We start from the raw sequence: 72089 nt of genomic DNA on the forward strand, positions 1-72089 counted from the left end.
AAAATTACCCGTTTTTAAAAAGAGACATGAGGTCTTTTCAAAATGCCATTTACAAAAATTCTAAACTTCATTACATTGGTTTTTATGATACTTTTTTGTAAGTTTCAGAGCCGTATTATTTCTTCCTGAAGACACTCATGTCACTGCAAAGAGTGTTTCAACGCTTTAAAAATTCCTGAGAACAGTTTTCTTTAAAGTTGACACACAGTATAATGATTTGTTCTGTTACCACACATGGCCTTTTCTCAGAGCCGGAAAATATTCCCTTAAAAAAAAATCTTTAAACTTCCATTGGAATGATCTAAACTCAGGTCTTTTATTGTACATGGTTATCCATTATTAGTTCTCTATTAGTCCTGTTGAAATAATAGAGATATGAGTTGGTAAACTCATACCAACCACAGTATTGCAAAACTGTTTCCAACCAAGGAAAGGAAATTTATAGATATTGCAAGTGTTATCGTCCCTGAAAGAATGCACTGGAATCTGAGTGGTCTTTGACATTTGTAGTGTTGTTCTCCAGAATTGAGACAATTTCTTCTCTCCATGAGATTAAAAAATGGGTGCTAAAGTGATAGTACACTGGTAGGGCACTTGCCTTGTATGAGGAAGACCTGTGTTCGATCCCCGGCATCCCATGTGGTCCCCTGAGCACCGCCAGGTGTGACTCCTGAGAGCCAGGAATAACCCCTTAGCAGTGCCAGGTGTGGCCCCCAAACTAAAAAACCAACACAAAAACCAAAATCTATAAAGCTGTACTCTGTTCACTAAGGGTTTTCAATTCTCTTTCTTCTGACACAAATATTGGACTTTCAGACACTTCCTTATAAAAACATTTCAATGAAAAAACACTCTTCTTTCTCAGTTTTAAGTGCTGCAGTTGGTATTCTGGAAACTTGGAAACACTGAGAAAATCGGGAGAACAGGCTGTCCCCAATGAAAAGTTTAAAACCTAGTCCGAAAACAAAGAACACAAGACCTTAAGGTTTTATGGCCACTTTAAGTTGGAAAGGTGTATGTGAACCGATCATATTGTTCCACTCTTGAAATTGGTCTAGTCAAGGCACAAAAGGCATCAAGCCGTTCAATAAGTCAAGTGCCCACTGCACGCTAAGGCACCGTGGGGGATAATCCGTTATCCACAAGGCAAGTCAAAGAGCTTAAGAGTGTCCTTGGCAAAGGGGGGCAGGAACCGAAACGAATACCACAGAGGCACGATATGCCTCTCATCGTTGAGAAATCGAGGGACTAAGACTTAGAATTGTGCGCCAGCCACACAACACTAGGTCCCACCAAGGCCTTCACGGAGAAGTCACCGAGGCTGCCCAGATTTAAGTTCTTGCTCCAGGAAGCCAAGTGCCCATCAGGAGTTTCTGGCAGCGCCAGGACTTCAAGCCAGGCTTCTGCAGACTCGCTGGCCACCACCTGTATTTTCCCACGAGATCTGGGTGTCCGTGTGTGATTTGTGTCCTTGGGTGCACGTGCGCGTGGAAGAGTGTCGTACATCTCGGCGAAGATCTGCTCTTCCAACAGTTGGGTGGGGGGAGCATCAGACCTTGCCCCGGGGTGTGGGGAACTTCAGGTCCCCATGGTGAAGTGGGTTTTTTGTTTTTTTTGTCGAATTAAGGGCGTATCAGTTATTTCTGGGGGCTGCCTTCCACGTGTGTGTGTGTGTGTGTGTGTGTGTGTCTGTGCGGAGGGGGGGTCCAAGGACGCCTTTGGAGGATGACCTCACATACCCATGTGAATAAAGTGGGTTTCAGGGAGGGGGCTCCATCAGAGGCCCGCGGATTACGGGGAGAGACCAGGGGGCAGGTCCAAAGCCCCTCTGGAGCCCCCTATTGCTCACTTCCTCCTCCTCTGAGCAGGGGAGGGCATTCCCAGGCCGCAGGTGATGGGGACAGAGCAGAGGCCAGGTGCAGAGCCCCTCTGGAGCCCTCTATTGCTTACTCCGCCCCCCCCGCCCCCCAGCATGGGACGGCATCCCAAGACTGATGGAGACAGACCAGGGGCAGGGCCAGAGCCCCTTTGGGGCCCCCTATTGCTCACTTCCCCTCCTCTGGGCAGGGGAGGGCATTCCCAGGCCTCTTCTCCAAACCAGGCTCGGACCCGGGTGGGGAAAGCGTGCTCGGGGTCACAGGTCCCTAACGACCCCCGGAGCCAGCGCTTTCGCCACGCCCGCTCCAGGCCAGACCCCCCCGCATCCAGGATCCAGCCAAACCGGCTCCCGAAAGCCGCCACCAGGTCCCCGCGTCCCCACCGGGCCGGCCCCGGGGCCCGAGCGGCCCCTCTCCGGAGGGGCGCGACCCCCCGCAGCCCCCCGCCCGGGTCCCCGGCCGAGACGCCGCGCCGGAGCGGCCCGCGCAGCCCCGCCCCGCCGCGGCCACGCCCGCGCCGCGCGCCCGCCGTCGCCACGGCAACCGGGGAGGTGCTGACCCCTGACCCCGCGGCCCCGCCCCCTGGCGTTCCCGTGCTCCGCACGGCGGCCAACCCGGAAGTGCCGCCGCCGCCGCCGCCGCCGCCGCCCGGTGCTAGGAGCCGCCGGCCCGGCCAGGCCGAGCCCCGCGCCCGCCGCCCGCCCCGCGGCCTGTGCCGGCGTCGGGGCGGCCGACGCCCCCGCCCGAGAGGAGGAGCCGAGGCCCGGGGGAGGAGGGAGAGGCTGGAGCGCGGGAGCGAGGCCGCGCGAGCCGCCGGCGGTTCGTATTACCGGGGTCGGGAGGAGGAGCCGGGCCGGCGGGCGGCGCGGAGGCGGCGGCGGCGGCGGCGGCTGCGGGGAGGGAGGCCGAGCGCGGCCCCCCGGGGACCCGCGCGCGCTCGGGGGGTCGCACCGCGCCCGCCACCTGCGCCGCACGCCGGGGCCCGGTAGGCGCGGCCGGGTGAGGGTCGGGCCCCTGCGCCCCTCGGGAGGAACGGGGACCCCTCCCCGCCCCGCGGCGGCCTGACAGCGGCCCGGGAGAAGTTGGGCGGCAGCTCGGACTTGGCCCGGCCCGGCGCCCCCCGAGGATGCTGTGATTCAGGAATCAGCGCCCCCCCCCTCCACCTCCCCCCGACTCCCCCCCGCACCGGCTGCACTGCCCGGCTCCGAGCCGCGACGAGGGGCAGGATGATGCTCTCGGAACAAGCCCAAAAGTGGTTCCCAACCCACGTGCAGGTGACAGTGCTCCAAGCCAAAGATCTGAGGCCCAAAGGCAAAAGTGGCACCAATGACACATACACGATCATTCAGCTGGGCAAGGAGAAGTACTCCACCTCCGTGGCGGAGAAAACCCTGCAGCCGGTCTGGAAGGAAGAGGCCTCTTTCGAGCTCCCCGGCCTGCTCATGCAGGGGAACCCCGAGAAATACATTCTCTTCCTCATAGTGATGCACAGGTCCCTGGTGGGCCTGGATAAGTTTCTAGGGCAGGTGGCAATCAATCTCAATGACATCTTTGAGGACAAAGAAAGAAGGAAAACAGAGTAAGTCATTTATTTTAATTTGGGGGAGCGTCACTTACATTTTGACATCTTATTTCTGGCTTTTCTTTCTCTTTCCTCTTTCTTTCTTTCTTTCTTTCTTTCTTTCTTTCTTTCTTTCTTTCTTTCTTTCTTTCCTTCTTTCTTTCTCTTTCTTTCTTTCTTTCTTTCTTTCTTTCTTTCTTTCTTTCTTTCTTTCTTTCTTTCTTTCTTTCTTTCTCTCTTTCTCCCTTTCTCTTGTTCTCTCTTCCTCTCTTTCTCTCTTTCTTTTCTTTTCTTTTCCTGGGCTTGGAAATAATCTGTCAACCCCGGGCATTGATTTTTGCACGGAAATATATGCCCAGATGCCCAGTTTTTAAGCACCATGTTTGCATGGATCCGAAGTTTGGAAAATAACCGTCGTGAAGAAACATTTTTTAAAATGGATGAGCGATCTGTTCTCACTCCTGTTGGAAATAAGCATGTTAAATGGTTGGATAGTTTGAGCTGGATTTGTCATACAGATTTCACTCACTAGAGGAGGCGATCCAGGCGAGCACAGCGTTGACCAGCTAAAGTTGATGTGGGTAGTTAGGGTCTTGAAACATTGTAGTTTTTGTAGACATTTGGTAGTTACCTACCTGTATGTATCTACCTGCTTGTATCTGTATGGAGCACTTTGAGGCTGTTTAAAAAACCAAAGTAGCACTCATTTCATTTTAGCATTAGAATTACAGTTACTTGGCCTGTATTTTAGCTCAACCGTGTTTTTAGGGTCAGTACATCTTGATAGAGTCTAATACAATTCAAAGAATGAAGAAAGGGTGGGGTGGGGACAGTGAAAGTACAGCAAACATTATTCACTTTGTCCACACTGACTTTTCCCCTTGAGTTTACAATAATATCGCAACTGGTACATTACTTCAGAATTAGCTCTGCAAAGCCTGTGTGTTTCGACCTTATTAAATGCTGTCAGAATGGATACTGATTAAATTGTAATCAGATGATTTCACGACACCTTCAATTAAAACATGACCTTAGTAATAGGACTTTCAAGCATAGGATAGATGTCTTCTACTTTCAAAGTTGTAATGTAAATTGATGCTAGAATATTATGTCTTACATTGAAAAATACTCTCAGAGATATCCCTTTTAAAACTTTCCAATATTTATAGGCTGAGGAACTTTAGTAGTGTTGAAATTTATGAGAAAAATACAGCTGAATTAATAGGAGTGTTCAGTTTTCCAAAATGGTGACTTTGGTTTAATTTTTTTTTAAGTCATACCAGAAATGTATTTGCCCTTTGAGAAACTTCTAAAATAATGATAACTTTCTTGACATTCATATTCATTTCATCTATTTTAAAACAACCTTATCTTACTCTTTTCTGTGTATCTGTTTCTACAAACTTCTCTTTATTGGAGTTTATGGTTACTTTTTATTTATTTTATAAAAGTATTTTTATAAAACTTCAGTTTCATTTGTTCTTCGTCCTTGACTGACATTGGATCTCTTATAGGAATTAAATTGAATCAGTATAAATTCTTTAGGTAAACCTGGCCATTTGTTGTGTTTTAAAATTAGTCGTTAGGTTTTATTTAATACCAAAACCATGCCTAAAAGGCTACAGAGTAATGTATTTTTTTTAGTTGAATCTCGGTGAGATACAGATTTACATTACTTTTTAAAATCAGGTCTTTACCGAAGGTCTAATATCAGGTAGGGTGAAAAATTAGATGAGAAACAAAGGCTGCCAGAGGAAAATCAGTAGATACTTAAACTAGTTGAAGAAATGAAAATATTTTGAGGAAAAGGGGAGAAAGTTTTTTTTTTTAAATATAGGGGTGAATATATCTCCGATTAAATAAAAATGTTTCGAGCGTGATGTTTGGTTTCCTCTGGGTTCTTTAGTTAAGTTAAAATTTTAGATTAAAATGTGAAAAATGGATAATTACCAAATAATTTGTTTTAAATGGCCAGTCTTGGATTATAATATTTGATGTAATATTTAAAGTTTTTTAAAATGTAAACTTTTCAGTTTATTATAGCGTCAGATTCTGTGCTACTCTAGTTAGTTTTCATGACAGCTGTATCATGCACAGGCCTCTCTGCAGTAGAATCTCTCCAAGTGAAAGTAGTCCCACGTGTTGGCACCAGCCGGACAAAATAAGCTTAAAAAGTTTTTTTGTTGCATTCTATATCTTTAGCAACATCATAATTGCCATGAATTTGACTCTGATAGTTTTTGTTTTCCCTATTGAAGTTCTTCGTACAGAATTGAGTAAAATGATTTTGGGGAGATGCTTACGTGTTCCACAGGACTTGTGACATTATTACAGTCAAAGTTATTTTTTTTTTATTTTATTAAATCCTCAACCTTTTCTTTTTTTGTGGATAAATAGGGACCATATATTTGATGAGATAGCTTTATTGGTAATATTTCTAGTTTTTTAATATATTTAATAGCTTCCTTTTCCAGCACAGCTGTACATGTGGCACTGTAAGAGACACACTTGAGCCACGGGTATATTGCGAGAAAGATATTAATATTCTGCACGTTGCTGAGCCTCGTAAGCATAGTCCCAAGTGCTTTTTTTGAAAACCAGTAAACGTGATGAAGGCTTCCAGCTGATTTTGAAAGTCCATGAAAGTGTGGGGAGTGACACTTCTTACTTTTGACACCGAAGACAACTATTTATAGCTTGTCTTCCACGGGGGTCCTGGTGGGCAAAGAAGTGTGACGACTAAAATGAATATTTCACTTTTACCTTGAAATCAAATCCTTTTTCACCCCCTTTTTTTAGGAAGGGCCCCCCAGGGAAGGACCTGAGCCAGAACACTCAGAGTGGGGTTGGAAAGGCGACTTCTGTATTTCCCACTTCAATGGCTGTCTGGGTTGCTTTTGGCATGAGATTTAAGGAAATAATACAGTGTTTAATAATAGAATGGTAAAATTGTTCATGCTGTTAGGTAATATCTGTTGAATTTTTTTTTTTTTACTATATAAGTGATGTTGATTTGTGTGTGTGTGTGTGTGTGTGTGTGTGTGTGTATTTGTGTTTAATGTTCATGAAATGTAATAACCCTCCAAGTCCGAGGAGTTAGGAATGACTCAAATGTAAGCCATTTTTAAGACTTCTGTGTGCCTTGCTGTCATGCACCTGCGTCCTGCCCTCTGGCACCCTCGCTGCCAATCTTGTCCCATTTCTGACCACACAGCACCAATTGCTTGGGAATAGTTCCCACATGTGTGGTGGTTTTGGAGTATGGACCTGTGCCCACTAAAATGAAGCAGAGGCCGTCTAGAGTTAAAATCCAGCACTTCCAGAGGCGGGAAAAAACAATAACCGAACACACAGCATTAATCCACTAGGCCGCCAGTGCTGTGTCTTCATTTTTATCTCTCTGAAGTCTGAGAAAACAAGACTCTTTCTGGAGTGATTCTTGAAGGTCTCATTAAGACTTCCTGATGATATCACTTTCAAGTAAAGCAGCAAAAGCTACTTGTCCTGTCTCTCTATTTTACACCAGGATATTTGCTAAAGGCCTTCATGATTTTACTTTGGGGGGGAGAGGAAAATGGATAAAAGCAGTATTTCCAGATTGTACTCCAACACTGACTTGCTTTATTCTTTTGAGCTTGTATCTTCAGCCTTTCTCAACCCAAAGCAGCACAACACACACACACACAGAGTGAGAGAGGAGAGAGGAGAGAGAGAGAGAGGGAGAGAGGAGAGAGGAGGAGAGAGAGAGGGAGGGGGAGAGAGAGAGAGGGAGGGAGGGAGGGAGAGAGAGAGAGAGGGAAAGAGAGAGAGAGAAAGAGAGAGAGAGAGAGAGAGAGAGTTGTAGCTCAGTTATTTAAAAGTATAGCTTTAGAAGCTTTAGAAGTATAAATGCAGTCTTTAGCCCCCTGCCTTCAAGGAGCCTGCACTCTAGCAATGGCAAACTGGCATTGCCTTCTGCGTTTGTGTTGCCTGCTGAACTAGAGCAGTCTGGGATACTTGGCTGGCACTGGGCTTAACCTTACTAGCACATGTGCTTCACCAGTATGAAAGCATCGTTCCTGTGCAGGTGTTACTCATCAGCTTTGGAGTTTTTCCTTACTGGCTTTAATCTGACATCGGGAAGTTAAGTTATATGCTGTTCCTCAATTTCCTCACATATAAAATAAGAATGTTAGCGTAGATGATTTATTTGGTTTTATTTTGAAGATTCAATAAATTTTGATGACTCTTTTTCCATTTATTGGATTATTGGCTTAAGATTTTCAGAGATTTCCTTTGATTTGTCATGCGCATGGGTGTTCCTTCAGCTTGCAGTGTGTTTTTGTTGTTATTGTTGCTGAGTTTTGTTTAGGTTCCGCTATAGTTTCTTGCAAAGTGCATTCGACTACTTTTGTGTAACTTGAAATGTTACAGAATATTTCTAAGGTGCCATTCCTGGGAAGTATTCCTCCCCATCCTCCCCATCATGAAAACGGCCATTTCCCAAAACTGAGTTAATCGGTACCTGATCTTTCATTCCCAGGCTTCCGGGGTGCTCAGTCTGACATCACAATGGCCAAAATTTGACTCTGAATTGTACTCTTAATATTGACTCCCTATAAATTTAATAAGCCCTACTACAGAGGTCATTGCTGTCACTTTTCTATCCCTGCATCTTCGGTTTCTGTCCTCTGCCCCAATAAGGGATCTCAGGGTCTCAGGTTAGTGTTTTCTGTTATAAAATATTTTAGAGTGTCTTCAATTCCTTGTTTTGATGCCACTAGACTTTAGTTGATTGACAGTATACAAATATCCAGACAGCATTTTTCTGTGTATTTGCTGCTAAGATGTAACTGGTGTATTTATTTTGCATTTTCTCTTGCCGTGAGGGCCTGTGACCTACCTTCCATGTGACACATGGTAAAAATGTCTGTCTGGATGGCAATGATGAGAGGAAGAACGAACTTAACACTAGATCAGAGTTCCCTTGTAGCTGAAAATTTGTTACACTCGATTGATTAGAGCTGTATTTAAATAATAACTCATCTTCAGGACTGGGTATTTATGCTGTTGAAACACTGGAAACTTTCTGGATGTGATTGTGATTGCAGCTTTGGGCTTTTGCCTTATAGAATGGCCACTTGTAACACCAAAAAGTAGAGACTTTCTCATGGAAAAAAAATGACTGTACACAAACCAAAATAAGCCTGACTTTTCAAGTACATCTATTTAAAATGGAAAGTGTGATACATTAAAATGTCTAGAAACATAAGATTAATTCAAGTTAAATAGTTTGTATTCATTATTGCCACAGCAGCAGTAGTAAACAAAACAGATTGTAGCAGAAAGAGCTTAAGTTTGTCCTTCAAAATCTCCTTAAATGTATTGCTGTGTGCCACTTACCTCTTACTTATTTTGCATATTTTATGTAGTAAAAGGCTTCGATTCATGAGCAGTTTTCATAACTACTAAACTATAATTATCTGCAATATTAAAACAGTAACAAGTCTCACAATGGAGACGTTGCTGGTGCCCGCTCGAGCAAATTGATGAACAACGGGACCACAGTGCCATATTAACACCTCATTTTATCAAAAAAATTTTTTTTTTTTTCTTTTTGGGTCACATCTGGCAATGCACAGGGGTTACTCCTGGCTTTGCACTCAGGAATTACAACTGGCGGTGCTCAGTGGACCATATGGGATGCTGGGAATCGAACCTGGGTCGGCCACGTGCAAGGCAAACGCCCTACCCGCTGTGCTATCTCTCCAGCCCCCTTTACCAAAATATTTTGGGATGGGAATTAAATATTATACTGTTTAAAATAGGGTCATTGGGCTGAAGCAACAGTACAGCAGGTAGGGCACTTGCTTTGCCTGTGGTCAACCAGGATTGGATTCTGGGGATCCCATCTGGCCTCCAGGCCCCTCCAGGAGTGATCCCTGAGTACACAGTCGGGAGTGATCCCTGAGTACACAGTCGGGAGTGATCCCTGAGTACACAGTCGGGAGTGATCCCTGGGCGTAGCCATGTGTGGCCCAAACCAAAAACCAAAAAAAGGTTGTTACTAATTCCTGGTGTCAAAAATAGTTGATGTTGGTGAGTTCTTTCAGAGTCTCCTCAATGTCTTGATGGTGGTGAAAGAAAGTGTTCTTAGACCATTGTCTACTCATCGCAGATGGAAACACAGTAGTAAGAATATCTGGTGATGGATTCTCCGGTCACAGAAGTACAGGGTGTGTGTCCCCACACCTTTCACACCAGCTGCAGCCCCGCCCCGCCCTGCCACCTGTGTCTCAGCAGAGGGCCTGATCAGCGTTTTTCATGAGACAGTGAATGGCAGGAATCTGATTGGCAGTCTCTGATCCAATCTTGACTTGCTTTGATGTACAGAGTGGCTTTACCTAAAGAGCTATTTGTATATAACAATGCTCCTTTCTTCTCTTTGTTACATATCAAAACCCATTTTTTTTCCCCTTCTCTTTAAGGTGGTTTAGATTAGAATCCAAACAAGGAAAAAGAGCCAAAAACAGGGGTGAGATAAAGGTCAATATTCAATTTATGAGGAACAATATGACAGCGAGCATGTTTGACTTATCAATGAAGGACAAAACAAGATCTCCTTTTGCAAAGTTAAAAGATAAAATGAAAGGTAGAAAAAATGATGGGACGTTTTCCGATACATCTTCTGCGATCATTCCAAGTTCCCATATGCCTGATGCCAATACTGAATTTTCAAGTAGTGAAATGCAGATGAAATCCAAACCAAAAAAGCCTTTCCTTTTGGGTCCTCAGCGACTCTCTTCGGCTCATTCAATGTCTGACTTAACTGGGGCCCATGTGTCTTCTGAGAAACTCAAGTCCAGCGCCATTGGCCAGAGGCATCTGGTCACACAGCAGATGGATGCCTTCGGAGCAGTTCCAGAAGGTGGTAAGTGACGCTTTCTCTCCAGCGATGTTCTTAGTGGTCTGAACTACCGTTCAGTCTTTAAATTTCAGTTTTAAAATTCGGAAGTAAAAATTGCTGTTTCTTCGTGGCATCTTATATTTAGTCATTGCCTATGCTCGAAAGTGTTGAATTCATCGAAGGCAGAAACATTCAGTATCGTGTTTGTATTGTGAGAGGAAAAGAAAAATGAATTTCATTTTCTTTTCATGGCTCAACTCCTTTCGTACTGCTCTTTCTCCCATCTCAGAAAGATGAAAAAGAAACTAATCTTTCGTTTTATCAAAAAGTTTCTAGAGAAAACTGTCTTATGTTCTGGAGAAATAAATTCCATGTTAATGATGGAGGAAAAGTCTTTGGGAATTTATAGCATTACCACGCCAAGCAGAACCTTTAGTTTTGACATTCTAATGTATGCAAGTGTTTCTTTATGAACTGAATAAATTACTAATTGCCTCGCAGTATGCTAATTGCTCTTAGCCTCCATACTTCAGTATGCTATACCTGAGCATTTTTAGATTGTTTTCCTTGATTATTCTAAAGGTTAATGTCTTTAAATAGCTAATTGCTGTCTTTCTAAAAGCAGCCGTCCGCACACAGAATGTGTCAAGTTGTGTGATGTAATGTGTCACTGATTATGTACTAACTACAAAATTGTTTGCAGGAAGTCTCAAATCTCCACACAGAAGAACATTAAGCTTTGATACTTCTAAAACCAGCCAGCCTGACAGGAGTGTGGACGAAGGTGGACTGTCTCTTGGAAGACAAAATGACCCATTTACAAATGTGACTGCTTCATTACCCCAAAAATTTGCAACACTGCCAAGGAAGAAAAATCCATTTGAAGAGAGCAGTGAATCATGGGACAGCAGCGTGAATTTATTTTCAAAAGCAATTGAAGTAAGAAAAGAAAATAAGAGGGAAAAAAGGGAGAAAGTTAGCCTCTTTGAAAGAGTGACTGGGAAAAAAGATAGCAGAAGATCTGATAAGCTTAACAATGGGGGTTCCGATAGCCCCTGTGACTTGAAATCACCTAATACATTTAGTGAAAACCGTCAGGACTATTTTGATTATGAGTCAACTAATCCGTTTACAGCAAAATTCAGGGCTTCAAATATCATGCCATCTTCAAGGTAAGCTTTCCATGGGGGCAGTTGTGCTAATTTGGGAAATCTTGTACTTGAAAGTATCGAATAGCCCTTTAAATGCTTAATAATATTTTAAATTCCTTTTATTGTACTTGACAGAAAGTTCTTATCTTATTTTTTTGTAATTAATTATGGAGCCTGGCAACATTGCATGCACCTTTGGAATTTATTTTAGAAGGATTAAAGATGATTAATCTCCACTCTAGTTTATTTCTACTTAGGTCAGTCAGAAACTCAGCAGAACTTAGAGAGAAAAGGGCATACTTTTTGGAGACTTGGTGATCGTGAATTACTACGGAGTGTTAATTCAGACCAGGAAATTAGGATATACTTTGTTTTTCTAGTTATTATTTTCCAGGGATTTATTCATGGGTTACCTGGAATGGATTAGTGCACCAATAGTGGCCCATAATATTTCAGAAATACTGGCATATGCAAGTTAAGTATGATGGCCTTTTTATAGGTGGCATCTGTCCTTACTAAATAGCTACTTAAAAATACGTATGTGTGTGTATTGGGATCCAGTGGCCTTTGTGGTTACTAAAGCTAGGTTAAGTAGTATCTGATTGACAATGTATAGTCATAAAAATATCATAAATATTTTAAAAAGCTGTTGGTATTATGGTACCTTTTAATATTATAGTACAAGTTGGAATATCTGTATTTAAATAAGATTATGGACCTTGCAGATTTAAAAGTAGGATAGCTTATTAAGGAAATTGCAAGCATAGAATTAGATGAATTCATTGGCTTTTAAGCAGTTGAGGAGGAATACAATAGTAATGGAGAGTATATAGTCTTGAGTGAGAATCCTGGCTAGGAATTTTGTGACCATGTTTTAAACAAGGAAAGTAACGCCGGCTTGAATAATTGGGTGATGGTGGAGTCCATAGAACTGACCCAGGACTCACGTCGAGAACCCCTAGATTGCTCCATATTTTTGCACGTGTCATCCACATTACACAAAACCATTTCACTCCACTTCGAGCAGATTGTTAGCTCTGTTTGCCCTCCCTCCGATTCGCTGATGTCTCTTTAATGCGGGCTTTTCAAACTTACAAAGACCAGTGCTTTGGTTTTTTGTTTTGTTTTTTTAAGATCAATAGATACTTGCTGTGTATTTAGGGAATGTTCAGTTTTCTTTATAGATTATATGCCAAAGAAATTACATTTGATCATAAGATACTAATATTTTATTAAAGAGTCTGTAGTTTTATTTGCTGTTTTCAAGTCTGTTATTTTGGTTATTTGCTTGGTGTACTTTTTATCTTGCTTTAAGTGCCAAATTGCAGGCCAGAGATACTTACTGGTATAAAGTGCTTACCTTACAGTGAGCCAACCCTGGTTTGACCCCTAGTACTGCATATGATCTCTCAGGCATAGCAATGAGGACCCCTAAGCACTGCAAGGGGTGGGCCATAAAAAAAAAAAGAAGAAGAAAATGATCTCCTAAATTATAGAGATAAATAGAAAAATACTTTTTCCCCCTCTCTTCACTCATCTTTTTTTGAAAATTGCTAAAAACATCTGAGGTAACAGAGATTGGGTGACATAACACTTTACAGTCAAAGGCGAGAAATGATAGGAAAATAATATTTCAAAATTCTGGTAGCATATGGGAAAATAAGTGTCCTCAAATCTTTTATTGTCATATATTCAGGCTATCTATGCCATATATAGGCTGCCATGAGGGAGTATTTTGGCAGATTTTGATGATTTAAATATTAATGCTTGCTACTTCTATCAGTATAAGAGCGATTTCATTATATATAAAATACACATATACGGTGTGTGTATTATGGTACCTTTAATATTAAACATTAGTATATTACATATAATTATATAGTATATACTATATATTGCATTATTGTAATAGTAATACTAAAATAATAGCACAGCGGGTAGGATGTTTGTCTTGCACGCGGCCAACCTGGGCGTCCCTCTAAGAGAGCCCGGCAAGCTGACGTATTTGATATGCCAAAAATAGTAACAAGTCTCACAATGGAGACATCACTGGTGCCCGCTGGCACAAACCCATGAGCAACGGGCTGACAGTGCTACAGGGCTAAAACTTAAGATTTGCCCTCCAGATGCTACCAGTAAGGACAGACGTTTGTAGTTCCCATTCTGATGTTTGGTGGGTAGTAGGTGGTAGAAAAACGCATTCTGAGTGCACGGACGCAGTATAGCAGACCCGTTTCCTATGGCCCGGCTCTCGGCTCGCTTCTGCTCCTGCTCCTCAGCCCCAGGTCGGTGGGTGAGGATCTTTCTGATGGAATGAAGACCTGCGTCATGGTAAAGGAATGTTTCTTTTGTGTAGACAGAAAATTACTCATGATTGACCTGTACTAGTTGGGTGGGGCATCCACTGTATTAAAGCACCGGTAGGTGTGCATTCGGACCCACGTGGGCTGTTCTTAGGTGCCAGGCCTGGTGGTGTGCATTAGGACCCCACCTGGACTGTCCTTAGGTGCCAGGCCTTGGAATGTGCATTAGGACCCACGTGGGCTGTCCTTAGGTGCCTGGCCTGGGAATGTGCATTAGGACCCACATGGGCTGTCCTTAGGTACCTGGCCTGGGAATGTGCATTAGGACCCACGTGGGCTGTCCTTAGGTGCCAGGCCTGGTGGTGTGTGCATTAGGACCCACGTGGGCTGTCCTTAGGTGCCTGGCCTGTGAATGTGCATTAGGACCCACGTGGGCTGTCCTTAGGTGCCTGGCCTGGCAATGTGCATTCGGACCCTGTGTGGGCGTCCTAGGTGCCTGGCCTGACTGTTCATTTCTTCTGCTCAGTCCTGTCCCGACTTCAGAGCGCCCCGTTAGGTAGTAGGTAGGTGCGCTGGCCCCGGAGGAAGCTGGCCTGGCCGTGGTGTGCACCGTTCTCGTTGCCATTGGTGCCAGTCCTGAGTTGTCTGGATGTTACAAGCCTTGGCATGCTGCAGAACTCCTCCTTCCCGCTTCACTCTACCTCCAAGTGGAGGTAGAATTCTTGTAATTGTCGGGAAACTGTCTTATCTAGCTATGTATTGATATTGAGTGGTTGGTGTTTTAAAATTACAGTTTGATTTTAAATCACAGGTAGTTTGCCATCATCATTATCAATTCATGTGTGGTGTGGTTGACACCACAATTTGTAATTTTTTTTTCTCTCATCAGTAAATAACTGCCCGAAACAATATACCTGGGTGTTTGCTGTACCGCTTTCAATCTTCCGTTCCCAGCCTGTGCCTGTACTTCTGTAACCCTCAGCTGTTTTCCCCCCGGAAACTGGAAAGTGAAAATAGGCGGCTGTGTTCACCAGGCCAGATTTCTTCCTGTTCCTGTTCTCAGCAAGGCAGCGAGGCCCCTTGTTGATCGGGCTGTCAGTGAGTCGATGGGAACAGCCGGTAGCTCTGGTCCCAGAGACGCCGGGCGCGGGTCTGCTTGTGCGTCTCCTTCTCCAGAGGTCCGGGCCTGCGCCAGGCGTGGGGCCGAATCTGCCTTATTGCCTGTTTTTAGGAATAATGTTTCATTGGAATGCAGCCCGCACTTTTGTTTATGGCTGGTTTTGTGCTCTGGTACAGTTGAGACTGTGGTATGCAAAGCCAAAAATATTTATTTGGCCTTGGTCCTTGTACTAGCCGGGTGGAGATTTTTGAGAGGTGGAACTGTAAGACGCAGGTCGGGGGGTCCCGGGGTCCCGAGTGCATGCGGAGGATCACCGCAGGGTAACTGAGCGTTGTCTGGATGGCAGATCCTCAGAAGTGCGGTTACTGCAGGTTTTAGTTGTATTTATTACAACACTTAGCATTGTGTTTTATTTAGTGTTCGGGGCACAGAGTCATGCAGTTCCTTTCAAGTAAACAAACCAGTGAAAATCCTTAAGAACGAAGGGTTTGCAATGCCAAATCTAAACTTTTCGACTTTTGAGTCTTATTTTAAGCTTTTCTTAACTCTCTAACTTTTCATTTATTAATCCTTAACTTTCTGTTCTACGTAAATTACCTTCACCACTGCCGCTCTCTCTCTCTCTCTCTCTCTCTCTCTCTCTCTCTCTCTCTCTCTCTCTCTCTCTCTCTCTCTCTCTCTCTCTTTCTGTTCCTCTCACTCACTCTCTCTTCAGGGGGTGGCAGAGGAGGATGGTGATAGAGGGCTTCTCAAGCTGTGAGGGATGCCCCAAAGGCTACTACTTCTAGCAATATTACACTTACCAGGTGGGCCAAGCCCAGAGATACTTGGGAGCCCCCAGAACTACACCCAGTAGTGCCCGGGAGACTTTGTGGTGTGGGGGTCCCACCCGCGTTAGGTGCCTGTGAGACACATGCCCTGATCATCTGCCCCTCCCTCATTTATCCTCAGGCCTTGGTAAGCTTTGCCAGGTCCGTTTTGGGCTCAGTCATGGAGGTTGATCATCGTAACCCACCTCTGGGTATCCTGGCCTCTGTCCTGGGTGCTAAAAGCTCCAGTTCTTTCGCGATGAAGATGGGGTGTTTCCCTTCCTGGGACTTCTGCTGAAAAAGAACATAGTTACTCTGTGATGCTTCTGTGTCTTGGTCTTGGTCTTCCTAAACTAAGCAGTCCAGCCTCGAGTGCTCGTGCCCAGTACTCTTGGCTGGCTGCTCCAGAGCACCCATGTTTCTTTTGTGTGTGTGTGTGTGTGTGTGTGTGTGTGTGCGCGCGCGAGCACGCACGCGCCGGGTACTAATCCTCGGGTACTAATCCTAGGGTGTTTTAAAAAATTATAGTGTGGGGGGGCCCACCTCACATAGAATTAAAATTGTCAGTAAATGCACCCTGAAATAGACATTTTTAAAAAGTTCTCACTGATCTTTGGGTATAGAAACTTCTGCTCTAGGACTTGGGACTTAGGGCAGGTGCAAGGCAGTCAACCCCAGTTCGACCCCCTGCACCGCAGAGCTCCCCCGTCACTGCCAGGTGTGGCCCTCGGGGTCCCAAGCACCACTGGGATGGCCCTCAGGGGCCCTGGCACTGCAGGATCTGAGCCACACCTCATCCTTGGGTCCTTGTACTCAACCATTCTTCACCTCCTCCAAAAATCACTGCAAGTTGCCCCTGAGCCATTTGAACACCGCTTAGGACTCTCCAAATAGCTGATCGAAATGATTAAGTATTTCGCCAAACTCAGACATATATGTAAATTGGAATTCGGGAGTTTGGCTGGTTTCCTGGTCTTTAAATAGACAACTTAGGCACACGGTTTTGCCTTACGGGAGGGCCCAGTAAGGAGATCAGCTTGATTAAGAGGAGAGAGTTGATGGATTAGCTGAGCGACATCTAAATTATTGTAGGCATTTGAAGAGTAGGCAGACATGTCTGACTGCTAAATATTTATGTCATCTGAGAATGAATTGTTTTTCGGAGTTCAGGTAAAGTAGGCACTAGTAATGATTAATTGCATGTAAATACCATGCTGTATTTGTATTTCTATTAAAGGAAGCTCTGTGTTACCCACTTTCTAAGGTTCCAGGAGAAGGTTTGGACAGAACTCTACGAAGGAAATGTATTCATCTAAGAATAAAATTGATTGTATATCTTCTCATAGTGAAAAAAACATTTGTAACGCAGGCATACTCTGATGAACTAAATTTGATGTTAGAAGTTCAGCTTATCAGACAACAAGAATTTAGAGAGATTTTTACCAGAGAATTTTGTTTTGGTCCACATAAGGATGATGCCTTCCTTTTTTCCATACCCTACTTTACCATGGCCTTGTATATCATGTTACTAACTCCTGGCAGCTCTGTGATACTTAAGGGCATATTTATATGTCCCAGCTGTGTTGATTTTATTATGTATAAATATGTTTGCATTTGTAGTATTTGCTATTAAGAGCCTACATCTTAAGTCAAATGGTTATTTTTAAGGAAGTTTAATTATAGTATTTAAAACCAAGAACTCATTTGTCTCATGCTTTATTATTTTACATGACAATATACCTTTTGCTTTGGGGATTCCATTGACCTACTTAATTTTTTTCCTCCACTCTCCCGCTTTTTTCTTTCTTTCCTTAGTCAGTTCTTACCTGCAGTTAGGTCACACTTTTCTTGGGAGCTACAAAAATCTAGATGAAGTTACCTGGATGAAGTGTGGGTCTAGTCTTCATAAATCAAGATAAGCAAGTGATCACTATTAGGAAGTTTTATAACTTATCTAAAAAAAAAATGATAGACTGTTTCCTGTAGGCTCACATTTTGGTTTTAAAAGTTAATGATCCTAAAGAAATGCTCATTTTTATGTTGTCCTTTATTTTTCCTGTAGAACTTTTTATCATTTACTGACATTATTTTAGTAGCATTATTTATTTCCTATTTACATTTTTGTCATTAAAGACAATATGCTTATTATTCTTGGCAAGGTATAAATCTTCAATGCAAGTGAAAATTTGTGGTTTCGTTTATAAAACAAAACAAAAACTTGTGAGATGAGTTTTAAGCCATTAATCCATTAGAGTCCAGGGATTTACAGACTGTAGCCAATGGAACAATGGTTGGAAACATGAAATATGCACTGTGATTAGTTCCCTTAACACTAACTACAACTTTTATGCTTAACTCCCAAGATACTACTTGAAACTTTTTTACCCTTTGTCATCCTAATACTCATTATAATAGCTCTCATTAATTGGTGCCCATCCCAATGGGTTAATTTGCAGATACCAATCCTGCCATCCTTTTGCTCACTCACTAATGCAAATTGATATTTATAGACTTCAAAATTGAAAACAAAAAAAAAAAAAGCTCTGTAACCAAAAAAAGACAAACTTTGTGGAGTTGTTATTATTTTGAGCTGAGAGATTGAGATACAGAGAAATTCTGTGAAAGGAAAAAACCCCCCCAAAATCCACAAAAACTAGTGTAGGCTAATAAACTGATGTGAAAATTTCTCAATTTACAGCACTTGACAGGTGCTAAAAGAAAAGCATCTTTAATTTTAATGTGTTGTTAGGACCTCTTTAGAGAGACTGTACAAGTTATTAACAAGGTCCTCTGAGACAGGAGACGGGTAATTAACAAGACCTATGGAGATATAGTTTAGGTAATTAACGAGCTCTTAGGCACTGGACACAGGATAACACATAGCGAGTCCAATAGTTAAAGAGAACAGGTTGTTAAGATATGATCAGCTATAAGATGTAAGTCCTCCAGCTTTCTGATAGGAAAGTATTAAGATTACATTCCAGTGATCCAGTGTACTAATTTTTTATTATGTAAATGTTTGGTTTAACTTTTAAGATAGATGCAAGAGGATTATTTCTTTATAAAACCAAGCAGCAAGGAAACTTGTTAAATGTCAATTATTCTTTGTTAATTGCCATTAGTGAACATGTATATTTTGAGAAAATTACATTGGAAAGACTTAAAATATGTGGTTCTAGGTTGTTTTGGACATTTATTGTTCATTTGTTTTTAACCCCCTGACCTGTGAAGTTCTCTGTTCCAAATTAACATCACTCTCTTGAACCCACTTTCAAATGAACAGGATCTAGATCAGAGAAGAGACCATCCTTCACCAATTGCTTTGACACTATTTTCCCTCAGTAATACTCATTCTAAGTTTGAGATTTGATATTCTCAATTTTAAATCTTTGGCCCAGTAGTCTTCTTCCATAGATTTGAAATTGTTGGAGTATGAATCAAATTTTGGTTCAAGAAAAACACATTCAGCAAATCCTTTATTTACAGCGTTATACTATGAAGGTTAAGACTATTAAGCCCTTGCATTTCTCTTAAATTATCCCATTGTTCTTAATAGTATGTTATTATAGCCCATTAGGGTGATTTTTTTCCGGGGTTAGATTCAATAATTAAATGATATTTTATCCTTATTAATTTAGAATGTTTACTGTCTACAAAGAAATCAGGTTATAAACATAAAAATCGTGATGATTGCAGTCATGTTTTGGACAGGTAGCTCTGCTGCTTGAGGGGTCTGCCGGGGGACGGGAGTCAGGTGGAGGAAGAGGACGTGGGGTAGGAAAACTGGGAATAATTACGGTTAGAGTTGATGGCGGTGGTAATAGCAGTGAGGATATGAAAGAAGAGAGAGTCACTGAGAAATATTTCTGAGCTGAATCAATACTTTCCTATTCTGCTTTGTGTGTGTATGGAGTGAGTAAAGCGAGAGTATTGATACCATAAAAGAAATGAGGATTGTTACAATGATGAGTCTTCAACTGGTGTCTTAAATTTAATGAAAGACAACACTGTAAAAATGATTCCAACAATGTCAGGTCTGTAGTCTTTTAATCATATCTGGCATTTTAGCATTGATTATTTTGATTATGGTTTATCCTAAGTAACTTATTTTAGATGTTTGGATTAGGGAATAGAATTAAAGTATTTTTCCTTGTTCTAGAGAAGCATGCTAGTATCAAAACAGTGTTTGAGAGCTTGTTTTTAAACATTGAAATACCTTTGGGCTTCTTTGGACACAAGATTGCAAACTTTGCAATCTTTATGGAGTTACTAATTTATTAGGGTGTGGCTTTGTGATTCCTGCATGTTTTTCTCTCCAGTGGTTTGGGCTTTGCCAATTCTCCTCTCTGTTGAAGTATGTTAGGATCTCATCAAAAGCTCATCTTCTGTTTCTTTTATCCTTAATCTTTACTTCTGTATACTGATACTTATAAACTACTGATCACAGTGCATATTTCATATTTTGCCACTTTTGTCCATGTATCCTCATCCTGTGGTTAGAACATCTCACATTGGTCCACATGGGCCACATCAGGTTTCTGGTGGCCATGTCATAAATGGCTGCAGTGTTTCAAATAGCTGCTGGTAATAGGAAAGCAAGCGGTTGGTTGTATTGTGCAATATTGTGATAGGGAAATATAATTGTGAAAACCCTTATGTGATTATTATTTATTATTATAGTTTCTAAAAACAATGGAATCTAGATATTTGACATTTGTCTTCAACTTAATATTTTTTAAATTAATATTTTTAATTGAGTCACCATGAACTTGGTATCTTGTATTGATATTATCCATCATTTGACACCATCGACTAATATAAGCCTGGTTTTTATTGATCTAAATCATTGATTATTAATATTCCTCAACAAACATAAGCATCTGCTAATGCCCTGATAGTGTCACATATTAAAACAGATGTTTAATGAGATATATTGTTCCTTCAGTGGCTTACAGTAGGAAGGGATGGGGAATTAGGATTAAGATAGAAAGACCAGGGAGGATGGGGTAGGGGTGGTAGGAGGGATGCTGGGACCATTGGTGGTGGAAAATGGGCACTGGTGGAGGGATGGGCACTCGACCATTGTATGACTGAAACGCAAGCACGAAAGTTTGTAAGTGTGTAACTGTATACCTCACAGTGCTTCAGTAATAAATTTTTTAAAAAAATTTACTTAAAAAAAAAAAGAAAGACCAAATAACCCAGTTAACAAAGTTCATGACTGGGTTTCAGTTAGACAGTGTTCCAATACCCATCCCTTCACCACTGTACTCAAACTTACATCTTAAGGAAAAGTTATTTCTCTTGGATACACTGAAATAAAACAGTATTATATGTCACATATATTCTCTAACATGAACATATTCATGAGTCATTATTATCCATTATTATGCATAAAACTTGAATTTACTTCATATATTTTAGAAACAACATAAATCTTCCTGCTAAAAATCTTAACAGACCAGTTTTAGAGTAAAACTGAGTTCAAGTTCAGTTTTGTTTCTGGACAAACTGGGCTCCTGGCCGCCTCATCCAACCAGGTGGCTCAGTGCAAGGAACCAAGGATGCGGTGCTGGTTCGGGGCTGACCCTGGCTACCCCAGGGCCTCTCGGGGACTCCCAAGACCATACCCAGCGGCTCTCCCGTGCTGCAGGGTATGGTCTTCCCTGGTGACGTCAGTCCCTGGTGAGGGGATTGAACTGCTTTCAGCTGTGAACAAAGCTTGTGCCTTAACCCTTGAACTTTCTCCAACCCTTCAAATTTCATTTTAAAAATTGCTGTAACAAATATGTATGTATTTATGAGGGCTTAGAGAGCCCCTTGGAGAGGACTAAATTCCTAGCTGTCTGAGCTGGGGACAGGGACCCAGAATCAGAGCTGCAGGAACCTTGCCGAGGATGGAGTCGGCTGTGGGCAGGTAGAAGAGCGGTCTCCTAGGCACTAGGAAGGACTTCTTGCAGGACCTTGACCAAGAACAAGATGTTATAAGCCAGGGAGTGAGTAACAAGACAGTTGTTTTCCTTAATAGCGAGAAAAGCCATTAAAAGCTTTTGAGATGTGTTTTGAGGATATAGTTCACAAGTGTTTTCTGTCGACTCTGATATCCTCAGCACGACCATTGAGTAGTTTCACCATTTCTTTTCTCCTGGCCATGTTGCTCCCCTCTCCATCCCCTGCCTGGTAGCTTCCCGAGGAAGGAAGTGGGCTGCCAGGGAGCCAATTAGCGGGTGCCCTGCAGTGACTGTGCGAGGGGTGACTCTTTGTTAGGGAGCTCGGTGGGGATGAGGACTTGCAGGTGAATCGGTGAATCGCAGAGTTTGTGTACTGGGGGAGCACAGTATATTTGTTTCTTAATTGGTTTCTTTCATTTTCAAAGAAATTAAGTGCCCAAAGGAAGTTTTAACTGGAAAAAATTGTGAATGGAATTTAATAATTCGATTTAGAAGGTGTATTTGATTAATTTCTTTCTAGCAAGAATTCCATGGTCTTAACATGAAAATTAAAATAGTTAATAGTAATAGAATGCTCTTAAGGAAGTAAAATATTGCTATTTATGAAAAGTGTCTGTTTAGAGCTCGTCTAGTTGTGTGTTTGTGGAATGCGACTAGGCCTCACTTAACCTTTCCAGGCCTTGAGTTCTTGAACTGTAACGTGGGGATTAAGGCCTGAGGTGTTTTGCCACAGGGAGCCTGGAAATAGTGACACTTGGTGCCATCTTTTCCCACCATGTCTGCAGAGTTTGTCATAGTCACTCTAAGCAAGCTCATTGGACTTATATCTAAGTAATGGGTCTTCTCAGTGCTCCCTGGACCAACCATACATAAATGAAAAATTTAGGTGTTTCTATTTTTCCTTGGCTGAAAAAGGTAATACATTTATCAGAAAATAAAATTAATAGTTTTTCTCTTTTGAAGATGTAGCTCAATAATAATCATTATGAAATAAATTGAAGTTATGCCACTGTTATAGCACCAGACTCTTCCATTTATTTTTTGTTTGGTTTGGTTTTTATTTGCTGCAGGAACCTTGCAAATAAAACTCCAAGCATTGCTGGCTATTGCCATAGCCAGCAATGCTTGGAGTTTACTCCAGACTGTGCATTCAGGAATTGCTCCTGGCACTGCTCACAGAACCAGTTTAAAGTTGGGAATCAAATCAGTTTGTGTGGGGGAGGAATGTGTCCTACCCACTGTACTATCTCTCAGCCCCTAACTATTTTTTGGGATGGCTCTAACTTGTTTTGTTTCACTTTGGGGCCACACGCTGTGATTCTCAGGGGTGACTCTGGGTTCTGCACTCACTAATCACTCTTGGCTTTTGTTCTGGGGACCGTATGGATTCCAGGAATAGAAATGGACCAGTTGCATGCAAGGTAGCAAAAGTGGAGATTGTGTTGTATGTTTTCACTGATTTGGCTGGTTATATGAGAGACGCTTCCGGGAGACTCCCGGAAGCCACATCTTATAGCCTAGTTCTCCCTGAACCTGGCAAGCTTCCTGCTCGTATGGGAGAGCCTGGCAAGCTCCCCGTGGCGTATTCATACGCAAAATACAATAACAATGATGGGTCTCATTCTCCTGACCCTGAAAGAGCCTCTAATGCAGTACTGTTGGGAAGGACAAGTAAAGAGAGGCTGCTAAAAATCTCAGGGCTAGGACGAGTGGAGACGTTATTGGGCCTCCTCGAGCAAATCGATGACCAACAGGATGATCGTGATAGTGAGATTACATAAAGGTGTTATCTATATTCATTGGAAAATTAATGTGATTGCCTTATAAGCAAAGGTTTTATAATTACTCTGACTATAAAGTAATGATGTTTGTTTTAGAACTCGATTGATTGTAAGCACCGAAGTTATTTTTGTTCTTCCTTGATTATTCATTACTTTTTTTTCTCATACATGAATGGTATTCCTATTAAGATACAAAGGATGCATATGGCAGTGTCTCTGTCTTTAAGACCGTAGGTAGGTAGATACAAAATAGCCAATTCTAATTGGTGATGCAGTTAATAACTTCTGATAGAGATAAATATTATTTATGCATTACAAAAAGTAGAATTAACAGAATCTCAAAGACTAGGAATATGAAAAGAGAAAGCAAAGAACATTTATGAATGGAGATTAAAATGGAAAAAGACAGAGGTGAATAGAGGTAAAAATAAGTGTTTTCAATGCATCTTAGAGACCCAGCATACCTAAACCTGTTTAGGCTGGAGATAGTGGTTGAAATGAGGCCTATTATAGCATACCAGAATGAAGAATTTGCACCTAATTCTTTAGAAAACACCAAGATTTTTCAGCCAGTAAGTGATGTGTTTGAAAACCAAGTCGGGGGAAACTCTGAGTAATGACATTACTGCCTACACAAGAGGAGCCTGAGTAGGAAGAGATACTCGTGAAATCAAAACCAGATGCTAGCGAGACAGTATTTCTGAGTATGATTTTCAGTTTAAAATAAAACACTTGAGTGAAAACTAATTTTAATCGCATATAAAGACAAGTGGGGAAATTGTATCAAGACACATGTAAATATTACAAGGTCCAGTCTTTAAAATGAGTGGGTATCTATGCGTTAAATGATCTTGAATAGTTTTTTTTTTTTTTCCTTTCTGATCAAGAACTGTTCAGAAAGAGTATTTAATTTTCAGGACCCGTATTCATCTGCTTTTGCTGAAGTGTGTTTTTATGCAGGGGACTCTACCCTGTTTTAGCAACAGTTTCAAAGTCCATGAGACAGAGTCGTGGGTACCGAGAGTGTCTGAAGGCCGCGTCCTTGGCTGGAGCTGCAGTGACCAGCAGTGCCCGAGTTGCTCACCTGTTTGGCTTTCCGGGAGTGAGCTCAGGGGGCCGGGCTAGTAGCACCCAGTGGAAGGACCCGGGGAGGCTGGTGCCCCTCCTTGGAGGCACTTGACAGGGGTAGGGTGATAAGAATCAAGGGTACTGTGTGCTTCTCCGCTGTTATACCTAGCATAGCGGGAATCAGACGGGTCTGCACGCTCCCCCTGCCTCCTGGAAGTGGTCCTCCTTCAGCCCAGTTTATTCTTAGCCTGTCCTCCCGGAAAATACTTATCCCTGAGTCACATCAGCCTGGAATACGTGGGCACACAGACCCTGTGCCGGGTCTGTCTGTCTGTCCAGGGACTCGTAACCTCATCACTCCACGTTCATTTGGTTGTTTTGCTCCTAAATTTGACTGACCTTGATTCCTGCTCTATCTCCACCTTCCAAATAGCCTTGTGTGTCTGTGTGGCAGGCGGGCGGGCCAGGTGCTACTCGGCACCAGGGTAAATGCAACTCAGCAGTGTCAGTTTTCCGAAAGATTCAGTGAGTGGAGCTTCTTGCTTTTGGAGTAGAGGCACTGGGGGTCACACCGACAGTGCTCGGGGCTTAGTCCTGACTCTGCGCTCTAAGATTACTGCTGGCTGTTCTGGGGCTCCGTATGTGGTGCCCGGGATCGAACCCTGGTCGGCCATGTGAAAGGCAAGCTCACTGTACCGTCTCTTCAGCCCTGAGTTTCTTTATATAGAGAAGCATGATTGTGGTGTGGAGTGAAAGGCAAAATTCCACCTGGAAATTTTTTTAAGTTAGATTTGAGATGCCCCAGAAATTACATTTTTGATGAAACATGCCTTAACTTCCTGACTACCTTTATACCTTCAGTGTTAGGACTTCTTCAAAAAAAAAAAAAATATGTATTACTCTTTGTGATAAAAAAGCAGTTAGCCCTCCTTTTGCTGTCCGTGAGTTTTGGTGTCACCGACCCCCCGTTTTAATTGTTGTGCCTATGAGATCTCATAAAAGATTTTCCTGTGAGAATATTAATAAGTAAATTACTGCTAGTCCCCATAGACATTTTTGTATGAGGTTCTGTTTTTGCCATCCAGGTATTTGTTCTACATGCCCAGTCCCAGGAGAGAATGTAGTGTTTTAATTTATAATGGCATTAATCTGATTCGGTGCGGAGTTATTTGCTTTTCGTAAAAAAGAAAGAGCACGCCCAGCCTTGAGTTGCACCTTGCCTCGTTAGCTCTGTTTGCGCGTGTAGCAAATAGGACACACGTGTTTGTAAAGGTGGCTTTTGCTGGTGGAACCCTCTTGGGACACTTCAGGTCTTAGGGCTTGTAAAGTAGGACCATTGAGGAATATTTCCTTAAATGTTTTTAATGCTGAGTCTCTCTGAATGCATTGACTTCTTACAGGATTTACCAGAAAAATATCAAATTAATCTGTTGGAAACTTCTTTCTATTGGCAGTTGTAAGTTTTGGAATAATTCTACGTATCTCCTTTTCTTAAAAGAGCTGAAAAGCCTTTCACTAATACATTAACTCTGTATGGAGGAAAAGATTCCGTCTGGTCTTTGGGAACCTGGTATCTTGATGTTAAATCTTGTGTTGACACTGTCTATTGATTGACACCATCAACTATTTGCCTAGTTTGTATTGTTTGAAATCACTCAACAAACATTTTATAAGCATTTGCTAATGCCCTGACAGTGTGTCAAATGCTAAAAATGAGATGTTTAATGAGATAGAGTTCCTTCAAGTGACTTAAAATAGAAAAGGATAGAGAATCCAGAATTAAGATAGAAAGACCAAAGACAAACTTCTGTTCATTGTACGTGTATGTGGATTATGCGTATGTAGTAATAGACTTTAAAAAATTTTTTTAATAGTGAATCACCGTGAGCTACATTTACGTACTTACAAATTTTCATGTTTGCGTTTCAGTCATACAGTGATCGAGTACCCATCCTTCCACCAGTGCCCATTCTCCACCACCAATGATCCCAGTATCCCTCCCACCACAACCCCCCCTGCCCCCCACAACCCCCCCCTCTGTGGCAGGGCATTCTCTTTTGTTCTCTCTCTCCTTTTGGGTGTTGTGGTTTGCAGTAGAGGCATTGAGTGGCCCTTGTGTTCAGTCTATAGTCTACTTTCAGCACGCATATCCCAACCCGAGCGGGTCCTCCACTTTACTTGGTGTTCCCTTCGCTGTCTGAGCTGTCTTTTCCCCCAGCATGTGAGGCCGGCTCCCAAGCCATGGGGCCAACCTCCTGGTCCTTATCTCTCCTATCCTTGGGTGTTAGTCTCCTGTTCTGTTACTTTATATTCCACAGATGAGCGCAGTCTTTCTGTGTCTATCCCTTTCTTTGTGACTCATTTCACTTAACATGATACTTTCCATGTTGATCCACTTATATGCAAATTTCATGACTTCATCTTTTAGTAGTAGACTTTTTTAGAGTAGTTTTAGGTTGCAACAAAGTTGAGTGGAAGATCAAGATTGCCCATACTCTTCCTCCCCCACAGGACTCTCCCCCACTAGTCGTACACTCAGTCGATAGCCCACATTGACACACCATTCTCCCCCAGAGCGCAGGGTCTACGTTAGGGCTCATGGGTGTTGCACATTCTGTGAGGTTCAGCAGATGCTTCTGGACTAGTGTGACCAGCATGGTACCAGACATGGGATTTACCTGCCTCTCCCTCCCTGTCCCCACCCCTCACCCTCCCACCAAATCCTCTGTGCGTGGCCCCTGGATTTTCTTCCCTGGCCACCACTGGTCATTTTACTGTCTCCATATTATTACCTTTTCTGGAATGTTACATACTTGGGCTCATATATCCTATGTGGCCTTCTGAGATTGGCCTCTTTCATTAGTAAGATATGTTTTGAAGTTTTCTCCATATCTTTTCATGGCTTGCTAGTTCATTTCTAGGTTCGTACTGACCAGGCTTCCCATGTCTGTATCCTAGCTTCGTAACCTGGGGGTCATGATGACATGTGAGGCCATGTAACTGAATGTGGGGGTCACAAGGTTTTATTTAAAAATAAATGATTTGCTATTAGTCATATGTTCTACCTATTTTATATACACGGGGTCATGTTACCTTTTTTCCAGATTAAAAGGGGGGGTCATAAGTGGAGAAGAGAAGTCTTGGTTTCTGTCCGCATACTCGTTTGCCCATCACTGTTAAGCTGTCCTGGGGTGGGGGTGGGTGCACAGGGCTGAGGGAGTTGCCATGCCTGTGCCCAGCGCTCGCTTGATCTCCTATTCCATCCTCAACCCCATGGCCCCACCGTTGCTAGGTGTAGCCCCCAAGAAGTGCTGGTGTGACCCAAGTGGCCGCTGGCCTCTGAGCAACACCATATCTTGGTCCCCTCTAGCATTCAACCCCAAGACCCAGTAGACCTCTAGACCCCCGGAGCGCCACCTTGAGGGTGTTCCCCAAGCCTTCAGCGCCCCCCAGTAGAAAAACTCCGGTTGTTTCCAAATTTGGTCAATTTCAATAAAGCTGATGTAGACATTTGTAGATTTTTGTGTGGACCTAAGTTTTCAACGCCTCTGAGTAAATAACCAAGGAGTATGCCTGCTGGATTCGGTGGTAAGAGTATGTTTAGTTTTGTAAGAAACTTTCAAGCTGCCTTCCCAAGTGACTGACCGTTTTGCATTCCCATCCACAGTGAGTGAAAGTTCATGACGCCCCGTATCCGGATGCAGATACTGGTGGTGTCTGTGTTCTGGATTTTGACCAGTCTGATAGGTGTGTCGTTTTAATTGGAATTTCGATAATAGAGGATGTGAAATACCTTCTCAGAAGCCTGTTTGTTGCCTGTCTCTTTTGGTGAGTTGTTGTTGAGCTCTTTGACCGGTTTTCAATTGGTGGATTTTTTTCACAGTTGAACAGTTTTTGTATATTTTAGATAACATTCCTTCATCAGGTATGTCTTTTGCAAATATTTTCTTTTCCGTCAGTGGTTTGTCTTTTTTCCTTTTCAGCAGAAAAAGTTTATTCAATAAAATCCAGCCAATCAGTTCTTTCATGGATCATGATATATCTAAAATATTTTCAAACTCGAGGTCATCAAGATTTTTCTCTTACATTATTTTCCGGGAGTCAGGTCTATGTTTGAATTTTAGTTAATTTTCAGGAAAGGTGTGAGGTCTGGTTAGTTGTATATTTTATATTTGAATTACACTTTGTCATACAAAACATTGTTGTGTTTATATCATGTGAAAAATTTTTTAAATTCCAGTTCTTTGAACTGGGTACTGGACTTTGTGCTTCTCAATTGAAAAATAAGTTTGAAATTTAGAATTAGTCGATAGGTTGTTCCTGGATGCCAGCCATGGGTAATATATCCGGAAAGATAACTGCACTCAAATCCAGTTGGCTCTGGAAGCCAGGCTGAGAAATGTTATTCTGGAGAAAATGAGAGGCCAGAAGGCTTTTGACAGGTGAATGATACGATTAGACTGACACCCGGCCAACTCCATACCTAGCCACCAGTGTGGACCCAATTTGACCCAGACCTGACGACTGCTCAGGGCTGGTGGCAACCTCGGCAGGAGGCAAGCTGATGGTGAAGAGGGGAAGGTAGTGGTGAGGAAACTGAGGCACGTCAGGAGGCCGAGTGGGGAGGGTCGCAGCTGCACGGCTGAGGATTGGGGCCCAGAGTCTCTGGGGCTTCACCGTCGCCACCAGCGCACCCGTGGTGCCATGCGGAGGAGAAGAAGGCAGCTGATACAATGGGCGGAACGATGCTTGGTGTTTTGATTTTGAGGAACAGCTCGGATACCTTACCCAAGACGTTGTATTGGCATTTGGAAAGGCGGTCTTTGGAAGGAGGAAGAAAACGGGATGGAAGGTCAGAGACTTGGAAGTCATCGGTTTCTAGAATGGGGGAATGGGGAAGTGCCCTACATAGAGTAGAAAAGAGGCACTGTAGCACTCCAGCACTGTCATCCCTTTGTTATTGATTTACTCGAGCGGGCACCAGTAACGTCTTCATTGTGACACTTGTTACTGGTTTTGGCGTATCGAATACGCCATGGGTAGCTTGTCAGGCTGAAGGTGGGATACTCCTGGTAGCTTGAAGGTGGGATACTCTCTGTAAGCTTGTCGGGCTCTCCGAGAGGGAGGGAGAATTGAACCTGGGTCGACCACGTGCAAGGCAAACGCCCTACCCACTGTGCTATGGCTCGACTATAAGAAATATCCTGTGCTTCCCACCTACAAGTGCGAAGAGGGGGATGAAGAGGAACAGGAGCAATTGGGAAGGAGAAATGAGGCTCCCTGTGACCCTGCAGGGGGGAGTTTCAGCCAGTCACTGGTTTTTAATGCTGTGGAGGGATAGAGGAATGAGGCTGCTAACTTACATAAAAATCATTTGTTAGTTACCTTCACACAGGAGAGGAAAGAAGTTTTGGATGAGATTCAGGTTAGAGGAGGTGAATGAGCAGAGGAACCAAGTTGGTGAGGAAGGAGGCATCAGAGATGGGCAGAACTGAAAGCATTTTTTTTTTGGTTTTTTTTTTTTTGGGGGGGGGTCACACCTGGCGATGCACAGGGCTTTTTCCTGGCTCATGCACTCAGGAATTACTCCTGGTGGTGCTCAGGGGACCATATGGGATGCTGGGAATTGAACCCGGGTCGGCCGCATGCAAGGCAAACACCCTCCCCGCTGTGCTATCGCTCCAGCCCCAGAACTGAAAGCATGTTTTTCCCTGGTGGAATGACTGCAGACAAGCTCTGGAGAGGTGAGAAGATCTCAGTGGACTAGGAGGCATGGGGGGCTGCAGGGGGCTACCACCCTGGTCCTGTCTGGAGTGAGGGAGGGGGCGGATGGGAGCTGAGATCCCTGAGAGCCGGGTCTGATTGTGGTTACGCTCTTGCCTAAGTAATGTTACCCACCTCAGTGAGGGCTGTTCCTTTGGGAGCATCTTTAGAGAAATTCTACTGGTCCACACGTGCTCTCCGCTGTAAGGCAGTCCATGAACATGAGGTGGCATCGTTCCAGTCCAAGTCCCTGTAGGCAGCGACTCTGTTTCAGCACCGTAGGAGCACCAGCCCTTAAACCATGTCGTGCTAAACTAAGAATAAATTTGAACATAGCGTTCCCTAGCTCTGTGAATGTGGGAAGTGTTAAAGAGAAGGCCAGGCATTGTTTCATGGTCAGCAGTGAATTGTCATTTATATACTAGGAGAAGATGTATATTTTTAGAAGACAAAATTTTAAAAAACGAACGAAGTCATGTTAAACTAACACGATTTATGTTACAGAGTCCAGAAATAGAAGGGGAGAGTAGATGATCCACAGGAGTCATCAGGCCACATTGTTGACTTTGGATCTTTCTTCCAAAAGAGAAAGAGAAAAAGCCTTTGTCTTAACCGTTTCAAGTTATGCAGTGCAATTGCTGATGGCATTTATTGTATTCCCAGAGAGTAGGATCCCAGCAGGCAATGGATGACAGAGAACAGCAAGTGTCAGAAAGGCTCGCGAGGAGCCCAGTGCCGCAGGGCGGGCTGGGCAGCAGGGAGCGGCCGCGGTCAGCTCCGCTGCAGCCTCGCAGGGTGGCGCTGGGCGTGGGCGGTCACGCCCTCCTGGTGCTGGTGGCGTCCACCTGAGCCACGGGACTTGGGGCCCAGGAGTGGCCCTGGCCGGCCTCCCGGGTGCAAGGAGGGCTGCAGCAGGAGGGGCGGAGAGAAGAGCAGCAGCAGCTCCTCCCTTGGCCGCTCCTGACGGGAGACTCCTCTCCTCGGCAGATGTACTGGAGACCTTGACAGCGGCCAGCCCTGGGCCCGTAGTGGGAAGAGCGGTCTCGAGTGCTAAGCGCGGAGGAAGCAGGAGTGGACGCTCAAGGGCTGGCCCTGTGGAGTGTGGCCGCTCTCTTTGCGTCCTGATTTGACCTGGAGTGGCTGGTTTACCTTGGTCAAGCTTCTTTCCTAGGACTGTTTCCTGTTCTGTCCATGGAAAGAAAGATGGAGGGTATTGTGTTGTGTGAAATGGGTCAGAAGGCGAGGGACAGGTATAGAATGCATTCATTGGGATGTAAAATATATATAGTATGAGGCTAATGGACTGGAGCGATAGCACAGCGGGTAGGGCGTTTGCCTTGCACGCAGCCGACCCAGGTTCGATTCCTCCACCCCTCTCGGAGAGCCCGGCAAGCTACCCAGAGTATCCCGCCCACACGGCAGAGCCTGGCAAGCTCCCCGTGGCGTATTCCATATGCCAAAAACAGTAACAGCAAGTCTCACAAAGGAGACGTTACTGGTGCCCGGTCGAGCAAATCGATGAACAACGGGACAACAGTGCTACAGTGCTGTGAGACTAATATCCAGGGTGAGAGTCAACTGGGGCTGGGAGGGCAGGTGAATGGTTGGAATCTTGCCACAGGAGTGTGTGGGGGTGAAGGGCACAGGGAAAGGGATAGACCAGACAATGTGAGAACCTTTCACTGTCTGTATTGTAAAATATAAGGCCCAAAAGGGGGGGGGGAAGAGGGGGGAAGGAGGAGGGGGAGAGGGAGGGGGAGAGGAGGAGAGTGGAGGGGAGGGGAGGGGAGAGGAGAGGAGAGGAGAGGAGAGGAGAGGAGAGGAGAGGAGAGGAGAGGAGAGGAGAGGAGAGGAGAGGAGAGGAGAGGAGAGATGGGGAGAGGAGAGGAGAGATGGGGAGAGGAGAGGAGAGGAGAGATGGGGAGAGGAGAGGAGAGGAGAGGGGAGGGGAGGGGAGGGGAGAGGAGAGAGGAGAGGAGAGGACAGAGGAGGGGAGAGGAGAGGAGAGGAGAGGAGAGATGGGGAGAGGAGAGGAGAGGAGAGATGGGGAGAGGAGAGGAGAGGAGGGGAGGGGAGGGGAGGGGAGGGGAGGGGAGGGGAGAGGAGGGGAGGGACACCGGGACCATTGGTAGTGGGAAAGTACTCTGGTGAAGGAATGAGTGTTGGAACATGATAGGACCGAAATCCAGTCATGAACAACCTTGTAAATGTGTATATCACTGGGATTCAATTAAAAAAATAATGGGGGGGGGGGGATGGCACTCAGTGTACAGGACTGTTCCAGGGACCGAGTGAGCTCCCACTGACCATGACAGTGCCTAAGACGGTGGGTTAGAGCCTCTCGGGGCCACTGTGCCAGGCTTGGTGTCCTGTGCCCCCACCGCCCAGGAAGCGGGTGTTTCTCTTCAGCCTCTGCAGGTCCTGGTTCCATTACACTCCTCTGCTGACCGCCCCCCTCACCCCTGCAAATATGTTACCGAAGTGAGGTCCCAGGTGTCTAAAATCCACTCTCTCTGTTAAAGAACACCGAGAAGATACTCTGTTTTGGAAATAGTTTGTCGGAAGTGTTTTTCACGCGTGAGAGAAGGACTGGAGTGGGGTTGGAAGAAGTTACTCTTCTCCACATCCCGTTCTCCGCCTCCCTCCGTAGGATGGACACCTGGATTCTGCCAGGAACCGAATGCACAGAACAAAATGGGCTTGGTTGTAAATCAGAATGGGCTTAACTTTATAATTTCAGCAGCAGTGATATCATGAAATCATAGAAAGAGATACTGTGGAAATTGCAATAATACGTGCTTTTAAGGCCTTCTAAAGAGTTTCAGGTGTTGTTACGTGAGTTCTCATTGAAAGATTTGAAATCTTAGAGCCAGGAATTTACACAGTTTGCACTATATTATACTAACAAGATAGCTAATCAGTTGTACTAGATCTTTGTTCTTCTGTGGGTTTTTGTCTTGACCAGTACTTTGTACTTTTTTGCTCTTGATAAAAGGGAAGAGACTCAATAGTCTCTTCCTGTCTTCAGGATTCTCACTGGAAAAGCACAAAGAAAACTCTTGGACCAGTTTTAGCTTTTCACCAGTTTGCTTATGTCCTCACTCGTTATTTCTTCTAACTTCATAATATAGGGATAAGTCGGTATTTCAGAAACAATGCTATTGATTCCTGGAAATAAAATACTCGAATGCTATTCATTTAAAATTTAAAATGTTTGCTAGAAAAAATTTCTTTTAATTGGGAATATCTTAAGTAAAAGATATTCCGTCTCTAACCTAAGAGCCTTAAAATGTGAAGCATTTTATTAACTACAAACTTTTTAGTAAGAATTTACAATATTTTTACTTTAGAATTCTCTGCTGCCCTTTATGTTTAAGTTCTGAAGTTTACATTGTGCTAAACTTCTTGAATGTGAACTGTCTTGATTTACTTTCTACGTTACAGAAAATTACCATTTTAAAAAAAAAAAAACTCATCACCCACTCAGTTGAGCAGTCAGACTATTATTCAGTATCTCGTCTGACACGAGGACAGAGTCCAAAGAGAAAGATAGCACAAATTGGTGCCACACTTCGATAAAAAGAGACATTTTATTTTTCACCAGCTAATTCAGTCCAGTTCAGTTCACTCTTTTTTTCCCCCCCATAAGGACAGACGAGAACAGGCGGCCGTGAATGACTGAGTCCGTCATGTGTTTGACACGTCAGTGTGTGACTATAAAGGCGGCCCTGAGGGAGGGACTCTGCCTTTAGAGCCCAGACAATGCCCAGGCCCAGAGCCCTGCCCCCGAGCCCTGCGCCCCCGCGCAGTGCCACAGCTCTCCCCGCACACCAGGTAGAGTGGGGGCGGCCGGGCTTGCTGCACGCGGCCCTCGTTTCGGTGGATCATTCTTCAGTGTTTTCAGGCGCGTTCCAGGTTGTCGTTGAGATTCACGTTAGTTCCAGGGGCCCACACCAGTGAATGGAACACACTGTTTTGTGATTTGGAGAAAAATCCTTGCTTCGATGCTCCTTACAGTCCTTATTGCACTCGATATATCGCAAGTATTTCTGTGTCTCGGTGCAAGAATTGACTCCAGAGGCAGATTCCGATGGTGGTGAGACACCTCTGTGGGAGGCCCGTACGCTTTGTGGGAGAAGGCAGGATTGTCAGGCCCCGCGCACTGCGCCGTGGCGCGGGTTCCAGGTCCTTTGTGCTTTGCATCAGGACCCACCCTGCTTCCTTCCCTCCTGACTGCCGAGTCTTGCAGGGTCTCCGTCGTGCGGCAGTCCTGCCGGGGCCCACACCGGCTGCCGTCTCTCCGGCCTGCATGTCGTCTTCCTGTCATTTTGAGTTCCGCCTTTCCCTTGGATTAGGCCTGCCTCGGCCAGTCGCTGCTTTGCTCTGCGGTGTGAGGGTTGTACTCCAGGAGCCCGTTGGTCCCCACAGGTGCGACTCCCCCTGGGCCGAGTTCAGAGCAAGGTGATGCTTGCTCCGGTTCAGCCAGGTGGCAGGCACAGTGTTGGGGCTCCCTTGGTGCCCCAGTGCTCCCTGAGTCGATGTCCACGAAGGGGTTGGGGGCTAGACTGTGTCACAGGTCAGATTCTAGAGCCACACGCTCTGCTCCCCCACCCCCCCAACACACACACACACACACACACACACACACACACACACACTTGTTTCCTTACCTTATTTTGAACACGGGCATCATACATTTCATACATGTCATGAAGATGGCTCGAACAGTGTCTGCCACGGACTAAGTGCTCTGTAAATAAAATAGTGTATTGGTCGTGTTCTCTCTGCTAACCTCTCTCCTCGGTGTTTTTGCATGATATTAACTCATGAACCTGTCACGGTGGCTCTAGACAATAGGTACCGCTGTTCTCCTGTTTTTACAGTTGAGAAACCTAGGCCTAAATTTCAGTCTCTTTCTAGAGAGCACACAGCAGAGAGAATCTTGGCTTCCGTGCCCTGAGCCACTTTTTTTGCCTGCATTGGGTAGAGTGTACTAGCAAATAGAATCGAAGACAGCCACTTCCGGGAAGGTAACGGGGCAAGGAGGGACATCCTATCCTGCTGGACGCTTGTGTTGACCTCCTTGGCTTGGACGCAGGGAGGATGGGAAGCGCATGTGACCGCAGCTGCTGCCACGGCACTCCAGCCTGGGCTGCGCTCAACGACAGGGTCACTTTTGGATTTTGCTTGGGAGCTTCCTCATTAAGTCACCCTCAAGTTAGACTTCTGAGAGTGGTCCCGATGGTGCAACAAGGGGAATGAAGTCATGTGCGAGTTGTGTTGGTCTGAAATGGCACGCTGCGGGTGGATAAAATAGACGACTCTGTCCCTCCTTCCCCATCACCCAGCCCTACCGAAATGCCACCTCTGTGTCCCAGAGTCCAGCCCAGAGAGGTCAGCATTCAGTGCCGGAAGCCAGGTTGGCCAGTCTTCACTATTAGCAAACAACACTGGATCATGCGGCTGGTCTCCCAAAGAGTGTGTGCACCCATGGGTCATAGAGTTAGAGCTTGGGGCACAAATCTGAATAATGGAGACTTCGAGAGATTGGCTGTAATAGTAACCAGTGTTCCGATTTTCACACACAGTCAAAAAGTTTTAGAAAAGTTTTCAATTATTTGATAATGCACAGATGATGAAAAAAATATATCTTACACTTGTATATTGTTGGTTTTTTTAATTTGGGGGGTTTTCTTCTCGGGGGGAGGTGAGGTCAGAGCCTCTGCAACGCTCAGAGGCTGCTGTCAGCTCTCTGCTTGGGGGTTGCTCTTTGCAGTGCTCAGGGGACCATGCCCTGCCGACCAGGGTCAGCGGCATGTAAGGCAAGCACCTTCATCGCAGTCCTGTCGCTGTGCAGTTGTGGTTTTAAACAAAAAAGGTTGCTAGGATGGTGATGCTTTGTAGAGGTTCTAATGGTCAGTAATCATAAGTGCCGGACAAAAGTTAGACATGAATAGCAACGCTGAAATATGTACTCATCAGGTGGCTTTGAAGTTTCACTTCGTTTGGGTTGCGGCCCCTTCTTAATGGACATAGTTCAAAGAAGAAAATGATTCTGGTATTCAGCTGTGATGTTTTCTTACTCTGCCTTTGGAAGAAAACCGTTTTGTTTTGGTCCATTTGGGTATTTAATTCTTGAAACCACAATAATGACAAATGTGGTTTTCATACAACCCTGAACTTATTCTCACTGAGAAAATAATGTTTAAAAGTTAATTTTTAATACGTAGACAATTTTTTAGAGATTACTGCAAGTCCTTTTATTCTGCATTCCCTCCAGCCTAAAAGTTCACTCAATTTTCCAGCGTTGTGTTTAGAAGCCCCAGGTGAGTTACCTGTGAAAATAAAATGAGTTACTTATTATAAAATGTCATTTTAGGAATCATCACACTGCATACAATCCCGGGTATTTCCGAAACTTCACTTTTCACGATACGGTTCTTCAGTTCCCCTTAGAACCAAAGGGTTCTTCATCCAAGTCTAACATTTGTAGGTGCTTTAAGAGGGTTCGGTAAATGTGTTCTACCAGATCCCGAATTAAATTTCATCAGACTAATTTAGGACTTCAGAAATGGTTATTGCAGTGTTGGTTAAAAATGTCTTTCTGTTTCCTCCCACATGAACTGTCACACCCTTGAAACATTTATGTTTATCTTTTGTTTCTCAGTTTTCATGTGAATCCAGCAAGCAGTGAAGACCTCAGGAAAATTCCGGTGAGTTGCCTCGGGGGGGGGGGGGGGCTGGAGAAATACCAGAGCCCGGTCCGAAGCCGCCAACCTCTCCCGGGCACAGTTTCTGACCGGCCCTGTCTTCCTCCAGTGCTGGGGATTAGAGTTTTTGGTGGTCCCCTGGGGAGACGAGGCTAAGAGAGGCTCGAACTTGGGTTTTGATCTGCCCGCGGTGTTCCTGCTGTGTGATCTAGGGAAGCTGCAGCCAACGTCATTGTAACTGGAGCCAGTCGAGGTCGCATGCACGGCGCAGGCTATTTTCAAGTTAATATGAAAGCTGTAAGTCAAGGTCAGTGCCAGACTTAGGAAATAAGAGCCCACGGAAAACCGGACCCTTCTTATTGTCACGAAGTAAGAGTAAACCTGCGGTTCACATTCGGCAGAGGAACGGGAGCCCTGCACACTGTTTGGAAGAGCCTTGAGAACAGGGCCCTGTCCAGGCACAGTGCCGGCCACCGCACCGGCGGGGTTGCTAATCACCAGCCGAATTCAGTGGCATATTCTATGACATTATTCAGGTACCTTTGTTTTATGAGTTACAAGTTCAGCTTTGGATCTCGGTTCAGTGTGTTATTGCTGGTGTAGACTAGATATATTAAGCCTTAGAAAATCAGTTGTTTTAGAAAAATATGGGCACATGTTCTTGGTAGAAAACTAAATTCTCACTGAATAACAGAAATAGAGCCTTTATTCCGAGAGGCTGATGGTTGCTGTTTGAACCATCTGTCCTTAATGTGTGCAATCCAGATGTATAATAAGAATTTTTTTAAGCAATAGCACAGCACAATTTTCTGTGATGTGATATGCCTAGAAGAAACCATGGTGAAGTGTAAACCATTCTAAATGTAGCTATTTGCCTTTAAAATTGTAGAAAACATTTTAGAACTGGAGGATTTTTTCCATGTTTTTACTGTTTTATGTAAATGATTTGTAAGTTTTGATGTTTCATAAATGTTCAAATCTTTATAATGTGGCAGTCTGGTGAGATGTGTCAGAATATATGAAGTTAGCCTTTGATCAGATAATAAAATGAATTCTGTCAGGCGGTTACTTAATCTCAAACAAAATGCAACATCAAAAAATCGATTTAATGTGCAGCTATTGTTTGTTAAGTAACCTTAATTACAATTTCTCTGTGCTTGTAAATGTACTTTTCCAAATCTTGTAATTTATTGCTATAAAAGCATCCTTCGAATTCTTTAAAGAAATAAAATGTGAAAATTGTTTTAGTTAAAGGATTTAAAGGTGATAAAAGAATCCTTGATGTGTGATTATTTTTCTCCGGAATACTAACTATTCTAAATGACAGTTAAAGGATTACTAGGTGTTGTTAATTTACTTCAAGATACAATTAAGAGGAGAAAGCTCATCCTCGTCCTGATCGTTATTGAGGGAAAGTATTTGAACAATTTTTATGTTGAAGATTATAAGATGTTTGAAGTAATTTACATTAAGTTCTCCAATAATAGCAATCCACCAAGTTATTTTTTCCCCTTCTGGACATAGTATTTTATAATTAAGTTTGTATGTCTTATAGGCTAGTGCCAACACCTGTCGGTGAAAGCGCAGTGTTTAAACAGGAGCAGTAGCCAGTTGAAAGGGCAGTGTGAGCTCTTTAAAGCCTAATTAAGAACTGAAAGGGAGATGAAGGGAGTAGGACAAAAGATGTGAAAGTAGCTGAGATGATATTCCCAGAGCAAAGTTCCTCATTAGAACAATAATGAGATGATCAGAGAATGCCAAGCCTTCATCTTATCTCTCTCTCTCTCCTCTGGCTGCCTTGGATGTCATTTTGTACCCCACCAATATTTGGTTACCAGGACAACCTTTCTTTAAATCTTCAGTTATTTTGAGTCCTGATAATTTGCTTTTGTTTAAATTTAAATATTGTAAAAAAAAAAAAAGAGAGACCATACATTTTCTAATTTAAAAGGCTAGACTATGTGTAAAATAAAAATAGTTCACTAATAATTCTCAAAAGTCTTTTGCTGGACTGTGTATTTGAAATTCGTAGTAGAAAACTCCATATAATAATCCTATTACTCTTTCACCCAATCCCCCTATCTTCTTAATCTGCATATGAAAAATTTTAGCATAGATTGGATAAGGGTGAAAAAGGATGGGTTGAGAAGAGGGGAAAGAAAACATTCCTACATTATTTCAGTCTAAGAGGACACCTTCGAAATGTGCTGATACGGTGTGCTGCAGGAGACGGAAGGCTTAGCTTCCCAGTGTAGGTTATGAGAATCTCTATCAGGCCGGAGAACTCTTAATTTTAGAAATGTTTCCAAAAGTAACCTCAGTACTATCTTTTGAAAAATTAATTTTATATTTGAGTTTTTCTTTTTAAGCAAAATGAATTTTGTAGTAGGAACATATCTCATTACCTATTAATAAATATTTATCTTTATTATTTTATTTTTATTGTATCAACAAAAGATATATATATATAAAGAGAAAGAGAGTGTATCAGTTACTTTAAGCATTTTATGCTTAAAAATTGGAAGGTTTACAGTGATTTTCAAATATGGGATAAAATCTGAAACTGAACATAAAACTTCAATTATTTTATATTTTTATAGTATTGTTTGTAGTACATGTGTTTCTAATATGTTTTCCTGCCTAGAAAGTTGATGCAGAAATTTGGGGTAAAGTTTTCACATAAAAGGACAAATGGAAAATGTATCAGGAAAGTCAGAACAGTGTTTCCAGGAAATTTCTGGACAGTATTTGATGGTTGTGACGACTCAAAACAGGACACGTGAGGAACCAAGTCTGTTCAGACTGTAGCCCTAACGTGTGGAACTAGAGCGGCCCAGGATAAGAAGTAGGGTTTAGAGAAATCAGATTTGAGATTGGTTTATATCATGACACTAGTTATATCAACATAGTATTTTCCGACATGTTTTTCATCCACCAAATTAAGAAAATGTTTGAAAAATAACTTTACACGTTATCTGGTAAAACTGGCATAGTGTTTGCTACAGCCGTGTAAATTATTTTCTGTGTAGTATCAGTTAGTTTGGAGAAATCAGTTTATATATGTATAATTTGAGTTAAACTCGGAGGCTCAAACAGATACTATTATGTTAAATTTTTTTTTAAAAAAAACCTAGAAAACAGTCATCTAATCAGTTATGAATCTCATTTGTTTAATTTTATTAATCCCTGCAGTTCTCACATGAGCCCCTGTTTTTCAGTAAATGCTTTATTATACACAGCCACATGAGTTGGGCATCAGTACTTTTTAAAAATGCAGCTCAGAAAAGTCACTTTGCAGACCAGACATTTTCGAGTTTAAAGGGAACTTTCTTGTTACTCAGAAAAGGAAAGAAAGACTCAGATTGGTTTCTTTTTAAATCTCGGCAGAATTATTTAGTTTAAAATAAGAAACATTTGAGTATGTTAAGTAAATTTTAAACAAAATTATCTCTGTAGTGTGCCTTATCATTTCTTTTCTCCTCTGTCCTTTTCTTTTCCCCTAGTAGTGTCTGTATACAAATTCATCCCTGTGGTCCAGGGCTGGGGATTAGGGTCATGGGTCATAATGTCAGTGTCGCAGCCGCCTTCCGGGGCCAGGTTCTGCCCGGGTGGGGCAGGCACTGAATTTGACACAGCCGCAGTACAGTGTGCTTTATCTTTTCTGTGGAAGCCTGTTTAACGTAGTAAGTAGTTTATAAAAATGTGATTAGGAAATTCTAATTTCTGTGTCCATAAACTCACCAATTAAATATATTAGTAAATACGAGAGCCTTATCAAATGTTGATCTCAGAGAGAGGAGAATAAAGTATAAGTTGACTCATTTCCAGAATTGCCATTTACTTGTTGCACAGAAAGATTTGCAATGTTTTTTTAGAGCAACAGTACTGCAGCTCATGAAGTTGCATCTGCTCCCAGTTTCTAATAAGTTGTTTCAGCCTTAAAGAACTTGAGCATCTTTATCTAGCCTGTTAAATCCCGAAGACTGTTATTAACTCAGGATTTCAATATTCGATACTTTATCATTGATCTTAGCCCCTCAGAATGATCTTGCCCATGGCTGCCATTTTCATTCTCCAAGAACATAGCTTTAATCACTCCTTTCCTCTGATTAGAAACCTTCAATGACTTCCTAGTCCCACAGCAATTAGTCTAAGTGTCCTTAATAGCACTCATCATCCTTGATGATCTCTTAGGAACCTGCCAGTTCAGCCTCTCTCTGCTCCTTCCCTGAGCTCCATTTCCCAGTCATCCTCCACTAACTGTAGGTTACTGACCACTGGACCTCAACTCTTGTTTCCGCCTCGGAACTAGCTGAGCCCTCTGCATGGGCACTTCTGCCCCCTGAATCTCTGGAGATTTCCTGCAAACTCTGTCTTCCCACCAAACCTGAGAGGTCCTGTGCGTTAGAGGTTTCTCAGTCCTGAGGTTATTCTTTGCCGCTGGTCCCAAGCGTTGGACCCCCAAGCCTTAGCTTGGTATTTGCACTTCAGTGTCTGCAAAATTGGGTACCTGGGAGAGCGGATAAAAAGCTAAACTTCTGGGGCCAGAGTGGTGGTACAATGGGTAAGGCGTCTGTGCTGCTTGCGGCTGACCCCTGTACTGGCCCAGAGCCCGATCAGGAGTAAGACCTAAGCACTTCTGGGTATGCACCACACCTCATGCTCCCCACCCCCCGAACCCCAACCCACAAAAAAGCAATCAAACAAGCAAACTTCTGCTTTACTGACAAAAACTCTTGAAGATAGCAAATTAAAGCTCATCCTGAAAAAGAGTAAGGTCAAGTGTATTTCCCATTTGCAAACTAAAAAAGGAAGAGGCCTTTCTGCCTTCACTAGTTCCCGTTCCTTACCACCAATGAACACCAGGAATACCAGAAATGAATACCAGGAGTCCTTCGGAAAGACCTGTTTTCTCAGTGTTGAGTTTACTTTCCTTAATCTAAGTGGTGGTGTTTTCAAAATAAAGTGATGAGAGCATTTCCGGTTGTGGAGTTTAATTGGCAGTACTGTGGTTTTTAAAAGTGTCTTCTAATTTTACACTGAAAAATACAGCTGTTAAGCACTATATATTTCATGTCTTTTCCATTAAATTCCCGAGAAATAGTTCCATTTGAATGGTAGAATATTTTATAATATAAATGAATTTAACCAATGCCTTCCCCCTTACCCACCAATAACATTTAAAAAAAAAAGGAGAGATGATATAAATATACTAATCACGAGTGTTAAAATGATCATAGTTAAACTCTGAGATTTCTGGTAACCAAGGTGAAAAGGGAAATAGGGACGCGTATAGGTATTTGTACTAGGAGGAGGAAGTAGGCAAGGGAGAAAAATCTATTTGCTTCTAATTTAAAACAGAAGTGACTCCATAGGGGTCTCTTACAAGGATACTCACTGATTTCATTCTGAATGCCTTCAACATTTCATAGCAAATTGGAGAAGCAGATTGGATATTGCTTCTGTTTATAACCATCTTCAATAAAAAGCCAGAGGCATAAAGTTAAAACACAGTTTAATGGAAGCAGTTGCATGAAGACTAAACTAATGTCCAGATGTGTCTTTTTCCACAGCTGCTTAGAGTTCCTCCACTTCATTCTTATAAAGACCTTCAATATTTATGTCTTTCTATTGTATTTATCATAGAACATTTTTATCTCTCATTCTTATGACCAGTTTCCTGTATTAGGACCTCACCCACACTATATAAAGTGAAAAAAAAAAATTCTGAAGACTTTAGACTTACAATCAAAAGTCCCATTTTTCATTCAGAAAAAGGGGCACCCAAGGAACGGGGTGCCTTCGTCCTTCCCTCAGCCCTTCTGGGAATTATATATTAATTCTAGCCAAGAGCAAGGAAGTATTTGATTGGGATTTGAAAAGACCAAAATTGGAGTTTAAAATTTAAAAAAAAACAAACAACCAGCAATGATTCATTTTCCCCTGAGGTGCTGCCTCGCAAAGTGACGGTCTTGATTCTGTTGTAGGATAGCAACCCTTTCGACGCGGCTGCAGGCTACCGCAGCCTGACCTACGAGGAGGTGTTACAGGAGCTCGTGAAGCACAAAGAGCTCCTAAGAAGGAAAGACACCCACATCCGGGAGCTGGAAGACTACATCGACAACCTCCTTGTGAGGGTGATGGAAGAGACGCCCAGTATTCTCCGAGTGCCATACGAGCCGTCCAGGAAAGCTGGCAAATTCGCCAACAGTTAATAACCATTTGTACTTATAATTGGGGGAAGAAAGAGAAGGAGGGGAGGGGCGGGGGGAGAAGAAGGCGTTCCTGAGAGAACACTATCAAGTTTCATTCCTTACTCCCAGAAATTGTGAAATTTGGATTTTTCTTGTAAATATTAGCAAGGACTCTTCATGTAAACGTTCCAGCTGAAACTGGGCCAGCTTCTCCATGAATGAGAAGTTCTTTAGGATTCACTGAGGTGACGGTGCCGGCCCGCTCACTTGCCATAAGCCTAGAAGTAGCTTCAGAAGTATGTGGTATATTTCTCAGGAACAGATTTCTCATAAAGCAGAAAGGATTCTGTGGCTGGTTTCTGAGAAGTCAATCTGTACACTAATTTAGAGACAGGAATACTGATCACAGACACTACTAAAAAAGTTCATATTTTATATATAGGTATACATGGATATAAGTTCATGTATCATTGGATATAAAATACATGCATATACCTCAAACACACATGTATTTTTAGAACATTCAGAAACAACTGGTTGCCTCTGAAATGACGGTACCAATTTTCTAAACTGAAAATGCGAGTGTGCTCTGACAATACAAAAATAAATCATAATTGCTACTCTAGGGTTTACTCAAGATAAGCTGCTTCAAAACACCCTGGTCTAGGTGAATGTTGGTTTTAAAACGAGTCACTCTTACTCCAGCATCAGTTTTTTCCAAAAGTCACAATCCAAAGTCCTTCTTAAAGGTTGACTTTATTTTAGGAAACTTCCTTAAACCTCTCAACAGCATGCATTTCTTGAAATTTTTTTTTTTACCTTAACATTTGAGTTTTGTTTAAGATATAAGCAGAAGATAAGCTAATGCAGTTTGTTTTGTTGAGCTTCTGCATGCCTTTAAATCACTAGCAAAGAACATATTAGGAAGTTGTAGCTGAAGGTAATTTGGTGATGGTGGTATTGGGGGGCGGGGTGGGGACGTAGGTGATTGTCTGATGCCTGATAACTCAAAGCCTTGGGCAGATTCTAGGAATTAAGAATTAGGCTTGGTTTCAAGTTACATAAATAATAGAACAGATGGTTGCATTTGGGTTTTGAATCAAAATAAGAGGCACTAGAGGAGGGATATGAGTGTTTAAACCAGACCTCGACTGGCGTGACGTTTTTCACAGTTCTCCACATACCCTTCAAGGTTACATTTATCACAAAGCCATTAGTTGACTTTCTAAGTCTGCTGCCGAAACTGTCGATTATTTCTAAGAATTGCTGAAGATACTTGTATGAAATTTGCAGTCTAAAATGTTACCTTTTACTTATTTTTACATCTAAAACACTGTGAAACTCTTATTTCTGTTTTCTGAGTTTAAAATGTAAACCTGTATATAGAGACTTGTATTCCCCAGCCTTTGGTGAGTTACATTTGTGTCTAATATTTGTCTCTGCTAAAAAACCTTTGGTATTTCAGTGTAGCAGATATAATACTGTTCCCTTTAGTATGTTGAATCAGTTACTGCTTGGCCAAGCTTATATTCATAAGCTAAAATCCTGTTTTTTGTACTTCTGAGTTTCTATAGTTTTCCTAAGAAAACATTTTGGAGTTCTGAAAATTTTTCCCTAATAAAACGATGTTTAATAGAAGAAGAATAATAATTAAATAGTAATAGCTGTTGCCAACTTTTCTCCCACTTAGAAATTTCTGTTGTAAACAGTAAAATCTAGTATAGAACTTTATTTTCACAATAAGATCCTAGTAACTTAATAACTTATTTTCTGGCCTGGTATTTAAATTTTTAAATAGCATTTACTAAATATTAAAAAATTGTAGCACTTTTTTTCTGCTGTTACATAATTGGTACTACTTACACTTTAAAAAATACCTAGATCCATATGTTTCAGTATTATGACCATTATCTACATATATTTTCTAATGCTTTGGTCAAATTTGTTCTTTATAGAATAAACCAAGATGTCACTTTTATATTGGGGTCTGTTTTGTATAAATAGAACCCTTAAAGTATATGGTTCAAGTCCTGCTATCCTTCTAATGAGGAATTTATTTTTAAAGCAGAAGTCTTTGCCTGTGAAATACTGTTGAGGATTAGATACCCATCTATCAGTGATTTAACTTTAATTTTTATCTTTATATTTGGGATTCAGAATTGTGCTGAAAATCTGCTTTATCACTGCCTGAAAATGTCCTGATGTTTGTAAATTTTACTTACGACCTAGAGTAAAGCTAACTATATTTTTATAATTGGTACAGCTAATAGACCATAAACAAACCATAAAAATGAGTTCCCAGGTGATCAGTATTTTGGGGGTTGGGCAGTGGTGCAAACAGTAGTTCTAGTCTAGCATTATAAATTAAAAAGTCACAAAGATCACTTTATTTTTCAAAAATGGAACTGTTGTGTTTTTGTAATAGATTTTTGTTAGTACCTTAGAAGTAGAAATAAAACATGTGCACTTAATAATTCTGGTACCTAGGTGTATAAACTAATTTTACTTCACTTTCATGCTCGGAAATATTTCTACCAATAAAAAGGGAGAATTTTAAGAAAATGATTTTAAGAAAAATCATAGAATTCATAGTTACCTCAAAATTGTCTTAAATTCTCTTACACTAACCCCTCTTAATTGAAATGTTCCTGTTATTTTAAAAAGTGTTGTCTTATAGCTTAGTTCCCCTTTCGATCCTAAAATTCATTCTTGTAGGTATTAACATGCTGTCCCACCACTTCTAATCCCATTGAATAACAGTCTTTTCTTAGAATTGTGTATAAAATAATGTCACTTGTGAGGAAGGTTCAGTATTGCTTTGTGCTGCTATATTCTAAGACTGGTTGTGTCATCCTCGTGGGAACATAGTATTATTCACATAACTATACCCAGTGCTTCTGGCAGTAAGTGAAGATTTCATTGTAATTTTCCAGCTGTGAAAATGTTGCCTTGTATGTAAAAGGGTGAGTGGAGACCTCGGCTCATTAGTGACAGACTGGCTTTCCTCATGTCCTTCCGTCATCAGATCCTCCACCCTCACAAATCCGAGCCCGCCACCCCGCCAGGATCATCTTCAAGAGAAAAGGAACTGCTGTCTCATGTATCCAGGGATTGTTACACTCTGGCTTTTAGTTTCCCCTGTAGGTTTTTTAGGAAAAGCAGTCTGCCTTGGATTTGTCAGCCAAGGGAAGACTTTTTGATGTCCTTGTACACATGTGTCTTAGAGCCGTGTGGGTGTCACTGTGTGTGGGAGTGAAGTAGAAAGCATGCTTATTCTCTCGGTCTCTTTGAAGTCAGATGAGGGTCTCGGAGCTGGGTGGGTTCACTTTGGTAGAGGGGAAGGTCTGTCAGTGCACATGGAAAGCTCCCGTTTTCACAGATTTATAACTCTAATAATCAGATGCAATCATTGGAAGTATTTAATATGCAATAGGTAGCACCTTAACTAATTACTCTGCAGATGAAGGGTTTTCTGGTGTGTTTAATAAGAAGTGCGGAAGCTCTTCAAGCATTAAACAAGAATTGACATTTTATTCCCTTTCTTTTCTGTGTCAGAAAATCCACTCTTGAAATGGAATTGAAGTCTGTAACAAATGATAACACTGGGCCCGGTGTATCTTTGATGCATCCTGGTGGTGTGTGTATTTTGAGGTACAAAAAAAAAATGCTGCAGACCTTGAAATGTAATGTATTTAGCAAGTATTTGATACAGGCATTATTTATAACTGAAGAGTATCATGCTTTGGAAGTAAAATACTCTGGTAACATGTATATATTGTTGCAGGTACAAACTCAGAAGTATGTGTAAGTTTTGCATAATGTGACATTGTGTAATCTGTGTACCGCTGCATGAATCAGAATTTTTATATGAGTATTGATTTGTTATAGTTGATTAAAGTGTTCAATCTTACTTCACTTGTCATGATTTCTTCGTGCAGGTGAAGCACGGGCATTTATACATGAATCCTTGTCTTTGCATAAACACTTGCAGTGCCTTTCGTGTGATGTACCACAGCTTGCGTCTTTAGGGACGCACACTCACTTTGCCATGATCATTGTTCCTTCACGTGCAAAGGCATCAGACGTAAGTGCATCCGCCGTATTTTCTCATGGAGGTCTGTGCGGAGGGCTTTGCGTTTACACTTTGCTTTCCTGACTCCTCACAACCAGCCTGGTAGGTACAGGTGGCGCCAGTTTTCAAAAGAAAACTTTAGACGACGAATGAAACAACTCTGAAACTCACAGAGGGGGAGCAGGCAGGCTGGGCCCGGCAGAGCAGGTGACGCAGCTCACGGAGACATCTCCAGTCTGCATTTGCGTGCGCTTGGGCCTGTGCTGCCCAGTGCTCGCAGGCGAGTGGGGGGGTTGGGGCGCAGCAGGCTGTGTGTGTGTGGGGGGGCAGTGTGTTCCTCTGGATGAATAGCCTGATATATAGAGCATTGACTCCGATGTAGCCTATGTATCCATTTGGAACAAAGGATTTAGCCAGAAAACGCCTTACAAGTGTGTTCAAGGCCTGTCCCTTTACTTAATAAGTGGAGCTTGTTCCCCTTTCTTTCCATTGTGAATGTAAAGATATATTTGCTTTCCTTCGATAAAGATATTGGGAGTACAGAGTTGATGAAAGTGGCCATTTTTCACTTGGGTTTTTGTTTTATGTAGTGCCTCTTTCAGAAATGCTTCTGCTCACTTTTTCTCAGTGATGGGCAAAAGACCGGGATGTCCGGCCTCCTGTATTTTTCCACAGATATTTTATGGGATCACACAAATGCGTTTTTGGTCCTTTAAGATTGTTCAGAGTTCACATGTATGAGCAATATATGTGTGAGACAGAGGTTCTCAAACTTCGGTAGCCTTCTGTCCCCTTTTAGAACAGGTCACCCAGTGCCGCCTAGCTGTACCTAAGGCTCCGAGTTGTACGCCCCCGCCCCTCTGGGCCCCAGCACAGCCTCTCCCCTTTCATCCCCACTGTCCAGTATCACCCTTTCAGGGACGACTGGCCTAACTGACAGGAACCAGAAGTGCTTCTTTCTATCGTACACTTTTCTAAGTTCTGATCCTTAGGGTACTTTTCATCATTTGTTATGCACACGCAGTTGCTGGGATTGATTCTGGGAAGATGGAGATCAGATTTCCCCAGTTTCAAGTCCAGGTGCCTGACATAAAAGATGGTCCAGTTTACAACTAATGTTGGTGCCATAGTTTGCTTTTATTGTCTTTTAACAAATTACCAATACCAAGAGGCCAGACTCTATTGTGCTTTGTTGAGTGACAGGTGTGTGAGTGCAGAATGACTGCAGTTTTTTTTGCAGTTCCTAATATTGTTGCTACAGCCTTAGTGCAAGGATCACAAGCTCAAACTTCCAGAGCCAAGTAAGCGTGGTGGAGAATAGACAAGCCTGGGGTAGAAAGAAAGACTTCCTGAGGAGAGTGAGGATCGTGTCTCATCTCTCACCCCTGTTTCCCCCAACCCCAGCTCCAGCTTATTGTGCCAATAGAGGAATGAATACAGTACCACGGTAGCTGAATTTTTATCTTTCAGGAGATGCTGAAAACAAATTTTTCCACAAAGCATATTTTCCAATGTTAGCAACTAAACATTGAGGTTCACCAATTCGCAATCTGAATCCCCATTTTTCATGTCATCATCATTGGCTTCATCACCATCAAGCTAAGAAAATTCCAGAGTATGGTGGTTAACTTCCCCCTCACAGATGATCCAGTGTTTAATTAAAAGTTGGATTGGTTGAGTGGCCTGGGGAGGTGTCAGGATTTCAGCTCCAGACTATCGTGGGGGTGGTAAGGGTGGAAGGACATGAGTTGTATAGGATAGTTTTGGATATGCAAGATGAGTTAAGTTTTAGGGGTCTGTTGTGTACTTTGTACCTGTAGATAATCACACTCCCGGGCCCTTACAAATTGGTTAAGGGAGCAGTTCTCATGTTCAGCACTTCTTACTGTGGTTAGGGAAGACCCAGTGTGCCTGGTCTGGCACCTGACCGCTTCTAGGAGAAGCAGCAGTGCAGAAACCTCACGACAGTGAGCAAGGTCATGACTACAACTCTTCGGAATCTTGTCCCAGGATCCGTAATCTGCCCTTTCCAGGGGACAGGTGTGGTTTTTTCAGATTGCTGATGACAGTCTTGCCTGTGGGGGGGAAATGGGCAAAATAACCATTAATGTCTCAAAGATCAGCTTGGATCATAATATTTTGCTTTGTTAAGATCAGCATATACATCACAATTTCCAGCAACAAGAAAGTAAGGTATCTTTATGGCAAACAACATTCTCGGTCCTCATGTGATTTTGTCTCAGGGCATCAGATGTATCTCAATTAAAATGTAGCACTGCACTGTCTTCCCATTGTTCATCGATTTGCTCGAGCGGGCACCAGTAACGTCTCCATTGTGAGACTTGTTGTTACTATTTTTGGCATATCGAATATGCCACGGGTAGCTTGCCAGGCTCTGCTGTGCAGGCGGGATACTCAGTAGCTTGCCGGGCTCTCCAAGAGAAACAGATTAATTGAACCTGGGTCGGCCGCATGCAAGGCAAACGCCCTACCCGCTGTGCTATTGCTCCAATCTGCAAGGCAAGCACCTTAAACTCTGTATACCTCTGGGCTCAAGCACCATATTTAAAAATAAAAGTTTTTTTTTTAATTGAATCACCATGTGGAAAGTTACAGAGCTTTCAGTCTTAAGTCTCCATTAGTTATACAATGCTCAACACCCACCCCATCACTAGTGCACATTTTCCACCACCAGGAGCACCAGTATACCTTCCCCTCACCCCACCCCACCCCCGCCCGTGTAGCTGATAGATTTCACTTTACTTTGATTACCTTCAATATTTCGACAAAAAACTCACTATTGTTTGGCGTTTCCCCCCAAAGTCAGACCTGTTGAAAAGGAACCATTTGATAATGTTTTACGTTGCTGACAATTAAGAGATATGAGGTCGCGCGGTTTTGGATTTCTGCATTTTAGTAACAAAGTCCAGGGAAATTTCTGCCAGAAATTGCATCACTGCAAGCTTTTACTTCCCTTTTGTGGTGCTCATAAAATGGAAAAGCTGAGACAGAAAAACCCTTTCCTCCTGGCGCCGCATGGGGCAGTGGCTCAGTTCACAGTCTAGACATTTCTGCGAGCTGCTCGTGCCCAAAGTAGTTTAGCTGGCCTCTGGGATCATGCTCATGCAGCAGTGGAAAGGCCACACACGCATGGCCACTGCGCTTAAATCTCGGCGGAGGGCAGGGCCGGTACCACCCTCATCCCGGGATCTCCTGCGTGTCCCGTTGCTGCAGACTTGTACATCCTTTTTGTGTTCATAAAGTGGTGGTCACCACGCTGTGCTCGGAAAGGAAGGGCCGAGAGAGAAAATCCCTTCCCTCCTGGCACTACATGGGGCAGTGGCTCAGTTCACAGTCTAGAGACATTTCTGCGAGCTGCTGATGCCCAAAGTAGTTTAGTTGACCTCTGGGATCATGCTCGTGCAGCAGTGGAAAGGCCTAAAAAGAAAAGTTTTAAGATAGTAAAATATAAACCTTTTGGTTCTCTTTCTTTCTTAGAAATTACCCCCAAACAAAAATCAGGATGTAAAACTAATTTACGTCCTCAATAAAATAAATTCTTAATGTGACTACAAATCCTGAGGTCATAAAGATGGACAAAGGACAGGACTGAATTTAGCTGAATGGGAAAAGATCTCCTGAAGAAAAAGAATGCCTGTGGAGATAGAGAACAGGGAAATTTAAGAAAGTTCCAGAACAAGAAAATCTCTTAATTTAAAATTAGAAACAAAGATCTGGAGAACTTCTAACACTCAGTGAATTAGTAGGGGTTGAAGGAAGAGAAAATGGTTAAAGGAGGGAAGGTAATTACCAAAAATGCCCAGTGTTTAATAACGGAAGCCTTTAGATTAATAGAAAAAGAATGGAAGGCTACACATAAAAAGGTGCTTAGTCCAATGAACAAAAATGTATTATCCACTAAGATATTTTGTTAATTGGAATCCCATAACATCAGCAACAAAGATCCTAAATTATAATGTGAGGGTAAAATAAAATTCGACCCACTATGCACCGTTTTTCTCTAAGAAACTATTAGAGAACGTGCTCCACCAAAATGGGTCTAACTGCAGGGAAGTCCCAGTGAATCTGGAGGTCAATACAAGGAAGAGCCAGTTGAGCAGGTGAGGTCAGTCACAAAAATAAAGCAGTACTAACATGCTATTAGAATGTTTTAAAAAAAAAGTTAAATAAAAAAGAGACAATTAGGGGCTGGAGCCATAGCACAGCGGGTAGGGCGTTTACCTTGCACGCTGCCGACCTGGGTTCGATTCCCAGCATCCCATATGGTCCCCTGAGCACCGCCAGGGGTAATTCCTGAGTGCATAGCCAGGAGTGACCCCCCCCCCCAAAAAAAAAGAGACAATTAGTCCGGGGAAAAGGTGTACCCAAAAGGGAGTAGTGGTTTAGCAGCGATCACTATTTACATGGTCATAATAATAAAAATGACAAATTATACCAAGAACCACAATGAAAGAAGATGAAGGGAGAATGGAGATGTAAGATACACTCACCTATGATACTTAGAACCGCTAGTGAGCAAAATGGAATGAATGGATATTATGTATTTTTTAATTGATTGCATTTTAATTTGACTTCTAATTAAAATGTAATCATTTTTTAAAAAACCCACATAATATCCATTCATTCCATTTTGCTCACTAGCTATCTAAAGCTCTGTGATACTTTTGTTTTTTTCAGTTTGTCTTGGGGTAACTCTGTGGTGCTCAGGGCTTAACCCCAGGCTCTGCCTCTGGACTCACTCCTGGAATTGCTCAGAGGACAATATGGGATGCCAGGGATCAAACCCACGTAAGGCAAGTGCCTTACCTGCCCTTGGGTACCATTTTGATCAGCCACCTCAGGAAAGGAAGGTGGCCTGACTCAGACCCTGTCCCAGCAGTAGCGAGAGGACCCAGAAAGCCTTTCAACCATGACCTCCAAATTCAGGAACATATCAACTTGTCTGTCAAGGAGGCAGGTAGGGGATGGGAGGCAGTCTGGAGACACTGGTACAGGGAAGTTGACACCAGTGGCCTGGTGTTGGAGCATTGCCTGAAATTCAACTATGAACAGCTTTGCAATCACAGTGCTTAAGAGGGGGTAAAAGTGCATACACAAAAGTGCATTCATATGTCTCAAATGATTATCTTTTAAGTATTAGTATATACATTATTTCAGAGCCAGAGCAGTGGTACACTGATACGCCTTCCATGTGGCTGACCCAGGTTCATCCCTATCTCCCCACATGGTCCCCAGAGCTCTGCCAGGAGTGGTTCCTGAGTGCAGAGCCAGGAGTAAGCCCTGAGCACTTCTAGATGTGCCCACCTCATATACATACATAGATAGATATACCTATACGTGCAGCATTATTTGATATTTGAAAGCAACACGACCATAGTGTCTATTAATGGGGATTGCTTCAAGTGTGTTATAGTAATTCATACAATGAAATGTTTGTGGTTACTAAAATAAGCAATATTTACCCCAAACTACCCAATTACAAATTTAGGAGCTGCATTTTTAAAATGTTTGAACTTTTAAACACCATGACTTACAAAAGTTCTTCCTAACACAGTTGTTTCAGGCATTCAGTGCGCCAACACCAACACATCAGCAGTGTGACCGTCCCTCCACCATTTCCCCAGTGTCCCACCCACCTTCCAGGCCTATCCTTAACAAGCACAAAATAATAGACTTTATATTGCTTGTTACGACAAAAAGGCAAAAGGAATTAACAGAAAAATATTCCAGCTAATGAAAGCTCACTGGATCTCATAATGGTGTTACTGAAGTCATTGAGGATTTACAGAGCTGCTTGTTGCTAGTTGAACCTTCTGTGTTATCTTTTTTTGCTTATTGGACTTTGTGGGCTTCTGTGCAACTTTCCTATCTCATTTCCTGTGTTCTGACTGGGCTGTCCATATTGTGAAATTTGCAGGCATCATATGCGGCTGCATACTGCTGCAGAACTGGGGTGACTCAGCAGTTGGTTGATGATCAGCTGTGGAGCTGGGCTGTTTGTATGCAGGAGGGCATTGGGTGTGGGTTGGCCCTGGGCCTTTCTACAGGGCAGAGACTTGGTCCATCCCCAATCCAGGAAGGCCCCAGAGTTCTCAGCGTTGAGAGAGGTCTGCCTGAGATGATTCTGTGGCTTAGTGTCCCTTTGAGATTAAGACGTTAGAGTTGTATTTTCTATGTAAATTATACCTTAAATTATGACTACAAATAAAGTTTGTTTTTAAAAGTGACCAACAAATAAATAAATAAATATTTTCCTTAATTTTCCCCTTACCTTGATGTAGTTCTAAGCATTTTAAAAAACAAACAAAAATTTCATGTAATTCCTTGCCAGTCTGTTTTTGTTTCTTATGAAACCTTTTGTTTTAGTTTTTTAATAAGGCAAATAGTTTGTATTTTAGAGCAGTGGCCTTCTTGTGGCCCTGTCCACAAATGAAACAAACAAAATAAAAAAGATTGAAAACCCTTGTCTGTCTCCTTGGCTGGAACTGCTGGTCTGGTCTGTGGACCACTGTGCAGAACAGGTGTGATACACAGGTGTGGAAAGATTGAAAATTCCTGGTTTAGAAAATTCCCTTCAAGTGCAGAGTTCCCAGAGGTCGACATTGATGAGACAGGCATGACGCCTTCTGCGGAAGGGGCTGGGGCACGTGCAGAGCTGTTGATTTATTGTCTGAGTTTGTGCTGGTCCATATCCAGGAATCTTCCCTCCAGGTGTCTTTGTGTGGTCTTCCTGTGCCCCATTTGGGTAAGGAGGGCAACTTAGCAGCCCAGAGGCCTTCCCCAGAGGTAGGAGATAATTAGTGTGGAAAAGGAAATAGAGAATGCAGCCACATATAGAAAGTGGTAGAATAAAGTTTTGAATATATGTGTGAAATTGTGTAATGAACCTTAATATAACAAATGGAACCAATTTGTGACTTTAGGTGAGAGGTTTTACTTAACAGGCATTTTGTAACTTTGCTAGTTACACTCATTTTTGTCAAATAGTTCATTAAAGGCTTACATTCTTTTCACATTCAGAACTGGGTCAAGTTCTCATTGTTAGGGGAATCTAGAATGAAATTCTAAAGTTGTTAGATCATGCCTCAGATATTAGAATGATTAGGCCAAGGAGTTAGGCATCGGATTAAATAACAGCTTTAAGTAGGTCTGGTAGTGAGAGTGAACATTGAAGAGAAAAGAAGTGGGTTCAGAGTTGTCTGGGCACTGACAAAAGTTGTTGGATGTGGGCTTTTGCTTTATTTTTGTTTTAATCATAAATACACCAGCTCCCAATAAAGTCAAGAAACCATGAAACCATCATAGCATGGAAATGAGAGAGCACTGTCACTCCATCACTTTTGATTCAGAATTCTCCATTGAACCTGTAGTTAAAATTGATTTAGGAAGAAAAAAATTATTATAGTCTGAAGAGTAACAAAATTGGCTTATGGTTTTTGTTTTCTTTTTTCCTTTCCTAGCTTGAGGGAGTCATTACATATGGGGAAATTGCCAAGAAAGCCCTAGAATTGGGTAGAGAAGGCAATCGAAGGCAAGGCTCCCAGGTAAACCAGTTGCCTCAAATCACTGATTTAAAATATAAACTACCAAACCCACCCATAGAAGCACATCTGTTAAATACTTCTTGGGACAAGGAAGATAGCTCAGTGGCCAAGGGTACATGCCTGGCATGTGCAGTGCCCCGAGTTCACTCTCTAGCACTTTGTGGTCCACTGAGCACCATTGGATATGGCTTTGATGGCCCTCAGCGTCTCTTGGCCTGAGGAGTACCACATCTCCAGGCTGTCACATTGCACCATCGACCATGTTGGTAGAGAATTTCTAGAACTGATCCCCAGCTCCACTGAGCACTGTTTGGGATGACCTTCCCTCTCAGAAAGAAAAACATTCTTTGGGGGATGGAAGGATTTGTTGAGGGTTGATTTGGGGTGTAAGATGGGAATAGGGTCTTGGAAGTGGGTGCTGTGAGTTTTTTTGCATTTATAGAAGGGGGCTTATATCCCTGAAATTTGATAGTATTAGCCAACAAGAAACCAATTTAAAAAGGGAAGGGAGACCAGAAATTTTACTGAAATTTTTGAAAAAGTTCTGTCATGAACATTTGGCTGATCCAATAGCATTTTATGTTTTTATGTTTACATTTAAAGATATTTTTATTAATGTACTGTCACATTGCACCATTATTGAACATCTTTCATGATTTATAAGCTGTAAAATATTTCGATCCTTGACTCATTTGTTTACCAAGCTCTTCCCTTAATGCTATATAATATGTAGCACTTGAGACCATCTGTTAGGAATATTTGAATAATATGCATGCTGTGAAGATATGTATGGCAAATAAAACACAAAACACATGAAATATTCAGGAAGAGTAGGTGAAGACAATCCATGTATTTTAATATTTTTTTCTTTAAAAGCCTGAAATTGAGTAGTATGTCTTTCCAAAAACAAAGCTCACTTACTCCATGCAGGGCACTGTGCGAAGTTGACTGTTGGACTTGAACTAAGTAGATTCGAAGTAGAAGCCATTGAATTCACACTCAGTGGACTCGGACTTGTCCAAGCTCCAGCTTGAGCGTGAGATGTCATCCCAGGGAAATTTCAGCCGCTGCACAAGGAACGCACCATGGGGGCTGGAGTGTGCGTGTCTGACAGCATCTCTAGAGGAAGGACTGGGGCAGGGGCTGTGGATTAGATGGGGTTGTGTGGGCGATGCTGGAGGTGAAATCAGCATGGCACCGTGAGCCTTCCAGACAAAAGCAGAACTTTGGTTTGCTCAGCAGAGTTGCGGTTTCCTAATTCACTCTGCGGACCACCAACCTGCCTGCCAGGAGTGACTCTAGGGGTAACTGGTCCACCTCAGGAGTCTTGTCACCCCCTGATGAGCTGTAATTGGATACCTTTAAGGATGCCTCTTTTAAGAAGGTGCTAGAATGGTAGTAGGCTCTTCGGCCAAAACGTAGCTCCCAGGAGACCAAAGGAATGAGCGTTTGTACAGTAAAGGAATCCTAGGTGCCTTGTCTAGCAGCTTTTCATTCTCCAGCTTCAGTGCCTCTATCAGATAGGCTGTAGTTAAAGTGCTGTGTTCCTGCCTATTCCATATTGGTTCCAGAAAGCAGGTGTGACCCCAACATGGGTGTCCCCCAAATGCACACCTCCTTTGTCAAAGCCATAAAAAGACCATAGCAACGTATGGCATCACATTTCTGCATTTACAATTTTAGAAAGTCTATTATTTCAACATTTTTTGAACTTTTGTCCTCATAGCAGATGCCACTATTTTTTTTAATTATCCAATTAAAAATTGTGCAACCACCCCTTCTTAGTTCCTATAGACTGGCCAATTATTTTTCTAAATGCCTTTCCCAAGTCTTGATGTTGTCTTCCTCCTATCCTTGGGGTTTGTCACCAGGTTGAACAGCTGCCCCCTAACTGTCTCTTCAGCTTAACGGTCCTCTGTTACTCAGTGTCAGTATGCATTTCTAAGTGGCAAATTTGCTCTCATCCTTATAATTTTAATATTCCTACATCTCACTGTCCTGGCTCATTTATTTCAGGCTTTTGAACTATCCATCTGTTTTAAACTCAGCTCAAATCTTCTCGGGTGTGTGTGTGTGGGGGGGGTGTCATTCATGAATACTTTCATTTAACCTGACACAGCTTCTAAGGCTGTTCATTCCACTCCATGGAGAGCATCTCACCTGGCATTTGCTGACGTCCAGTCAACCCCCATAACCTACATTTACTTGTCCGTTGAGGGGGGAGGAACTAATGGTTATTTTATAAAAATCATGACAAAGAGTTGAAATCTCTAGACACTGTAACCCTAACATCCTGATACTTCATATAGTGTCTGGTGTGCAGTTAGTTCTCAATAACTGCAGGTTGAATTTGTGATTATGTATATGTACTCCATATACATATATCTTAGTGCTTTATGTATCTTGGTTTATATACCTTATCTGGTATCCTGTGTGCAAATATTTTTTTCTCTATAGACAGATGAAGGATAAGGAAACAGGTATATATACACAGTGGAATACTATACAACTATAACAAAAGAGTCAATCTTGCAGTTCACTGCAGTGTGAATGGAACTAGAGGGCATCATGTTAAATAAGCTAGAAGGACAAACATTCATCTATGGAATAGAGAGAGACAAAACAAGGGGAAAGATGATATCAAATAATGACAAATCTTTTGTCTTGAATTTCACAACAGATTAGTAAGCAATGTGGAGAGGTGCAGGGAAGTTTTGGGGTCAAGAAGACCAGACTACGTGACATAGGGACAGTGTTGAGGGTGGTGGGCACTTTGGTAGTTGTGGGGTGCATTACATTTGTACATTAATAATATATATGTTATTATAATCATCTTACCTAAGCTATAATTAAAGAAAAATTAAAATACCAAGAAAGGAAGGGAGGGATGAGCTGAGTGCTTCTCCATAATATGAGCCAAGAAAGTTTGACTTTGGGGGCTGACGTGACAAGATTGGGCACTTGCCTTGCCTGTGACCAACCTAGCGATCCTCTGTACCCCATATGGTTCCCCGAAGCCTTGCCAGGAGTGATCCCTAAACACAGAACTGGGATTAAGCCCTGAACACTGCCAGGTGTGCCCCTACCCCGAGAAGAGAGAAGGTTTGACTTTGGATAGTGGAGTGATGAAATTTTGAGGGTCTGCACTTGAGAGTGTTGATTATTGTAGCACTGTCGGCCCATTGTTCATCGATTTGCTCGAGTGGGCACCAATAACGTCTCCATTGTGAGACTTGTTACTGGTTTCGGCATATCCAATATGCCACGGGTAGCTTGCCAGGCTCTGCCGTGCGGGTGAGATACTCTTGGTAGCTTGCCGGGCTCTCAGAGAGGGACAGAGGAATCAAACCTGGTCGGCCTCGTGCAAGGCAAACGCCCTATCCGCTGTGATTATTATGCAAACCTTTTGCTGTCCTTGGTGCAGGGAGGTGCTCCTAACTCTACTTAGATTTGGAATCAATGAGAAAGAAAGAAGAGTCGAATAGACCCTAATCGAAGCAGGGAGCACACCTAACCACTTTTTGTTTCAGTTTTAGGAAAACTATATGTTTTTTTAAACATCATGATACAAAATAGGACTGGAGCAAAAACACAGCAGATAGGGCGTTTGCCTTGCATGCAGCCGGCCCAGGTTCGATTCCTCCACCCCTCTCGGAGACCCCAACAAGCTACTGAGAGTATCCCACCCACACGGCAGAGCCTGGCAAGCTACCCGTGGTGTATTTGATATGCCAAAAACAGTAACAAGTCTCACAATGGAGACATTACTGGTGTCCACTTGAGCAAATTGATGAACAATGGAATGACAGTGCTACAGAAATAGGTCGTTCATGCTAAAATTCCTACGATAGAGAAACTTTCCCAACTAGAGTGTTTTTCTTTATATAGTGTCTTACATTGAATTGCAGGAGAAATGACCCAGAATAAAACCTCAGTGTAACATGGCAATCGATCAATCAATCCATCATTGCTTCAGTATGGATCAAGTTGGTTAAGCCTCATGAGGGCTCTTTCATTCATACGTACGATCAGTCCAACTTCCTTCCTTCCATCACATTGAGTACCTTAAGTGCACTGTTGTGAACACTAGTGATATGGGACAAGACGGGCAGACAGAAATTGTGTCATGATAAACCAATGATGTCTACCAGGGAGTGGAAAACTCTATGGTTCCCTCCTCACCTACCCACTTCTTTTTATAGGCACCATAGCAGGGATGCAGCGGACAGGGTTGGGACCACTCTGGTTCTCAGTGGAACTTGAGATGCTGAAAACCAAACTCAGGGCATGTGCTTCACCCCTTGAGCTATCTTCTCACCCACATCATCCTCGTTTTCAAGAAGCATTAAGTCTGAAGGCCTCATGTGGAAGGATTCAGTTAAGTACTCTTAACTGAACCATAGTGATACCAACAGATCACACTTGAGTATTACTATATTTGGGTGACATAGTTTGATGTCTTAGAATGGGTCCTCATCTTAGACAATGAAATAGATGCTTTGGCAGCATCACAGACCAATGAACTCATGGAATTTTTGCCCTGACTCTTAACCTATGAGTTTAATATTTTGAAAACTGTAGTTGAGACACAGGAGATGTTTCCAAGCTATGCTGGACAATAAGAGTGACACAACCCATACTTCTCTCTAGCACAGGAAAATGAATCTTGAGTCATGAAAGGAAAAGGGCTCACAAAGCTGCTGTTATTCTCTTCTGAGTTGCAGAGAACTTATTCTCCATGTGGAATTGCAATCATGCCATTTAAAAAGGAAAGGTTAGAGCATTTTTATTTGAAAAAACTTCATCAACATTTATGACACACTTGTTCTTTTGATTTGGAGAAAAGTACCAAACTGATGAATGGATTAAGGTTGTATATAAAAGGATTTCTCACCTGGTCATTTTTAAATGGAGTAACAATACTTTCATACCAAGGAACTAGGGATGTGTGATTTATCATTTTTATTGGTAATAATTTTTTTTCCAATGCAATTTGGAGATGACTGCTGGACTAGAGCTGTTACTGACTGGATTCCACGGGATGTCAAAAGAACACCTGGCCACCTATGAGATGGTTAGACTTCTTCATCACAAATAAACAATTCGAGGCTCTTTGTATTCCTAGAGCAAGCAGATGCCATTGGGCTATAGTAGCATGTGACAGGGATGAATAGAGACGTTATTGGAACCCACTCCAGCAAGTTGATGAGCAATAGGATGACAAGTGATACAAGTGAATAATTTTTTTTAAAGATGAAAAATTAACATCAAATTCATGGAAAGAGGTAGATAAGTCAATAAACAACTGAACATCGTCTGAAAAATTTGCAAATTCAACCCTGCACTTCATTCTGTCATACCAAAATGGATGTCATATGGATTAAAAATGTAGCCATAAGGGGCTGGAATGATAGCACAGTGGGTAGAGCGTTTGCCTTGTATGTGGCCGACCTGGATTTGATTCCCAGCATCCCATATAGTCCCCTGAGCACGGACGGGAGTAATTCCTGAATGCAGAGCCAGGAGTAACCCCTGTACATTGCTGAGTGTGACCAAAAAAAAAAAAAAAAAAACGTAGCCATAAAAGTGTGAGAAGTATTCAACAAGTAAGAGTTTTCTTTCTTCTCTTAATAATCTCAAAGTAGAAATCCAAATATCCAAGTCATGAAACCAAAATGCCATAAGGGCACAGGAAATTCTGTTTAATTACATAAAAATTTTAAATCATTTGATCAAAATACAGTGAAGTCAAAAGAAAATAGAGGAAAGATTGTACCACAAATGATAACCAAGTTCTAAATTTTATAATTATATAAATAATGTTAGTCTACTCATAAAAAGGCCTTTCAGAGACCATTTTAGGTGGAACTGGCAGAAGAAATGCAAACAGCTTTAGAAACATCTGAAAATTAGAAAAGAAAACAAATGAAGAAAGTGCCTTGTTTTACTTTTCACATTGCTCAGTGTCATTAATGTACAGTCTTGCCTGAGGAAGGGCACAGGTAGGCTCTCTGTCCCTGTCTCTGTCTCTGTCTCTGTCTCTGTCTCTGTCTCTCTCTCTCTCTCTCTCTCTCTCTCTCTCTCGCCTCCCCCTCCTCTCTTTCTCTCTCTCTTTCCCCATCCAGAGGTGCTCAGGACTTTCTCCTGACTTTGCACTCAAGGGTCACTGCAAAGGCCATACCCGTTGTACTATCTCTGTGGCCCAGTTTCCTTGGGAATCTAAATTGAGGGGCAAGATCTTTTTTTCTTTTGGCAATTTCATAATATCTTAAATGTATATCCCTTTTACTCTATCAGTTATTATGGACATTTATTTTACAAATGCTGTGATGTATGCAGATAAGCACTTGCCAGGATGTTGAGCATGGTTTTGTTGGTTAAAAAACAAATGGACAAAAACACTGGAAATTTGTAATCAGGCAAATAAGTTTGGATCTCTGGTGGAGTACCATGCAGCAAGTAAAAAGCACAAGGTAGGTCTGTAAACCAATAAGCCCCAATAACCAAGGAGTAGGGTTGAAGAAGATGGAAAAGGTGACAGAGAAGTATGGATGGAGAATTTCCACCATCACTTTCTAAAGAAAGCAACTGGGTATAAATGGATCTGCAGAAACCTTCCTGGAGAATATAGGAACAGTTGCTGTTTCTGAAAAGTAGGACTGGGTGTTTGCATAGCAGACAGATTAAACTTCTCATAAGCCCCTTTTGGTCTGTTACAAGTTTTCATCAAACGCATTTGAAATTTTCTGAATGAAAGAAGATCTGTCTTTGGGTTCCTTTCAGGAATATTTCACAATGATCTCACTTTAGACTGCAGCCACTCTCCCCCTTCGGGGAATCCAGTGCAGAGAGCCTCAGGTAAGTCACTGCACTGCTGAGCTGAGCCGCTCACCATCTGGCCCAGAAGTGGGGTGAGACCACCCCCCTTCCCAACCGCTTTCCCTCTCTCACATCTGGCAGCCAGAACTTCGGGCCCCTTCCCTCTCAAGCTCGGAGTGACCCCGGCTCTCCACCCAGCCCGAGTCTGCCCCTGCTGAAACAGCGGTGAGCAGGTGACCTGCCGCTCATGTTTTTGAGGACCAATTTCCTCTAGAATTCAGTCCTGGGATTTCTTTTGACATTTTCTGTTAGGAGTGGGCTTAGCCAGATTGCTTTCTTTGCCTGGAATCTTAGCACCAAGATTGGATTTCCATGTTATCTGGGTGCTTAATAACCTATTTAAGGACCCGATTGTAATTGAGCCAGTTACTTTTTTTTTGGAGAGGAAATCAGGATACATAATTTGTAAATAAATAAACAGTTCTAATGTACTTTACTGAGAACTTTTCTCCTGGCATGAAAGAGAGATGTTGGCCTTGAAGGTAAAAGCTTCTGTCCTCAGGAAGGAAGCCTTCTCCGGGGCAGGCTTCTTGTATGAAACCGAGTTTGAACTGAATCGTGAGGAAAGCCAGGGGACGGATTGAGAAAGGGCCGCCTTCTCGTCAGTCATTTTAAAAAACTGCAATGTTGTGAAAAGGAGACATTAAACAAAACAAGCATGGCTCCACATTAATGTAGTCTCATGAGACAGAGCTAGCTACTGGGTTCTGGACTTTGTTTAAAAGATTAGGGTGGCGGGGGGGGGGTGGCTGCAGCGTAGGGCATTTGCCTTGCACGAGGCCGACCCGGGTTCGATTCCCAGCATCCCATATGTCCCCTGAGCACCGCCAGGAGTAATTCCTGAGTGTAGAGCCAGGAGTAACACCAGTGCATTGCCGGGTGTGACCCAAAAAGCAAAAAAAAAAATTAGGGTGGCAGGAGAAATATTTGAGAACTAATTATAAAATTGCATGGCAACTCTATATTAAGTCAAATATTAACTTTTCTGGGCAGGCCGATAGTACAACAGAATGGTCTTATTAATGAGGAGGGCGTAAATAAAAGGTATCAGGAAGTAGAGTCTGTTTCCAGGAACAAGAGGACAGAGCTTGAACACCAAAGCAAGCATTGGCATTGCTAATAAAATGAAATAATAATAATGAATAATAATAATAATGAAACCGAGGTGCAGTTCGAGGGGTCTCAAGTGTATGAGCCTTGCGGGTCATCCATAAGTTGGAACAATTCAAATGAAAAAGTCCAGCAGAAAAGCAATTGGATTCTCCTCTCGCAAAATCACAACTGTCAGTAAACTGATACCTAACCCATGAAGGGGAAAGTGTTGTCAAGAAGCAACTGGTGAGCTACCAGGCCTTCCTTTCTGCCAGTTTTCTGGACGGATTTGGAGGGGAGGGGGCGGGGTTGGGGTCTCCCCAGGTGCCGGCTTCTGGAAGGGGCTGTCACTTGTCAGTCTCCTCTCTGCACTGATCTGAGCTATGGACACCTGAGCCTTCACACCTAGCAGGGAACATTCCCCGTGGGGACTGGCAGGGGTGGGGGCAAAAGGGCCCACAGTTGCTTGTTTTCCTTGACCTTTACCCCTTAACCCCTTCCCTTTGACTCCCCAGGTGTCTCTGCTCTCAGCCCTCACCCCACCCCCAAACCTTTGTCTAATTAAACTGAAGTGGCACCACCTGGCCAGGGCTTCCTTCCTGGACCTCTTGGGGTGGGGGGTGGGGAGCTCACCCCCACTCTCCCCTCTGGGGGATAGGGGATGGGCTGGGGTGGGGGGAAGGCTTGTCATCACGTTTGGTCCCTCTGGCCCTCCTCCTGGCTCTTGGTTGGGCCTGGGGCTGCTCCAGGGGTTGCAGCTCTGGTTGTCATGGAGATTGCCCATGGCTTCCGGGAAGCCAGCAAGGCCAGTGGAGACCACCCCTTTCTCGACACACATTCCAAATGGCCCCCCAAAGTTTCCAGACATCTGTCCAAATGAGAGCTAACCTGAGTGCGGGGGGGTGGGGGGGGCCGGTCCCCGGGGCTTCCCACCCCTTTTCACCTTGTGCTGACCTTTTCACTTGCAGGCCTTGGAATTTGATGCTCCAAGTGTGGCTGCCAGAACACTGGAACTCCCTCCATTCGCACAGAACACCCCAAATAAAAAAGAATCTGAAACAGTTGAGACCGGGCGCCCATGCGTTGGGGCCAGCAAATGCGGACAGACCGCAGGAGCGGGCTTACCTGCTCCTCCCAGGCCTGAGCCACGAGCTGGCCAGTGGAGTTGGCTGAGAAGAGGAAACGTCTAGAGAAGAGGAGTAAAGTGGGAAAATGGCGGGAACCAGCGGCCAGACAGGCACCTTCAGTTTGACTCAATCCCAGGGGCCTGAGAGGCCGCATGCACCGGCCACACAGAGCCAGGCAGCTCGCCCCTGCCTCCCGCGGCTCCTCGGGGCTCTTCCTGAGCTCTTCACTGGGCTCTTTCCCTCAAGTGAAAAGCAGATTACAAAAGACAGCTGGAGCACTAGCACAGCGGGGAGGGAGTTTGCCTTGCACATAGCCGGCCCGTGTTCGATTCCTCCGCCCCTCTCGGAGAGCCCGGCAAGCTACCGAGAGTATCCTGCCCGCACGGCAGAGCCTGGCAAGCTCCCCGTGGTGTATTTGATATGCCAAAAACAGTAACCACAAGTCTCACAATGGAGACATTACTGGTGCCCGCTTGAGCAAAACGGGATGATAGTGATAGGGATGAAAGACAGACAGACAGACAGAAGTGCCCCAATGGGAATTATGCCCGCATGAGACACTCATTGTCTCCCACTCTGATTTTGTGTCTTTGGGTTCGACTTCCTAGACTTGTTGGCGTCTTTTGTCTGGATTTTGTAAAATGGGAAAATAGGGTGGGGGTGAAGGTGGGATCAATTTGATGATGTCACATCTCCCCCAATCCTAAAACTCCACAACTCTAAAATGAAGAGTTCTGGGTTTTGACATGCTTTCTCTATTTTTTTTTTTTTAAAAAGAACCTGTCATTCAAACATCATCTTAGTTGTTTTTCCTAACTCTAGTGGCTCAGTTCTGAGCAGGTGGAGCTGATCTAAGCCCAGGGTTAGGACTGTATGAAACAAGCCGTGAGAATCAGAGACAGGGCCCCGGAAACACCTGCAGTGCATCAGCACGCGGTGTCCTTCTTCCACTCTGCACCTCGAGGAGACCCCTCGCCCCCCTTCCCAGTAAACAACCGGGGATGCCAGGCCCCGCGTCTGCACACGACACCCCCGGCCAGGCCTGGTTTCATCACCTCTCCCCAAGTGTTTGATGATGCTGACTTTGATGTGAGCCCCAAACCCCAAATCAAAGGGATCACTTGTCGAATTTTGGTCACATCCGGAGATTCTAAAACCCCAAATAGAATAGGAAGCACTTGCTGAGGGTTTTTTTTTTTTTTCACTCCAGCCAATTAAGGTCATTATAGAACAGTTTAAAGAGTTGCCGGAGCTTGGAATGACTGAAGTTTCCCCAGCAACAGATCGCAAATGAGAGCTGGCCGCATCACCCTGGGGAAGGGAAATGCAAGCAGATAAAGAGAGGCAGGACCAAATCATTCCCTCTGTGAATGCCTTCATTTTATCTTACTAGAAGGCAGCTTTAAGGCTTGGGTCTAAGCAGTTGCGTGGACTTTGAAGTTGGTTGGTGGAGTTTTGGCCAACTGTGAGACTCTGGCCCTGGAGAAGTTGACCAGAGTGATGGGACATCCAGTTTAAACCCTTGAGGTGGGCGGAGCTAACTCAAAGGGCTGGTGGAGCCTTCTGCAGGAGCTGGAACCCAGGTTCGATCCTGTGTATAGCTTGGTCTCCCAGCGTTGCTCTGGGAATGGCCCCTGTGCGTTACAGTCCTCCTCCCTCCTCCCCCCGCCCAACCAGTGTTTGTTTTTTTTTCTTTAATCCACTTATTTTTTAGTTTTGGGGGCCACACCCAACAACGCTCAGGAATTACTCCTCCTAGCAGTGCTCAGGGGACCATTTGACGATCAAATCTGGCTTGGCCAAGTGCAAGGCAAATGCGCTACCTGCTTAACTATCTCCCCTCCTCCCCTCCCCACCCCCCAAAAAAGACGGTCACATCTCTGCTTGTATCTTTCCAGAGAGGAAACAGTTCCCAGGGACCCTCTGAAACTCCTCCTTCTTGCTGCACCTCTGCGCCAGCAGGCGGCGTGGTCACCAGAGGGAGCAGTCTAGGGAAGGGAGTTGAGTGGCAGACTGTCCACACGATGCCCACATCCTGGGTGTTTCCGCCAGGCACTGAGCTTGCCCTGAGCTCCCACATTTGAGGGACTTGTTGGGAGGAGCGCCCCTGGGGGAAGGGCCTATTCCTAAGCCAGGAGGAAGGACGAAGAAGCGTTCTGTAGACATCTATGCAGCCAAGTCCTCTAATTCCACTTCATCCTTTTATATTTTTTTAAGTTTGTGGGAGTTTCAGAGGGGTTTGCGACACACCTGGCGATGCTCGGGGGCTACTTCCCTTCTGTGCTGTGGCGTCACTCCTGGTAGTACTCAGGACAGTATGATGGGGTGGAAGAGGGGTAGCCAAATGGAAGCCAAGCACCTTGCCCCACGCCCCCCACCCCCCGTACTACCTCTCCAGCCCTCTGTTTTGTCTCCACAAGAGTGAATCTTTCAGTCTCTAGTATCTGATTGCTGCAGGGGTCTGAGGCGGGCAAGGAAGACCGCAGCCGCTGCGTGGCCCGAAAGCCCACGGGTTCTTACCGAGGGGAACAAGGCTCCTTCCCAGGAAGGGAGTCTCAGAGAAAGTCAGTCTTGGTCCCTGAACCTGCTCTCAAAGATCATGGCGTTCAGTTTGGCTTGTAATTGAGGGGAGGGTTCTCTCTCAGTTTTCTTCTTTGAGAGAGCACACAGCCAGTGGTACTCAGGGGCTACTCTCAGCTCAGTGCTCCAGGGTCACTCCTAGTGGTGCTCAGGGGAACCTGCTATGCCCGGGATGGAGCCAGGGTCAGCCACAGGCGGGGCCAGCACCTTTGGGTCTTCATTACCTTCCAGCCCCCTTCCTCACTTTGCCTTGAAGCTCTCGGATGTTACCATTCTGTCCTATACATAAATAGCTGCCTGTTTCAAATATGAATTATGACAGAGCTATTTTGGTTCTCTTTGTATTACTGTTGAGCTCCAGCAGCTCACAGAGAACAAATTTGATTGTGTTTATATTTAAACCTTCTTAACAAGGGAAACAGAAGGATTAGATTCAATAAAAACAGGAGCAGCATTCGGAATGTGTTTAAACAAGTTTCCCCCCACTGATAAATAGAACTAGTGAGTATCATTTTCAACTAGACAGACAAGGAAAAAAATGCATCAGTTCCCCTAAAGAATTTGTACAATGCTCCAGGCAAGTTACAGCTGGATCCTCTTAAAGAAATCAATCTTCCCTGGTAAATGACTCGTAAGACCATTTAAATCTATGAAGCTTTCAGTGAATTTATTCAATTAAAAGGATTTTTTAATATTTTAGCAAATATTAAATTACCCGTAATATTCTTGCAATGTCAGAGTGGAAAACAAAATACCCCCCCCAACCCCCTCTCCCGAGCCTGTGTCAGCCCGAGTCCGCCTGCAGCTGTCAAGCGTCCACGCGGATGGAAGTGTCTGGGATGCGCTAATGCTGACAAATTGACTTCTCATTCATGATCATCACTCCTGCCGCTTCAGGGAACATTTTTTTAAGTAGCTAAGTATTGGGGGATTACATTACACCATGGAAAAACAGGGAGAAAATAACTTCTATAATGACAAGGCAACATCAGTCAAGATTCTGGATCTGATAATCGGACTTTTCCCTTCAGAAAGAGTGACTTCTCTCTGTCCAACCGGCTTTCCATTGTCCACTGGGCTTCTGACTTCTGCCTCTTTGGAACAGAGTCACTTTACAGACTGCACTTTGGATCTCGACTGAAGTCCTTTATTTTTTTAATTATTGATAAATGTGGTCGTAGAAAATATACCCTCTTATTCTCACCCAGGAAGTCGATTCTATTGCTTAGACTACTGAGGCGAACAGAGAGAAGGACCATGGCTGGAAAGATCATCCTCGTCCCTCCTCGTGCCGGGAGTTGGAACTATGAGGTGTGGAAGTCCCGAAGATTTTGAACTTGTCTTTTGAAGTGTAATGAATCGATTGTAAAAGAGGGGCAGGGGGCGGGGGGAATGGCCTGCTTTCCTGGTCTGAGGATGAACACGACTGTTTTTCTTTTCATTTTTTTCTTGAATCATTCACAGTTTCCAAGAAAAAAGGTTGTTAATTCTGAAAAACCTCACTAGATTCTTAGAGCAATGAAATATCACTCTCTTACTCTGGGAAGAAGGAGCTGGAGGATTCCAGGTGTTGGGCGTGGGGGATGCAGGAAGATATGCATCTTTCTACACAGTTGAAAGAAAGGGTTATGCATTACTGGAGTTCTCTGCAATTTCACCTCTGAAGGTCCACCCCAAACATGTGCTCAATGCAGGATCTTAGAGGACTCACACACACAAAATTTATTGCAGTCCTGGTTTTCAAAATATGACCTGGAAGCAGATGAGGAGCAGTTGGAAGCTGTTCAATATGGTGGATGCATCAAGGAGCACCAGAAAAGCTCTGCAACCTTTGCAAGTAACAGTTTCACACATGTGCTCTGCCACGGAACCATCTCCTGGACCTTTTATTCGTCTTCCTTTCCTTCCTCTTGGTTGCCATCATTGTAATGTCAGGGGTTGCACACTTTTGGAGCATTAGTCCCTTTGGCTACAGTGTACCAAGAATCAGTACCAGGAATGAGTGCCAGGGAGCACATTCAGTAATGTGGGCAGGTATCAGGGACTAAACTCACAGCCTCACACATGTCAGACACTTGCTCTACACTGAGCCATACCCCTGGGCCCCTGCAATTAAATTCTTAGTAGTATGTAGGATGGTTGATTTTTATGTCAACTTGCTTGAGTCATGGGGCGCCCAAGTATTTGGTGAAACGTTCTAGGTGTGTTGTGGAGGATGTTTCTGGACAAGATGAACATCTGAAGCAGCACACTGGATAAAACGGGTTTCCCGTTGTATATTGCTTCATTTGATCCATTCACGAACAGGACGGAACATAAAGGCTGAGAAGACTGCACTTCACTTGCCAGCCTGCTGAGCTGGGCCTCCTGCCTTCACACTGGCACTCACATGTAAGGTCATGCTCCTGGGACTCCAGCTTCCTGGTGGCAGATCATGAAAATTCCTGGTGCCTAATACTATTCCCATAAGAAATAAGTTTCTTTGAAAGAGAGAGGGAAAGAGTACATTTTAAGAAGGTAGAAGAAAGAAGAATAAAAAGAAAAGAAAAAGAGCTCTCAATATTTATGCTATTGGCTCTTTATTATTATTATTATTATTTTGCTTTCAGAATGTTTGACTAAAACAGAATGTAAAACAATTATAGAAGGGAATTAGAGAAAGTATTGAAGTAACTAAACATGATGCAAGAAGGGAAACAGAAGGAAAAATCAAGGAGTGAAGTATCACTGCATCAATGTATCGCCGTCATCTCATTGCTCATCGATTTGACGAGCGGGCATCAGTAACATCTCCATTGTGAGACTTGTTGTTACTGTTTTTGGGATATCGAATACGCCATGGGGAGCTTGCCAGGCTCTGCCGTGTGGGCGAGATACTCTCGTAGCTTGCCAGGCTCTCTGAGAGGGGTGGAGGAATTGAACCCTGATTGGCCGTGTGCAAGGCAAACGCCCTACCCGCTGGGTTATCGCTCCAGCCCAAGGAGTGAAGTATCAATTTAAAAATCAAATTAGGGGCTGGAGCAATAGCACATCGGGTAGAGCGTTTGCCTTGCACACAGCCAACCCAGGTTCTATTCCCAGCATCCCATATGGTCCCCTGAGCACTGCCGGGAGTGATCCCTGAGTAACCCCTGTGCATTGCCAGGTGTGACCTAAAAAGCAAAATAAGGATAGTAATACTATAGTATCCTCTTTGCTTAATGTTCCAGGAAAGCTATGCCACTCTACGTGTTGTTTATTGTCGATACAATTTATTTCTACTCTCAGAGGCATTTGCACAAAGGTAGCATATGAATTTAGATCAGAATATTTAAAAAATTGCAAAAAAGCAAAAAAATATTACAAATCGTAATCCTCTGCTAGGCTTGCTTTAGCTCTCCAGAAATCTTCTATCTCTGTTATTTTTCCCAATTAGATGTATAGCTCACTTCATTGGATCATGAGATTTAGACATTTTAACTTCCTATTGTGCAGGGTGAGATTAGTTTGATTCATACTTTTGTTGTCCTCCCTTTCTCCGCTTACTCGAAACATAGATATCCCACAATTCTAGATAATTCTAGATTCAAAGTTCCAGTTGGCATTAGTCTAAGAATAGAATAGAAATTTTTCCTAAGTACCTTAAATAAGAGATTCTGAAGACACAAACAACCTGGGCACAGTCAGTTCTGCTCTAGCTAGTGGTGTAAGATTGAGCCCGTTTTATTGCATCTTTCAGAACTTCACAGAACCCAATTGTGTTGGGACGAGAGTGAACAAAGTTAACATTATGTGAAGTACATAGAACATAAGTGACTTCTTTTTGAAATTCATTTTGATCATTTCTTCAAGTAGAATATTTGGTGTGCTCAAGTTTAATTAAATTACCATGTGATTTTAGCAGTGTGTGGTTTGTTTTGGGGCAAAACCTGGCAGTGCTCAGAGCTTCCTCCTGATGGCTCAGGGAACTCTCATGGCAGGTTCGGGGCACCACATGTGATATCGGGGATCAAACCCAGGCCTGCCTCATGCAACCCAAGTGGTTTCTCTACTGTAACGTCTCTCCAGTCCCACCTGAGCAGGTCTTTCATTTTACTGATTTTTAAATTGTTATCCCGCTTCTTCCCCCTTTTGTTTCTCCTCTTACACCATCTTTTCAATTACTTCAATACTTTCTATAATTCCCTTTTTAATTTATTATCTTTGTTCATCTATCAATTTGCTTCTTTGGAAGAGTTTTTAAATAGCTTTTAAAATTCATCTCTTGCTGATGACAGTCTACCTTGAGTTAAATTTTGCACAATTTCATAAAAATTTGAAAATTTTGTATCATTATGGATTCATTTATTCCCTAATAGTCATAACTAATGACATCATTTTGGGGTCTTCATTTGTTTATATTATAAACTCTACAGTTGTAGGATAACATAGCCTCAGGTAGTTTAGGTTTATTGCGTTGCTCCCATCACAGTGCTCCCTTTCCTCTGTGCTTATTTATAACTTCTTTCTTTGTGCTCTGTTGACTTGTAAATATTATTTTTCTCTTCTCCTTGAGTCCTTTGCATAGTTTATTCAGAGCCATGTCTTTTTGTATGGGCACAATAAGAGATACATTGAGGCTTGTAGGGCAGCTCTCCTGCGAACATCTTGCCACAGACTCAGACTACAGCGCTCAGGCCAGGTTAATCATTCCTAACCCTAGCAGGGTCCAAATCTAGTTATTACCTTTTGGATTGTGACAGCATTTGTCCACGACCAAGCTTTTAACTTACAGTTAAGCATTAGGCACTTTGGCTAGGCCCATCTCCTTGCCAGGATAGCACATAACTCACCGCTTGCCCTGGGTCCATCCCATCCCTAGTCAGAACCCTCCCTTTGGGGGTGCTAGGAAGTAAGGGCAGCTGAGGCTTAGGACTAGAGAACAGATCCCCAGGAGGAAAATATCATGTAGAAACAAGTGATTCCCAGGTTACAAAAGAGAGGCCTGCCCCACAGCTTGGAAACTGGCCTCTCATGCTGGGGGAAAAGGCAGCAGAGACAGAGAAGGGAACACCTAGTAGAGAATGTTGGGAGGACCCACTCGGGTTGAAAGATGCGAGCTGAAAGTAGACTATAGACTGAACATGACTGCCACTCAATACCTCCATTGCAAACCACAACACCCAAAAGAAGAGAGAACAAAAGGGAATGCCCTGCCTCAGAGGCAGGGTTGGGTGGTGGGGTTGGGGTAGGGGTGGTTGGAGGGATACTGGGAACTTTAGTGGAGGAGAATGGGCACTTATGGAAGGATGTAAACAATCACTGTATGACTGAAATGCATACAGGAAAGTTCACAAGTTTGTAACTGTGCGTCACAGTGATTCACTAATAAAAAAAATTTTTTAAAAAAAGCATAGCATTTACTACTATCTTCCTGTGCCCATACAGAAGGCCATTGCTCTGTATAAACTATGCAAAGGACTCTACAAGTCAAAAAAGTACAAAGAAAGAAGTTACAAAAAAGCACAGAGGAAAGGGAGCACTGTGATAGGAACAATCCAATAAGCCTAAACTACCTGAGGCAATGTTATCCTACATACAGTGTTGTGACTTGCTTTTTAAAGTCACATGTAATTTAAGGA

At 43.2% G+C, this 72089-nt stretch overlaps 1 protein-coding gene and 1 non-coding gene across 2 annotated transcripts; one reads left to right on the plus strand and one right to left on the minus strand.

Moving 5' to 3' along the window:
• The first annotated feature begins 2517 nt into the window (after positions 1-2517).
• On the plus strand, positions 2518-47084 carry RAB11FIP2 (RAB11 family interacting protein 2). The gene is made up of 5 exons (XM_055119037.1): positions 2518-3456; positions 9906-10348; positions 11028-11496; positions 36938-36983; positions 42968-47084. Exons 1-5 carry the CDS (start codon positions 3104-3106, stop codon positions 43193-43195), a joined length of 1539 nt encoding a protein of 512 aa, XP_054975012.1. The 5' UTR covers positions 2518-3103; the 3' UTR covers positions 43196-47084.
• LOC129399477 (small nucleolar RNA SNORA5) lies at positions 40484-40620 on the minus strand. The gene has a single exon (XR_008627113.1). It is a non-coding gene; the product is annotated as a small nucleolar RNA SNORA5 (small nucleolar RNA).
• Positions 47085-72089: the final 25005 nt, after the last annotated feature.

Source organism: Sorex araneus, chromosome 11 (assembly GCF_027595985.1).
Source record: "Sorex araneus isolate mSorAra2 chromosome 11, mSorAra2.pri, whole genome shotgun sequence".
Classification (NCBI taxonomy): domain Eukaryota; kingdom Metazoa; phylum Chordata; class Mammalia; order Eulipotyphla; family Soricidae; genus Sorex; species Sorex araneus.

Bases quoted from the DNA above. Each gene is read 5' to 3' on its own strand.
- RAB11FIP2 (XM_055119037.1), top strand. From the start codon at position 3,104: ATGATGCTCTCGGAACAAGCCCAAAAGTGGTTCCCAACCCACGTGCAG. The intron at 3,457-9,905 runs GTAAGTCATTTA...CTTCTCTTTAAG, and splicing joins AAAGAAAGAAGGAAAACAGA to GTGGTTTAGATTAGAATCCA. The intron at 36,984-42,967 runs GTGAGTTGCCTC...ATTCTGTTGTAG, and splicing joins AAGACCTCAGGAAAATTCCG to GATAGCAACCCTTTCGACGC.